This window comes from Leguminivora glycinivorella, chromosome 2, assembly GCF_023078275.1.
Source record: "Leguminivora glycinivorella isolate SPB_JAAS2020 chromosome 2, LegGlyc_1.1, whole genome shotgun sequence".
NCBI classification, from domain to species: domain Eukaryota; kingdom Metazoa; phylum Arthropoda; class Insecta; order Lepidoptera; family Tortricidae; genus Leguminivora; species Leguminivora glycinivorella.
Genome location: NC_062972.1, coordinates 9,221,098 through 9,282,059, shown reverse-complemented (window position 1 = coordinate 9,282,059; position 60,962 = coordinate 9,221,098). Strand labels below are relative to the sequence as shown.

Genomic DNA, 60,962 nt, shown 5'->3' with positions numbered 1-60,962 from the left:
CTGTTAGGACAGATTTGACGCCCCCGGCCTATTAGAATTACACTATTGTGATATACGACACTATAACAAATTTGCTAATGTTATACAGAACAAAATAAACATAACTAGACCATTGCTATCCTGACAATAACCGTATAGCTCATCCTGCACTCCATTGAATTTTAAATGATAAGATCACATCTTTGTGATAATAATGTGTAAATTTTTATTTTAATATACAATAAATTGGAATATTCAATTGGCCAAATAAGTGACTAGGTCCACAAGACCTTCATTTTCATAAGACTAATTTTAGTAATTCGTTAACCTTATGTATAAATTCCATATGGCATAATTTAGCTTTCATTAAGTCCGATTACGTGGTCTCCATAAGTAGTATTTAAGTTGCACACTTTCTGAAAGCTGAAAAGAGATCAAAGGTAGATATTTTCTGAGCCAAACGATGTGATACTCCGAAATGTTCGGGCCAGACACTATCATAGTATCCTAACCTAATTCATCTAAAATATCTACGTTACCACTCGACCGTTTGCTACTGTACAGCAAGGTCGTTTATAAAATTGGTCTCAATAGTAAGTAATAATATAGTAAGGCATTCGCGAGCACTGCAGCGAACGCCGAGTCGAATGCAAAGGGAGATCAGACACGCATGGACGCGATGGACCCCGCCGGATAGCTATGATCTGTTCAACCAACCAACAATACACTAACTTGCGCGAATAAATTATTAACAGTACGTAACTATTACGATTGGCAGAGGTAAACAAGCTAATCCTTAATATTACCAGCTATAAAACCTGTACATCACCGTAACCCAAACTGTTTCGTCAGGTAGAAATAGAAATTAGGAGTTCACTTATGTAAATATACAAATAGGTAGTAACTCTCTTTCGAAGACATTAATTACATTTTAAAATATCCATTAGTTTGGTTACGTAATTAAATAACTAGTAATATTGCACTGAGTATGAAATGCTATCAAATAATAAGCGCCCACGATATAAAATATAATGAGAAGTAAAATATAATAAACTTTAAACAACAAACTCTTAAAATGAGAAATAAATCTTTGAGGAAGAAATATTTGGTGATTAACTTACTATGAGTAATGTCATCATGGAAGATGGGGAGCTTAGTACTTATAATTCAAGTGGGCCCCTTATATTCAATAGACAATTGTATATCTAGCTATGAATTATGACTATTTTAAAAAATTGCACAAGTGAAATTGCATGTTCACAGCTACTTAACAGCGTCGCCACCTCATAGTTATGGGATACGATCACGGATTGCATTTGGATGCGGATTTTACATACACCGTCTCAAATTTTGATCACACTTATATCTGAATTTTTAAAACCGGTGTCTTATCTTTCTAATTTTATATTAGTAAATTTTAAGATATCTGAAAACTTAGGTGAAAATGACGAGTGATACTGTAATCTCTAGGGCCGGCGCGCGCGCCTGCCCGCTCCTGACGGATGCGACCTCTACCGGATGCTAGATGCCTTACGTTACGTTAATGCAAAATAACTAATCATTAAAACGTTAATCATAGGTTCTATAATAGGAGTCGAATCGTAGCGTGTTAACACTCTTGGTTCTAGCACCATTCCTTTTTATCACATTTCAGTTACCGTACCACTCTAAGTGTTTAGCTAAAAATGTAACAATCTTAAATCTTAATTGAAAATACATACATACATGCTAGGTTAGTCCCAATCGTAGAATGCCAATATTAGTTACTAAATGCGCAACCTCGAAACGTTCCTATCTTAAAGTAATTGAAAGAGGTCTTTGACCCCAAGCACCGATCAGGCGATCACACGTGAGCGGGCCGCGGCCCGCCCGTTACATCAACTAAACTGTAACTCCTACCGACGATAAAATAATCAATACGTTAACATCATCAATTCATTACACTACGTCTAACCGTCAACTCAATATAAACGAAATCCATCTTGTTACATTTTCAATCAATAAAAACAAACAACACCAATAAATCAAAATAAAATATATATATGGTATATAAATGTAAATATAAAAGTATATTAAATCAGACAATACGATATTTCTAAGTATAAAAAACAATCTCCGTAAATAGATCAACTATAGTCTAGTATAAAAATCTTTTCGTATGTTTCCTTAGGCGCTATCCGTTAATACATCACAAATCCTTAATAATATCCATCTTGCAAAGGCCTCATAGAGTTACAAATGCATCTACACTGAGATTCAGTCATTATTTATATGTCGTTGACCAACGACGGATCACAATCTCTTGCCAGTCCTCGCATCCCGTTTAGTTGTCGTTCACTCCGCGCGTAGGATGTATAACACAAATACAATTAGCTACGGGGCTGAGAGCCCCATCTAACGAATAAATATAACAGGAAGAGCGGCCCGAGAGGGCCCGTTACGGCCCACGGCCAGCATCACTCGCGGTCGCACCGCTACCCGATATAATAGCTTAAGATTCCTATCGATACAATATAAAAAATAATATGGTAATAAAATTAACATCATATTATTATTGCTTTTGCCCGTTCCCGTATAGCAATTGGTATAGAAATATTAGCTTACCTACTTATACCTACACTTCGAGTGATCCACTCTCAGTTATATAGACCGATAGGTACGCTCCTCACGCGGAACGCGTAAGGTCACACTGGGGCAAGTCAAATGCACAACCGAGACAATACTAAACGAATCGCTCGCCACGAACGAGCTTACAATAAGAACTCAACATTAAGGCCCGCTTAAGTAATAGCACTTCAGCTTAATCCTAAATAGGAAATAGTTTCGACTCGAGACGGTCCGTTAAAATTTTGACACATCAACAACGGTAAAGTCTGGACTGGCGGCGGAGTCGCGCTCACAGAGCGTCGAGGCCGAGCCAGTACATGGACAATCAGTCGAAGCCCGCGTCCAGGTGGTTCGCGAACAGCGGCGGCTGCGGCGCCGGCAGCCCGGGCGGCAGCGGCGGCGCCGGCGGCTCGAACTTGCGCGTGTCGGGGTTGTACGCCGGGTGCTTGAACTTGCAGTGCGTGCGCAGGTTGTCCGAGCGCGTGTACGTGGCGCGGCACAGCGGACACTCGAAGCGGCCCGGGAAGTGCACGTGGTAGTGGTTGCGGATGTGCGTCACCACCTTGCCGCACAGCTTGCAGCGGTGCAGGTTGAGCGCGCCCGCCACGCGCTCGAACGTCAGCCGCATGTGCCAGCCCTTCGAGCCTGCAACCAGCGAGCCGTCACTCCCGGGATCGCCTCTCCCCGAGTCCTTCGCACCACACCGCGACATGCCACAGTGCCAACTGCCCGTCTGAACTGTTCGACGTCGTCGCCGATATCTAACAGTTGCGAATGCTGCTCGTCTCGCATTACGAACGGAATCTAACAATACTCTGTTGGTGCTGCAGCATTCGGCGTGTAATGCGAATGAATTTCAGAGATACTTCAGATATAACAGTAAAATAGCAACTTTAAAACAACGCAAACAAGGGTCGACTGAAACAATATTACAATAGTTTAGCACTATTCAAGCTTGGTTATTGACTGTTAACGCTGTACTATGCTTTTCCTATTACTATTTAAAAAGCATTAATAACGGATACAAAATACTAAAAAGAGTTATTGAAATCAAAGTGTCAAGTCATTTAGATATTTTTTAATAAATTAATCGTATTACCCAATGGAGATTCATGCATAAATGAATCAATGATACTGAAGAAACGGTGTTTGTTAGTGTTATATTCAGTTGCATGAGATGTTAATCGCTGGCGAGAGCCCAATTTTCCGCAGAAAATTCCAGACCGAAAGGAAGATTGGTTAGCAAGAATGGATAGAGAATAAGCATGGAGTGAAAAGAAAAGAAATGGTATAAATAAAGGAATATATTTGCAACAAACATACATGGTAACGACAGACTTACAATAAACTAAGTCATTTGGAGTCAATTCATTTGTATAAAAGCGAAATAAATTAAAATTAAGAGGTATGTTCCATCTTTACATAATAAAATCAGTCTTCGTCGTCGCCAACTGACCAGTGAGTTGAGTTAGGTCAGAAGGTTTCTTTATGAGGAACAACAAGAGATCATAATATTTAATTTTTACAGGATCTTTAAATGGCAGCATACGCTGGTACGTATTATTATTATTATGTACATAGGCAATATCTATTATAGACACTAGACATAATTAATACAAGTGATCAGTCGAAAACATTTCGATAACACGGAAGTATTCTATCATTAGTTATAAGTCATGTGAATAGCAAATCAGTAGGTATTTTGCAAAGCGAAAATCGGACTTCATTGAGTCCCTCTAAGCGTTGGATCACACAATGTTATTTTATTATACAGAATATATTTTCACAATTTAATTAAGTCTAAGCCGGATTTTCGCTTTTATATTATTTATTATTAGAAGAATCCAAGTAAAACACCACACCTTAGGACTAAATTACAAATTGTTAGAACCAATGATTAAATGCACTTTAGATGAACCCGGAAATTTTAGTTGAGATTTTAACAGATCTAGGTTCAATATAAAGCTATCAGACGCTATAAATTCCGAGTAATAAATAAAACCTACACGCAAACGTTCTTCACATAAAGTCACAGCCTAACCATATTCATACACCACTAAACAAATCAGTTATTTTAATACTCGTTTTAATATGTATATCAAAAACTTTGAGTTGGTTTCTAGGGAAGTTCACATTTGGCTTGCATATTGGCCCAATTATTAGTTCCTAATACCGAGCAGTGTTTCATGCGCAGATGCCTTTTAAGATTATCGGCACGCGTCAGTACTATGGGGCACAACGGACACTTGTGCTGCGCGGGATTATGCGACTTCATATGTTTCTTTATATTCGTAACGAGTTTACCACACACAGAACACGGCACAGGAACAGAGTATGGTCTGTAATTGAGTGCTGATTTGATAGACATATCTATATAATCGACATTTCGGTGAGACTCTGGAGGCACACTATTTTCGTCAACGCCGTGGTTGTCACCTGTAAGATTACGGCATATCTTCACTGTATCAGTCAGTTGTGCATGCTAGATTTCACATCACACCGAACTCGTTTCAAATTGTTCTACGTCAAATATGCATTTACCACACATTGTACAATACACAACCTTTGCATTTTTCGTTTTCTGACCATGCAATTTTGACCTGTCATTGTTTATGCACACCGCGGTTTGTAAGGTTGATAATTCAAGGCCTATACTTAACGGTAATAACCCATAATTTATTTCTAAGGTTTATTGCAAGAACAGGTCCCTAAGCCCACAGCAGGGGCGTCAAATCACCATTAGAAATATATACCACACCGATTTCTTCATCATAGTATTAGAAAATTTTAAAATAAATAAAGAAAAGATACCCAAAAGCTACTATATGGTTGGTGCAAATAAAAGTGAATTGATAAGCGTTTATGTGAAGCATGCGAGGGTTGGTAACATGCATCACCAGTGTATATTCAATAATATCTAGGCTGTTGACTTCACATCATTATAATATATATCCTTAAAATGTGATCACTGAGTGGATTTTTTTTCGAGAGCTAATATTTGGACACCTAGATATTTTTGACTATCCCTGGAAAGTGGAAGCGTTAATGTTGTCAGCAAGCATTGAAATCGTAGCCTTTATTTTCAGTCCATAAAACTGGTCTAAGTTAGTTATTTTGATGTTGAGATGAAAATTATGACTACAATTTCGTTTTGAACAACCATGAAATGACGACCACAAACTATGCGCGTTCTGATTTAGAATGAAAAAGGAAAGTATAAAATGAATATTGGTCGAGAACTCGACACTGTTTTATGGCTGTGATAGTATCAGTAGGTCGCATAGTTAGCAGTGGCGGCGGGACTCACCGTCGATGGTGTCGGTCTGGTCGGGGTGCGGCGGCAGCAGCGGCTCGCCGTCGCCCGCCTCGTTGTTGAGCGGGTGCTGCTGCGACAGCATGGCCGCCATCTCCGGCGGCACGCCCATGCCCTGGAATAAAACGCGCCGCCATGTAGAAACGTGAAACATTCACCGCTTTGTACGGTTATGAATCAAATACCCACCTATTTCATAATAAACCACTTATTTTTTATTTACGACAAAAAACAAATGTTGAGATCATAATTAATTTTTTTATATAACATAAAATTCTTCGATTATTAATAACTTAAATTCTTTCGGTTTGTTGCAAATGGCACTTTCCAAAGTAAAGTCGATATTGTTCACATCAAGGCAGAAACATCACAGCGTTCTAAATGTTCTAATTATAGTGCCTAATATATTTCTCACGGTCACCGGTTATATAAACCTAGATATGCACTAACTGACGGCGTCGTTCCTGCGCGGCAGATTCTCCGTATGTTCACGTTCTTGACAAAATTTGTGCGCTTTGCACTTGTCGTGATGGTTCACTATTTCCAATCTGAAGTTCGCGTTTCCTTCGATGAAAGAAGTCCTAGTGACGGTAAGCTCGTGTGCCCATTTCCGACAGACGTTGCAGTACATGATGTTCTGCATTTCGTCATATTGAAGCCAGGGGTAGAGCGCGAGCCAGTTGGAGCGGAACCGTCCGGCCTTGCGGGCGGGCGCGGGCGCGGAGAGCGGTATGTGCGCGGGCGGAGGCGCGGCGGCGGCGGCGCGGGCCGCGCGGAGGTCCACGGCGGCGGGAGCGGGCCTGTCCGAGCTCCAGTGCCCCTCCGGCCTCTGCCGACAGACAAGGAAAGGATTGCCCTTACTCTAACTAATTTTGTGATCGAATGCCAATTGTGATTTTCGAAAATGAGGCTGATCCCTTCCTTTCTGTTGACGAACGTGGAATATTATAATAACGTTCAAACGTCATAGTACGACCGAGTTACGAGATTCATTATGAAAGCAGAAGAAAAAGATCTTCCTAGTAACAGTGGTCGTACGCGAGAAACATTAAGACGAGTAAATCAATTTTCAAGATCGACTACTGCGTTTAGGTGAATTAATGAGTTATTTTAAATAGGAACCTTGAAATTTTAAGTAAAAAAGGTTGCTCTAGTGTGTTAGTATTTAAATTACCAAGGTCACATGTTAAATAAAATACAACGAGTATTGCCGAAATAGCCTAAAAGCAGAATTTTCGTAAGCCTACAATTGAACAAAAACTTTACAGGTGCATTTTTAGGGTAGATTCGTCGAATTCAATGGTAAATCGGTCAAGGCACACACATTCGTTTTACAGCAGCCCAACGGTATCCAATATCCGTCGGTCGGCAGATAATATCCGCACATCTTGTGTATATTGGCATGCACGGAGCCTTTAAGCCGCCGTCAATTGCTGGTCGGGCGACTTGGATCTACCTAAAGAGCCGAAATAATGGGTTCGAATCCCGGTAAGGGCATTTATTAGTGTGATGAGCACAGATATTTGTTCCTGTCATGGATGTTTTCTATGTATATATGTATGTATGTATGTATGTATAAGCTTTATTGTACATAAAGGAAACAAAAGAGACACAGTTACAGAGTCAGTAACAAGTATATAAGTATGTATATCGTCGCTTAGCACTCATAGTACAAGCTATGCTTAGTTTGGGGTTAAGTTGACCTGTGTAAGGTGTCCACAATATTTATTTATTTATTTATTAAGTAAATCGACAAAGAGTCGAATGGTAGTATCGATAGTTACCGGCAGATGTGTCTGGTCGTAGTGCGGCGGCGGCATGTCGCGGACGTGCGGGTAGGGCGAGTCGGGCTCCTGCTTGACGAGCGGCGCGGGCGCGGGCGAGCGCAGCGCGCGCGCCGGCGTGTGCGCGGGCGGCGGCGTGGACGGCTCCGACCCCGACCCCGTCGACCCGCCTTTCGACCCCTTCAGGTGGCTCTGTGTAATACGAAGGCCCTTTTCATTTGCACAATGTCGAGGCCAGAGGCCGTTTCAAATAGTGATGGAATAAGCAGAATTCGCTAATAAAATAAAAGCGAATTCATAATTTTAACAGTTAAACGCGTTATTAATTAAGTCGTTTTTACTTAGACCTTTGTTCAACGTCCCGCATAGAAAAATAGCGCGACGCAATATGCACAGTGAACAAAATATCTTTTTTCTACTCCAGCACTTAAATCTGTCAATTAGATTATTGTCAGCGGTATCCAAATTAAGTTCATTTGAGTAACGATAAGAAAGTCTATTTGTCTATAGGTTCATATGATAACTGCTGAGCAGTATTCATATGAATATAGGAGTTCTGTTAATTTTTTTTAAAAGCACAACTTCCATTTATCAGGTATGTTTTCATTTGCAGTAATAAGTAACTTTTAATAAATAATAAAATATTTAGGTTCATAATTTAAATCAAGATGAAAAAATAAACTGAAATGCGTTTTACATATTAGATATTGCAAAACAAAGGTTAAAATCATAAGTTTATCCAATAATGTTCCATTCCACATTTAAATATTCTTGAACGCAACCACATTTTTCGTAATTGAAAACCGGCTTATTTTCTATTTCTCTTGTCTATGGTATGTTTGACATTTGTAAACTTTTGACGGAAGTATTTTAACTATTTCGGTGTTGTGTAGTTTGTTTTAATTCGACGTTATTGTGCAAAAACTTAAGTAATTGTGAGTGATTCTGGTGAACAATATACTTCCGAAGAAATCAAGGCTATGGCGCTCAAAGAGACTGACAATTTGTTACCTGAAAAGTCGATAAAGCGTACCAAAAATATTATGAATTATGATTGTTTTGCAATGGAAATTGCAAAAATATGTTTCAACTTTCTCTGTTGTTGGCATATTTTGAAGAATTGTGCAACAAGTTCTCGCCATAAACATTGTGGACAGAATATAATAGTTAAGATCCACACAAATATTCCCTTTCATTATATGAAGTAGGTAAGCAACCCATTTTATTATTCTCGAATAGGTATGTATTTGGCTGTCGTAGAAAAAGTATAGTATACAATCGTAACATTATGAAGGCTATAAAAGTCTCGTACCTTACTTAGGCCACTCGGCAAGCCATCGTGGCCTAACCGCGGTACTCAACTTTTATAGCCTTCATAACGTTACCGTTATATAATATACTAAAACAAGACACCATACACAACTGGGGCTGAATATAGATCACCAGTAAAAAGAACTGACAGGACTGATGAGAAAACGGAGAAACCGTTGTTACATTTTCGCCTAAAAATACTAAAATGGGTTAGCAAAAACTGCTTCAATACACATTAGAGGCCAATTATTGCTATCAACTGCAGAAAAAAGTGCATTTGGTATGCAAAGGTCCTAACTATGCGAATAGTATTCCTGACTAGGAATAGAGTACCTCATAATGTCTATAGGATAGATCGACTTCGTCTCTGTTTATGTTGGAGTTCTTCCGGCGGCGTTTCTCGGGCGGCGCGTGCGCGGCGAGCGGCGGCGCGGGCGGCAGCGGCGTGGAGGGCGCGGGCGCGTGCGCGGCGGGCGGCGTCGCGAACTCGCCGCGCGACGACAGGTTCTCGGCGCTCACCAGCGGCGTCGACCGCCCTTCGCTCTGCAAACCGCAACACAACATACAACATGTACTAATACTTTCCATGTGGTATGTACTCATACATTTCATTTATAACTGCTAGCCTTACATAGATGTCAGTTGCGTATGGAGTATTCACATCAAGCATGACCTAAGATTGAAATATTTGAATATGAGTGAGGCATCATGGAGGTTAAATCAACTTCGGAAAGTAAACAAAATGTAAATAACAATATATATTTAATCAAATTTATATCAATCAGATAAGTACTTTTAATTACCTTAGGATTTAATGTATTGTTTTCTGTCAGACCTCTGACTTGTAAGCTTTCAGCTGTTTTTAGGAACATCGGTAGCATATTTTGCCCTACGTTTACTTCTCCCTGAAACACAAATTTAGTTAGTCATTAAAATAGTCTTCATTTTAAGTTACTATTATATGCATTCATGAGAAATTGAGAATAATAACTATAATTAATTACCTTATACATGAAGTCGAGTAATGATTTCATCTCGGAATACCGCACATCTTTGAGAAATATTATCGGATGTGGATGCGTGTTCTGTAGGAATATAGTCTCAAAATACGGCGAACACGCAGAGAGTATCGTCTGATGTGCCTAAAACAATACAAAAAAATGTCATCATCACCGCGCACATTGCCGAATTTTAGGCACAGCATGTGTGCACTAGAAGGAAACACACACAAAAGGCAAGCCACAGGCTATGTGAAGGTCTTCGCAATCCTGCATTGAAAAGCGAATATTACCATTTTGGCATAGCTATTCTTATTTTAATTAGGTAGTAGTTTGTCTACAATGAACTAGGTTTCTAGTCGTAAAGAACAATATTTCGTATAAAAGAATGCTTTAAATGTAAACTGCCTAATATTTAGTATTTCTACCTAAAGTTTCACTGGTCTAAGTCTAAACCCTAGAAACTTGTCTGGTAACTTTTATGAAGACTAAATTAGAAAGTTAAAATGGATGGCTTCTGCAGACTGTTATCTATTCGCTTTTGACCTAAAAATAATGCATTTTAATGGCATCGAAACTGTTAGTTGAATATATATTTTAAAACTCTTAAAAAAGTTTGCGAAAACTATAAAATATAACGACTAAGGTACAGACGATATGTTAATTTACCGTTTTGATACTGGTTATAAAGGTTGTAAGCCACAACAGTGATTTGACGCGATACCTTTAAATTTGAATGCGACCTTGACAGCCTGCGTATTTCTGTAGGTAATATGCAGTAATATTTACGTACCTATTTTGCATGTTCCTTTTCTCATATATATAATAAATAATAAAAACGTCATACGACGTGATGTTACGTCACTTCCCCAAAGTTATGGAGGCATTTATATGGTATTAATAATAAGGAGACTTATTAGTATGTGTTAGATATGCGTTACAAAATTGTTTATCAACCTGGGATACTGTAGCTAAGGGTCCCCCCACATCTAGCGTCTCGCGAGCGTCGCGTCGGGCCAACTGTATGGGCAAAGCCTGACGCCGCGTCGACGTCGCGTCGACGCGGCGTCTTTTTCCATACAGTTGGCGCGACGCGACGCTCGCGAGACGCTAGATGTGGGGGGACCCTAAAACTGTGTTCAACAAAGGATATACCGTTTTCTTCGTTGCCTAGTATATATATATTGTAGAAACTATGCCGTTTTGAAGCCAAGAAATCTAAGTGTTATGCTAGTTACCTACTGGCTTTTGAAATTTCACAATCAAGAGGTTTATCTTACAAAATTTGGTAAGAAAAAAATTCGAACTAGTTTTGAAAGGTGTTTAATGTTTTTGATATGAACCTTATTTACACTTTTGCTTACAAAAAATTACAGGTTCATATAATAAATATTAATTTTCATATTAACAAACTCCGCGTCGCTGGACATGCCCTACACCGTAGCCTACGGTAAACTGATGCACTGCTTAATACTGATTGGCTGCTGTAAATCATGTGACTACCGATGATGGCGGGAAAATTCAACGGTAGGCGTCTTCCGCACTATTGCCCGTTCTTAACGACACGCTTTATTTGGACATGTATAAAAACCAAGGGATAATAATGGCAAACCTCAAACTAGGTGTGATGCTCATAATATTAACAATACCTAAAATTAAATTTGCTTAACCCCTTTAAGGTAGCGTTCCCACTTAAGCGTCGCAACTGTCGCAAGTCTCGGGGCGCGCAACGGACGTCTCCGCCACGCCATCTGAATGTAATTCAAAAAAAAAAACGTCTCCTCAGTACATTTTGTATAGGAAGGACGTAAGACGCGCGCCAAGCCGCCGCCACGCCACCTGGGGCGCGTCTTACGTCCTTCCTATACAAAATGTACTGAGGAGACGTTTTTTGAATTACATTCAGGCGGCGTGGCGCGGTCGTTCGTTTCGCACCTCAGGACATGCGTCTCTTAAGTGTGGCCGGTCCCTAAGTATGCTGTTGTTATGTAAGAGTTTTAAGCCCTTTTTCCCATAATTCAACATATTACCTACAAATTACAGCCATTTAATTTACCTGATTAAATTTATACACCACACCAATAAAGGCCAAATCTATAAAAAATTACTGTGTAACTATGTGGTTTGTAACATTCAGCAGTTATAAAATTTATAGGACGTTATTACACATATCGACAGAGCCCCATGGTAAGCTTAAGAAGGCTTGTGTTGGGGCACTCTGACAACAATATAATGTGACCATTAGTGAGCAACAAATACCAGCGCTTGATCACTCGGAGAAATGCCCTTATTGAGATTTGAACCTAGGATCATCGGCTTAGCGCTGACCGCTAAGCCGATGCTTTGAGTTCCAGTAGAAAAGGACAAAAATACTAAATTGATGTTATGTAGATCTATAACAGTGAGCATTAAAAGTTGGGGATGAAACAGCAGTTTAACTAAAATTCATTTTGTCTCCAAACATAATTATGTAGATATAGAGTAAATTGTACAAAACTATCTATATTTAGAAAAGTTAGATAGGGTGGCAGATACTTTTGTCATGTTTCATGCAATTAATATTGACTGTACAATTATTTTAATAGGTAAGTAACAATGACCTATCTATCTACGTTAAATATTCATTGTTTCAGTTAATAGCATGTTGCATAATTTTCACAACCAAATTGTTAAGAGTATCAAATTATAACAAAGCATTACACAAGCATGTAATACTACTGTTTACACTCAGTAGATGCAATGGTAAACAATTGCCACAACACTAACATGTCAATATTATGATTTGGTACTACTCAAATATAACAAAATATTTTTTATAACTGAAGATTGGGCTTTAGTCAGATTATGCAATTTGAAAATAATGAAAAATTTTGAATAAAACTGTTACCAAACATACACGGATGTGAATTTTTTACAATAGATCTTTGTAGCCAAATGTACTATAATTTAGATATTATAAACAATACAGTTACTTTGTTATATCTATTTAAGTATTCTGACCTAAAATTCAGGGTTTTAATAGCTGTAAAACCAAACAATCTATTTGATTTCAAGTAGCAACTCAATTGGTGTCAATTGATGAGTTCAGTTTGTTTTGTAAATAAACCTGAAATAAGTGGCAAATTACTGTTAAATTTTTTGTGCACTCCATATAATGTCAACTTATAGTAGTTAATAAGCCTGTTATAATATTTAAACATTATTAAAAAATATTGTAGTTAGATAACTATTGGTTACCTTAACTGTTTCTCCATCGCAGGCAAGTGTGACATCACAGAGGGCTTCTCTCTGCAGCAGGCTGGCGAGCACATCAGTCAGGTTGTTTGGGTGGTTGTTCCAGCGCAAGCAGAACTGCTGGTCCATTTCTGCTAGTGTCAGTGACCGTGCTGAAAATAACAGTTAGCATCATTCCACTCATTCTACACACTCCAGGGCAAAGTATTTAATTTAAAATACAAGTTCAGTTCATTGCAAATATTTTATGAGCATAAAATATTATATATACATAAAGTTATTCACTCACATAAACCCTAAATTTGCATTACATTATTTATACAGCCGGTAATTAGAGACGTGCGTCGGTTATCAAATTTACATTAAGATACTAGGTATGTGTAAAAAATTGGCGGCCATAGGGCCTAGATAGGAGAGCGCAGAGATAAGTGACATCAGCGGCTCGAATTAATGGGGGCCGCGGGCTTACTGTACACCACATTGACAGTTAGCCGCCGACACATGTCTACTTGTTGCACGCTCCAAACAAGAACCATACATTATGTAATTTAACTCCAGAAGGCAGACGGCGGGGCCAGCGACCCTACGGGACGCGGAAGCCTCTAGCCGCTTCTATAAACGAGTTTAAAAAGTAGTACCGCTGGCCAAAAAAATCGCAACATGCTGACACCGTTATAATCGCCAAGCTGGATGTCCCAGTTGCTAACACCAAACGCGTGATTTCAGGAATTCGAAGATGCACCACTATTTGTTTCTTTTCAGAGACCTTCCCGCGACTCTAAAACTAGGTGACCTGAGGACGTACGGGATTTCTAAACGCGTAGTTGTGTCAACTTTGGCAAATCGTAGCGCCATTTGCCGATCCCTATCTTAGAATCTGGGTAAAAACTATAAATCAGCACTATATTTTTTTTTTCTAACACCAAACTAATTCACAATCACAAACCGAAATTGATTCCGGAACGCACAATAAGTCAATAATTTCTAACTCACCATTTGCAAAATTTTTGCCATCACAAACGCCACCCGACCCCTACCTTGCACTGTCTTTTTGACCACACACACATCTCGATTTCCGCAATGTTCACGGCCTTCGGAATATCTTTCACATCAATCGGCCAGTATTCGTATTTCGCAATGCGAACTTCATGCCTTACAAGTTTAGCGCTAAATTTAAATTCTCAGTCAATTTTTCATGTTTACGAACGTCTATTTTGCATTTATCCTGAAAGTGTTATGAAATGATCACTCAGAATTCATCAATTATTAATTAAGAACTGTGAAAATACATTAAAATGTATCTATAAGTTTATATTTTGGAAATTCCCACGTCCATAGATACAGAATTGAGGTTATAAAGCGATCAACAACATTGAGAATGAAGTAAGAAATTTACGTTTTAAAAAGGAACTAGATATAAAAATAAACTTTAGAATTAATATCCCTGCGGTTAAACCAAAAATTTGATTGTATATCACTGTGATTCCGCGGTTATCATTTTATTAGCATTGGCCTTGACATTCTCTCAGTTCATCGCAAATTTGCACATCCGTGCATTGCGCGTATACCTAGCGCCCTCTATACAAACTGTAGATAGCAGGCAACCGTTCTTCGTATATCACTAATGTGGACACAGATGGCGTTATATGTCTTGTCTTGTCTTGTCTTATACTTCTCTAATCTAATAAGTAAAGTAATTATGTATGTACTAATGGAAGAAATATGCATTGGACGGTTTCATATACATGTACATATTATTTTTACTTTTGCCAGTACATAATTATGATGTAGAACTTAATATAAGTATACGTTACGGTACCCATATACATGTAAATGTAATAGCATACTCTTCAATACTTAGTCCCTATTCAGTAAATGGGTTTCAGGCATTAGGTTATTATTTTTAAATTAAAGTCAATTTTAATTCTAAATTTACTATATAATTTTGATATTAAGTACCTATTCATTTTTGGTTTTATATAACTTTCTTCGATACTGCGGAAGCAGCACCTAAGTATTTGCCCCATAGGCATAGGTTCAGTCATTCATCATTGGTCAATGAACTCTAGTAGCCGTATGAGATCATACCTAAAGGTCGTTAAGTACCTGCTAACCTACACTTATCCAATGCTTGGTTAACGGTTTTAGGACTGTACAAGCCAATAAGAATCAAAATGGCGTGAGGAGTTTCGGCGGGGAAAAGTCTTTGAACTACATTTGAGTACATTTTAATCTCTAAAGGTAAGTGGGCAATTCACTAACTCATGCGTTAAATGGGTATTTTATTTCTATAGCTGACCTATTATATTATTATTCAAATAGATTGACAATTCTTCGACCTCGCCCTTTATTATCAGATGTGATAGTGAGTTTTAGCAAGTTTTAGTACAGATAATTTGTTTGTATCTTTATTCATACTTGTAATAGTGATAATTTATATGTAGGAGTTACCGAGTTAGATGGTACCTATCGGACCACGAGTGTTATAACTGTATAAAGGTAGGTATACGTAGGTACCTATACTGTGTACTGGACTGGATAACGGTAAAGTCCTATGGGCAACAATCTGTTCATTACCGCGAGATGAGAGTGGCTGTCCGTGTCGGTTGGTAATGTAATGCAGTGCAAATGAGTCAATCTCCCTGTGCTGGACTGCCGACCGAACTCGGCGCCATTTAGGAAATCGGTTCGCTCCAATCGGCAATCCAAGTTCGATTTATTTAGTAAATTCCTTAAGCAGTGACTCGTATAATTAATGCTTCAATTAAATAATGCCTTGATACTCTTGTTGCACTGAGAGATGCGCTTTTATTGGTGTACCAAGGGTGTACCTACATAAGGTAGCATTACGTAAGACGACAAATTATATTATGGCCCTCGCAAGTTCTAAACTTGTTACTTCTTATTTTATTATTCCAAAATTGGGCTTGCTGGCAGAAACTAGCCATCGAACATAATAATTAGTATATGAGAACTCGCCAAGTCAGACCTCAGACTACAATATACCTATTATCCTAAGTAATATGTTCTTATAAATAAATGTCCCTATGTTATTATAAATAAATTTCAGGACGGACCATTGAACTTGGCACCCATTTAGATTTCACTTCTTTTTTCGTTGAAGTTAACAACCAAGGCATATGTAAGTATCATATTATTGAACTTGGCTCTCATTTCACATTTATGTTTTTGATGGGATTTTAGTTTCTTTTTTATTTATTTCATTTCTGAGCAACAGACAAAATAGCTTTTGAGACTCAATCCAACTCTGAGACCTTCATAATATAAGAAAAAAAAGTGACAGATAGACAGACAGACGGACAGAGCGGCACCATAAGGGTTCATTTTGTACCTTTTTGGTACGGAACCCTAATAAGATATAGTTCGACTTGCCTAAGGCACTGGTCCCACCGCGAGCTAGTAAGCTATGAGCTATCAGCTATAAAAACGAACAAAAGATAATCACTCCCGCGTAAATAAAAGAGACACGGCGATGTTTATAGTTAACTCGCCCAGCGGTGAGCTATCAATTTCGCCGTGTCTCTTTTATTTGCACGGGAGTGCTTATCTTTTGTTCGTTTTTATAGCCGATAGTTCCCCATATAACCATAATCGGTCGCCGTTCCTACGCAAATCGTCCTATTTTGTGTATACACAGGTCTTCGGGTCTCAATGCTTAGTCGCAGTACGGTCGACGTTTAGTCGAGGCGACCCAAATGGGGACGATTGGTAACAGGCACAAATGGTCACAGAAGTGACAGAAGTGTGCACTACGCGTGCACACATTGTTACCGTTTGGCGACTACTTTCCCAAAATCATTCGTTCATTTCATTCTTTTCAAATGGCGACTGTCAGAGACGTCAAAGTAAAAAAGAAATAAAATCATTTGACATTAAAATGTAATGGCGTAAGAATTTGTTAAAGATAAATATTGTTTGCAATTGTAATATAATATGGGCTAATTACCATGGCCAATTAAATTGCTCGAGTGATTTCATAAAATAAGTCTAAATTTATCAACGCGCCATCAATTTACCTCAGTTTAACCAGTAATAATATTATTGACTACTCGGTGTTTGCGTAGTTTGGTGAAGTTTTAGTGCTCCGGTGCATATACTATACTGAAATAATAAAAATATTGCCTAGAAAACCAATAAAGTTGTTAAAATATGGATTAAGACTCGGTAATATTACATGTAAAACAGTCGCCAAACGGTCACCAAACGGTCAACAAACGGTCGCAAAATGGTCGCAGCGTACACGCGTGACCGAAAGCAGTGAATATTTATTGGATTTGAAAATGGCTTCTTGTATTCATTTTTTTCAGGTATCCTCAAACTTTATAAACAATTAAATATGCCGTCGTACTCAGTTGTCCTCACTAAAGAAGATTAAAAAAAAATTGTAACGTGCGTACCGAGCTGCTGGGTTGTAAAGGATCGGGGATCATATTATTATCTCTCTATTGTCTTTATAGAGCAACTAGTATTTTGCGGCATTTCACAATTGACACTTGTTGAAGTAGTCGTCATTAATATTACTATCAACTGTCAGAAACCGTTCTGACAGTGACAATGACAGCCACAAATTCGTCCACTTGTTGTTACGCTTATGTGTGCATACGTCGACTAATAAAGTGTCGTTAAAATCGTTCTGACAGTGACATTGACAGCCACAGATTCGTACACATTTTGTTACCGTAACAAGTGCACACGTCGACTACATTTTGTTATTGTATCAATACGGTCACATTGTTTGCACGACGTTACCACGCGTTATGTCACATTTGACAGTTAGTAACTGATTTGAAGATTTTGCGACCGAAATGGTTGTATGGGTCATAGCTTACTAGCTCGCGGTGGGACCAGTGCCTAAATAAGTATGTTATAAAAGAATGGCGTCTTGAATTTTCTCTTCAACTCTTTTTCATTTTAGATATAATTTTTCCCGAGTTACATATTTACATCGTGAGTTACTTTGCACTTGCCATATTAAAGTGCCACCATTGTGACATACTTACAGTTTTGGAAATAAATAACAAAGATAAGGAGGAGCATGTGCGCAATATAAATTGCAAGCAGGTACCGTTACCATACCAACTCGCATATAAATTTGATTGCATCTTATTGCGGACGAGAGCGTTAAAATAAAAGTAATGTTCGTAGAATCTCGTGTCGACTCCCGTCAGGTGCGAATAGGCGGTGACGCTGTTGCAAACTAATCATTATGAAGGAAGGAAAGTCGAGCGCGGTGTCGCTACATTTTCCAATCTAACAATAGAAATTCAACGGATGCACGACCCTCGGGACGCTAATCCATCTGTATGTAAATCGCCCATGAAATACTGCCTTGCGTTCTTCAGCTGTGGGCACGTGACAGGCAAGTCACCGGTCTAATAAGACAAAAAAAAATCCCCTAGGCGCTAAGCCTATGTCAGACATACTTATGTAGGTATCTTCTCATATACATATTATGCTAGTTGACCAAAATTAAGAGCATTTGTGATATTATGGTTTAGGTTGGCCACTGCCACGTATCTACTTTTAGCTCACCGTGACATAAGGTCACATGAGATGAGGGTGCCTTGTTGCTAACTTGCTACACTACTAAGAGCTTTGATTAAATTTGGTGAGCGAAGTGAGCTAGACGCGACGGCCACTTGACGCGGCCCATTTTTTTGCGTTACACCTAATGAAACCTAATAGGATACTGACAACAAACAATTTTATTCTAGTTGCGTCTGGCTGAATAATTAAGATCGATATTGGAGAGGCCGTTGACTGGTTTTAAGATACGGAGACATATCTAAACCTAGGCCATTCGTAACAGACAGATATTTTATTTATTTACTAAATTCATTTGTTCGGACGGGTACGAGCGAAATACACGATACTGAATGAATAACATCAGTTAGGTATCATTCTGATATAAAGTGCATGTTCGAAGTGCTTATTTGTCTTATACTAGGTGCCTATTTATTACAGAGAATGGCGAACTTTTATTGCTGAACGAATCGCATTTTCTAAAAAAGTTGTGACCGTGTCCGACTGTCCGTACAGTTGAGTAGAATAGCTATGAATTACGTGGTCTGCTATCCCGATAATACAGTAGTAATTGATTTAAATTATAAAGAACGGTGTCAACATGTTACCTTAAGTTAAGATGCTTTCAGTTTAAAGTAGTGCAGATTATTGGAGTACTTCATTGTTGATAGAGACGACAGCAGGTACTAGATCGTCTACTTTACACACGGTGTAACATGAGGAAGCCGAAAGATTTTGATTACTTTGATTGATGAGTCACTGGTTACTATTTGATACGAGGATAGTTATCGCCATCAAAACAGCGTATTGTTCGGAGAAATAATAAGTAATTGTTATTTTTTTGAAAGCTTGTAACTCTGAAATTAGGCGAAATTCAGAAAAAATATATGACATTTTACTCTTCTTATACGATGAATACACTGTTAAAATTATTCGGTTTTCTCATGTTACACCGTGTATAGAGAAACTAGCTTCGCTCGAGTTAAATTCGAAAATTACTTAATACTCCATACAATCTTCCACCGCCCATTTTAGGGGAGTGGGGGGCTTAGAAAAATACAAAAAGCAGCCTACGTCACTCTCCACCCCTTCAACTATCTCCACTTAAAAAAATCACCTGAATTCGTCGCTCCGTTTTGCCGTGAAAGACGGACAAACAATCAGACACACACTCTTTCCCATTTATAATATTAGTAAGGATTGGTAAGGGTAATATAAAATTACTTACCATTTAACGGCAGTAAAGTAGCATTCGCACAGGCCAAGTACACTCTTCATTGTTATCTTGAGGTGAATTCGCGCCACAGGCAGCTCGAATCCCCTCAAACTATGGTTGGAAATAATCATTCGCTTAGCATGTGTCATTGTTGTTTGTGTAAATGGTTTCTAATATAGGAAGTACGAGTAAAATGTATGATATAACTGGTCAAATATGTATACTGTTTGTCTACGTACGGATATACAAATAAATATGTACAGTCAGCTGCAGAAAAAAGGAGCCCCCTGCCATACAGTATAGGTTCGAGGGGGTCTACTTTTCTCTGCAGCTGACTGTACTTACTTAAACATAAATACAGGAACCTACCTACGATAAAAATCGATATCGACAATTTGCCATAAAAAAAGAATATCATAGCCGTTGAATGTAATATACGTACTCTGGCAAGTCCACTTGGTCAGTCGAAAAAAGAATGAAATCTAAATTTTCTATAAGACGACCGGGACGGCCACGGCCATCCTTTGTGCTTACATTTTTAAACTTGCCACCTTTCTCTTGTGGCGGAAATAACTTGACAAACTTGATGTGTGTATGTGTGTATTCTGAGCTGATATATTTTATTTTAAGTACCTAGTTGATAATTAAGAGAGTGGTAGTCTTAGTTCTGTTATTATGAACGCACTAGGAATAGATTTTAATAATGTCCTTTTTTTTTAGCTTGAAAATCCTCGTAAAATTAAAACACTTAGTGAAATATTTTACAGATTTCAAAATAACGATGGTTTCTGAATTGCTCGACGACGTCATTTGAAGTTACCTGAATTGATATTTTATTACGTCATGACGGCAGATCATATCAGTATTAAATTTGCAATTAGTTAACGTAACAAGAAGGTTAAAGGTTAATTTCACCAACGAGGACCGAGTATTATAGAGAGTTACCGTCGAAGTAAAATGTGTAATCACAGTGCATAGACTGCCATCTCTTGACACAGGTTTAACACTTTGAACCTCAGTTTTGTTTGACAAATTGGCCCATATTCTTAGCTTGATATGTGTTAAAATGTCAAATATTAATATTAGCGCCATCTAGCTGAGCGTACCCCAAAGGTGTAATGCCATCTAGGCCACCGTACCTTTTTCTGTATGGTACCAAAGACATATGTAGCCAAAATGTCAAAACTGAGGTTCAAAAGTTTTAAGTGTGTGCCGAGAGATGGCAGTCTATGCACTGTGATTACACATTTTACTTTGACAGAAACTCTCTATAATACTCGATCCTCTTTGATGGTACTGAGGTACGTTTTTTTCTTAGACTTTATTTGTCTTTAAGGAGTTATATATGTCTGGTTACACTTATCCCGTATGTAGGAAGGATGTTGAAGTATGTATGAAGGCAAATGTCAAAGATGGCGTCTCAAATATATAGGACATCGGTCCTACATCCGATATCGGATCAGATAATGTTTAAACGCACTTACGGTTGTTAACCTGCCATGCAGGTGGGAAGAGCTAATTACGATTAAGCAAGTTGTATCATCTTCACATTTAATTACCTAATTGAATTACTCCTAGCACACTATTATCTACGACTATCACTATTAAATTATATCTATAAGTACCTACCTAAGAAGTATTTCACCGGGCAAGGATTTTTAATTCAAATATATAGGTAATTTAACCCGAGGTGAGTTGATATTATTATAATTACCATCGCTTTATGTTACGCCGTGTCTTGCGTGGGCGACGGTCGCGCGACCGTCGCGCGACCGTCGCCGTCGCGTCTCATCGCATCTTCCATATCGATAAGGTTTGATTTCGTATGCGTTGCATCGCTGTCGCCCACGCAAGCCACGGCGTTAGGTTTGTCTGCACACTAGCTAGGTACCTATATTTAGTAAGCATTTACATGCTTTGATACCTAACATATTCCTGACATTGGTATACATACATATATACTTATTTACTGGTATATGAATATTATTATGATTGTATGGCAGCGGCTAGTGTCCTATATCAAACTAAGGCAGCAAGTTTGGCAACGTGTCGGAAGTAAATAAGTACGACTTTCACTGAAAACCTTTGAGCAGACGGAGCTATCAAAATCAATTTAGCTTGGTGTGATTGACTGACTCAAGATTGGTGTGATTCTAAATAAATAGCGATATACTTAGTGGTGTGTTTGTGTGTGGTAAATAAACAGCGCAGCATCTTCAACATTCGCAAGGGCGTCCTGCAAATAGAAAAAAAAAACACGATTAATTAATATTTATGATTCATAATGACTACACATTTAGTGCGTGAGATCGATACAATCATCTCGAACGCATGTTTTTTTCATTCTTTATAAATCTTGGTGCTATGGGACAAAAACAACAAGAATCAGAAACAAGGCGAAGGCAAACAGAAAAGTTGAACATTGGCATCGACTCTTCGGGCCGGGCGTAAACAATGAACAATATAGGTACCTAATGCAAGAAATCCGAGAAGCCAAAGCTTACATTTTTTAAAAGGTTCGAATTCTTCCTACACTGTGTTACATGTTCAGGAACATTTAGATTTCGGCAAATATGCTGATTCTTTCATGCGCAAACTTGATAAAGAAAACGATACAATACAAAAAAATATTAGCAACTCAACAAGAGGTGAACTAAGCAAAAATGTGATCTGCTTCAGATAGTTCAGATAACTAATTACATGTAAGGACATTAATAAATGGGGAACACCCACATTTCCGTAATATGTTATCCCGAATTTCATAATCCCGATTTTCATATAATTCCGTACTTTTGTAAACTAATCCAATATAACAAAATTACGATTTTCAAAATCACAACAGAAAAAAATTACTACTAATTCCGAATAACAGTTTCCTCTATTCATTTGATTTCCGAAAATATTTTTTCCCAATTAACTCAACCCAACCCAACCCAACAAAAAAATTAACCAAAATTTGAAGATGCGAATAATTATGTATCATTAAGGGCCACTTGCACCACCCGCTTAACTCAAGGTTAGTGGGCTGTCAACTGTCAAATTCTATATATAAAAATGGTGGGTTAGCCTCGGGTTAACCCTCCATTTTCGTTGGTGCAAGTGGCCCTAAATGCACTGCTATTTATTTAAAAATATCAATTGGATTAATTTTTGAACAGTTTTAAATATTTTTTACATAATATTCAATATCGGCACCAAAACAACTTATTTATAATGGTGGATGTTGTTAGAAAAAAAAAATGAAACAAATACGATTGATTTTTTGGAGGCAAGTAAACATATGGTTTCCGTGGTTTTGATATCATTATTAATGTTAATGTGTATTGTGGCTATTGTAATCGTAAGTCACAAAAAATTTAAACGCTTGTTTACCGCTACTGCCACACTCTTACATAATAAAAATCTTACAAACTACATTGTAGTTACTGACGCTCACGAAGTTTTGTAATAAAACTATCAAAGATATTGGAAGATCAAGGGCGACGTGCAACTCTGCCACACTAAAGTTAGTGCTCTTTGTAAAACTATATTGTTTTGAGAAAGATGCAAGGCTTTGAAAGTTAGGTCACTTATTCGGGGCCAGGCGATGTTATTTTGAAAATATTTTTTGAAGTACTGTACAGATTTGGATGATAGCGGTTCCGGTACTTCTGGCTAAGTAGGCGTGTTGTCAATGTTGTCATACTTGTCATCATGAAATCAAAGAAAATTATTAAGTAAATGTGTCCATTAAATAAAACGCTTATTGAATGTGTATCGCTTAGTTAATCATGAATTTTTGCATTAACTAGAAAAAGCGAAAAATATGTGTTCAGTATTTTTGGACGATCTAACTGACGGACTAAACAGAATGCCATTTTTTTTATGTAGTCATCATCCCTATTAGGCTTAGAATAAATTTAAAAGTGGAAAATGTCTGCCTTGGGTGAGACTTGAACTCACGGCCTCTGGATCAATATTCCAGCGCTCTGCCAACTGAGCCACCAAGACTTCAACCAAGCCAGCGAAATTTTCCACTACTAAGGTCAATGGGACCCGTAGCGACATCTACCGTAAGAGTGTTAAACTTCTTAAACGGCAACCGGAGTTCCAAGTCATATTGGAAATTCACCAGTTACGATGCGCTAACCATGCTAAATTTTTAACTTCTGATTAGCAGAAACGTCTGCAATCGATGCCACTAGGCTTAGAATAAATTTAAAAGTGGAAAATGTCTGCCTTGGGTGAGACTTGAACTCACGGCCTCTGGATCAATATTCCAGCGCTCTGCCAACTGAGCCACCAAGACTTCAACCAAGCCAGCGAAATTTTCCACTACTAAGGTCAATGGGACCCGTAGCGACATCTACCGTAAGAGTGTTAAACTTCTTAAACGGCAACCGGAGTTCCAAGTCATATTGGAAATTCACCAGTTACGATGCGCTAACCATGCTAAATTTTTAACTTCTGATTAGCAGAAACGTCTGCAATCGATGCCACTAGGCTTAGAATAAATTTAAAAGTGGAAAATGTCTGCCTTGGGTGAGACTTGAACTCACGGCCTCTGGATCAATATTCCAGCGCTCTGCCAACTGAGCCACCAAGACTTCAACCAAGCCAGCGAAATTTTCCACTACTAAGGTCAATGGGACCCGTAGCGACATCTACCGTAAGAGTGTTAAACTTCTTAAACGGCAACCGGAGTTCCAAGTCATATTGGAAATTCACCAGTTACGATGCGCTAACCATGCTAAATTTTTAACTTCTGATTAGCAGAAACGTCTGCAATCGATGCCACTAGGCTTAGAATAAATTTAAAAGTGGAAAATGTCTGCCTTGGGTGAGACTTGAACTCACGGCCTCTGGATCAATATTCGAGCGCTCTGCCAACTGAGCCACTAAGACTTCAACCAAGCCAGCGAAATTTTCCACTACTAAGGTCAATGGGACCCGTAGCGACATCTACCGTAGTCCGTAAGAGTGTTAAACTTCTTAAACGGCAACCGGAGTTCCAAGTCATATTGGAAATTCACCAGTTACGATGCGCTAACCATGCTAAATTTTTAACTTCTGATTAGCAGAAACGTCTGCAATCGATGCCAATAGGCTTAGAATAAATTCCGAACACCGGAACTCCGGTTGCCGTTTAAGAAGTTTAACACTCTTACGGTAGATGTCGCTACGGGTCCCATTGACCTTAGTAGTGGAAAATTTCGCTGGCTTGGTTGAAGTCTTGGTGGCTCAGTTGGCAGAGCGCTGGAATATTGATCCAGAAGCCGTGAGTTCAAGTCTCACCCAAGGCAGACATTTTCTGCTTTTAAATTTATTCTAAGCCTAGTGGCATCGATTGCAGACGTTTCTGCTAATCAGAAGTTAAAAATTTAGCATGGTTAGCGCATCGTAACTGGTGAATTTCCAATAAGACTTGGAACTCCGGTTGCCGTTTAAGAAGTTTAACACTCTTACGGTAGATGTCGCTACGGGTCCCATTGACCTTAGTAGTGGAAAATTTCGCTGGCTATGTTGAAGTCTTGGTGGCTCAGTTGGCAGAGCGCTCGAATATTGATCCAGAGGCCGTGAGTTCAAGTCTCACCCAAGGCAGACATTTTCCACTTTTAAATTTATTCTAAGCCTAGTGGCATCGATTGCAGACGTTTCTGCTAATCAGAAGTTAAAAATTTAGCATGGTTAGCGCATCGTAACTGGTGAATTTCCAATATGACTTGGAACTCCGGTTGCCGTTTAAGCTTTTAAATTTATTCTAAGCCTAGTGGCATCGATTGCAGACGTTTCTGCTAATCAGAAGTTAAAAATCATCCCTATTGTTTGTTACTTATGTACTTTGTTAAGTATAGTCAACCTAAATTTTACGTTACTATATTGTTACCAAGAACAGTAATGAATTGAATTTTTGATTATCTACTGAAATACTGCACTAATGAGGTATTAGGTACGCACTGTTCATTATTTAGGGTAAATTTACCAAAAGATGAACAGTTAAGCGAATTTCCTAACTTCGGAATTTTTTCCTATATGATGCAACTCATTTTTAAGATTTTTTTTTGTGATTCTGCATTTAAATGAGTTTAGAATAAACTACTTTTAGTCTCTTATTCAGTAATTTTATAAAAATAATTATATCTCAAAAGACAAATTGCCAGTAGTTGAACAGAGTACCCTATCTCTGAACGATTTGATCCCGATACATAGCCAGCATAAAGTCAGTATAATGTGCCCAATACATGAACGATGTAACTCCAATTAATGAACAGGCGGGACATAAGTAGCATTTGTAGGAAACAGTTCAACTTTGCCCCTATTGTAAGTGCATAGGTAACAAATATAAAATGGTTTTACAATTTTAAAAACAGCAATGGTTAAATAAAAATTAAAAAATATTATGAAAATTAAAACGTTCCGTTTTGAAACCGCTACCTAAAACTTGAACTAATCAATTTAGTTGGTTCATGTTTTGGACACAACATGAATGAATTGAACGAACTAATTTAATACAAAATTCATTTATTGGAATCCAACCTAAAAGATGAACTAGTAAATTTTCCTAGTTCACGTTTTGGGTACAGGTTCTTTAGTTGAACAATCCTGTTTACATACAAATATGAACTTAAATAAAACAGCAATGGTTAAATAAAAATTAAAAAATATTATGAAAATTAAAACGTTCCGTTTTGAAACCGCTACCTAAAACTTGAACTAATCAATTTAGTTGGTTCATGTTTTGGACACAACATGAATGAATTGAACGAACTAATTTAATACAAAATTCATTTATTGGAATCCAACCTAAAAGATGAACTAGTAAATTTTCCTAGTTCACGTTTTGGGTACAGGTTCTTTAGTTGAACAATCCCGTTTACATACAAATATAAACTTAAATAAATCTTTTTTTATATAAAATAAACTCCGTTCATCTTTTGGTCAAAAAATAAGAAATCCATATAAAATGCGATTTTGACGTGAAGCACAAACTTGATGACCGCTCACGGACGTGTGCGTGGCTCAATTGTCAGGGAATTCAAATGTTAGCTTCGGTGATGAGTTGCTGCGTTTAAAAAAATACTCTAGGGTGCATAAAATAATTCGTGAATATTATTTAGATTTTAGACCCATCAGTCATCTTTTGGATGTCGGTCATCTAATGGTGCAACTACCCCAACATTTAAAAAAATACCCTGTATCAACCTGTAGACGTACATAGAACGTACCTATAGATACACCTACATGTACCTACATAACGACTAAAATAAAATAATATTTAACGATACCAACAATTTTGCCAAAAAAGGGATTTGCAAACTTCATGGATTGTTAAAAATCGAAATAAGATGTCATATATTATTATTTGTTATTATTAAGATGTCATGGATTGTGTTAGGCCTTATGAATCATAATTGGGAGCATTCTTTACACACTAACATTTCGCTTAGTCCAGAGAAGCGTATCTTGTTAACTCACCCTTAGTAGTTAAATTCATCCGGACCTCTTCAGCGCTTGCAACCACTCAGCGCCGATTTATGCAGGCTTATTAATAATGGTCGGTATGCCGGCTAATTATCCTGCGAATTTCCGAAGTACTCAATCATGTGTCCTGAATTAGGCTATACATATGCACATATGCACACATACATACATCTAGCGTGTATGAGAGCTACTCGGCGCTGGTTGAGCGACCGCTTCGTTACAATCAGTACCAGGAGAGCATACTTAGTACAAGGGTGACTACGCCACTGTTGCAATTTAGTTGTGTGAAGCGGAACTTTGATGTCAGGGGTGTAAGTGTAAGCATGTTTACTGTTTCACAAGCTAACTGAGCTGCCTTTGTGTGTAAGTGTTCGTGTGTGAGTTAAATATCAGTTTAAATGTACGTTTGAAACTGAAGTGTTTGCGGTATTTATGAGCTTATAAGCAGGTTGTACGCGCCGAAGTAGCGCCTGGTTTTATAGGTAATTACAGTGATATTCCGAAAAGGAAAATATAAGTTTACGTCTGAGGCAATTTAATTCATTTTGCATAACGAAAATTATTATTAACCTACCATTTTAATGAATATCTTGACAGCCCACTAACCCTGCTTAAGTGATTGGTAAGAGGGCCTTATAGTTATATTAGAATTTTTTTTGCTTATGTATAGAGGTACCTATTAGATTTTTTAAGAGTAAGCAAAGGTATACGTAGGTGTGAGTTGCGGTTCTTACATTTGATGCGATGACGTCTTGTGTACAATCTGAAAAAAAAAGAAAAAACATGTTAAAATGTCGGTAGATCAAGAAAATCAAAGAGTTGGTTTAAGTGAGTTCTTTTAAATATATGAGTCATAAATTGCAAACGGGATCCAATGTGTATCTTTGCACTTTTGCAGGTAAGCTACACACCTCACACCTCATCAGGGAGGGCAGAGCTTAAAAGGTTCGCTGTACCAAGAGTATCTTAAATTTGAAATCAGCGCGCAAGTGACCAATCGTTACAGCTCTATAGCCTCTTTACAGCTATCGTAGATATCCCCTCTTTCCGTATTTGTGCCACAGAGAAAGAGATAACTACCATATAAAACGTGAACGATTAGCTACTTGTCTACGCGCCAAAAAACCTAGCTATTACGTCAAAGACAATGTATTGTATTCTTACATTAAGCTTCTACGCTTCTAGATTAGTGCCTTAAAGAGACAAGTGGCGTTTCGTTGTCTTCGTTGACGACAACCGACAACCAACGAACCAATGAACACTACGAACGAGCCTAGTTCGAACGATTGTTATGTTCCCTAGGCCCCCAGTTGATTTATAATGAAAGTGGCTTGTTTAGAAGTGTGGCGTCCGCGCGGACGTCACGAAACTTTAATTATGGTGTCACTTTGACACGCAAATTGTAACTTACAAAGTTTAACACTTTCACGTATTTTTAAATTATAGTAATGGATTTTAGTAGGTACTCGTACTAACTTAACCTATGTAACATAATGTAGCTCAGCTCGATTTGACTTAAACAGTAATATTTTTGGCGTTATTCATAAACGTTCTGTTAATAATCGTTTATCAGTCATGTTGGCCATCGGTATTTGGGAAAAAGAGAAAAAAACCCCGACATAGTGGACCGATTTTCATGAAACATGGCTAAGAACACTCCCGACTAATTCAGCTTTCAAACAAAAAAAAAACAATAATCTAAATCGGTTCATCCGTTCGGGAGCTACGATGCCACAGACAGACAGACACGTCAGACTTATAACACCCCGTCGTTTTTGCGTCGGGGTGTTATAAGTTTTTTATGAATAAGGGGGTCCGTTTTTTTGAAGTCAGTTAACATCTAATTATTATGCACTTTTATGATTATTAAATAAGAGATAACGATACCACCAATTGTTATAACACTACATAAATATAATATCATTAAAGTGGCAGTTGGCACCATACATACATACATACAGATAATCACGCCTGTATCCCATAAAGGGGTAGGCAGAGCACATGAAACTAAGTATTCAAGTTCCAGTGCCACTCTTGGCACGTAAGGGAAAGACAGGGGTTGAAGTGGTTACCCGTGTGGTGGTGGGTTAAGAATTTCACTACCCCTTTCCTTCCGTGGGTGTCGTAGAAGTCGACTGTGGGATATGGGTTAAATTGTGGCGTAGGCGAGTGGCTGGCGACTTGGCACTGCAATGTCACAATTTTTATTTTTGTTTTCAGTTAGCTACCAACTAAAACGAAATAGTTTTTTAACAGGGATGAGTTTTGCGACACCTGAAAAGTTAAATTTCGTATACTATTTTCGTCAATAAATAGATATTTTGCGAACATAGTACGCGTAATTCGGAAACTAATTTGAAAAATATTTTTGTCACAATATAAAGTGGTGTTTTTGCCCACCTTAACTTAAGCATACTTAATTGTATACTTGATAAAAGTACGTGCCTATAATGTTACAACAGCTACTACTTATTTAAGTAACTAGACAAGGATGACACTTATAACAATGGGACAAAGTATTGTATAAAATATAAATAAACCATTTTTACTCCTCCGCCCATGCTATAAAGTAAATACCTTACACAATGTAGTGTAGTGTAGTAGTGTGTGTAGGAAAATAAAGTAGGTACCTACATATGACACAGTCTGATACTTTGCTACTGAAATGCTACATACTGTACTAGTTATTGCATGATTCTTGCTACCCATCGTAATCTTAGTAAGTAAACAGATTTCCATAGTATTTTTTATAATGTAGATATCTACGCAGATAAACAAACTACTCATCGCGCACTGATTCCAGTCAGCAACTTATACTTAATGTTTAAACAACTTCTTACCAACTCTTCACCATTAATTTTAGGTATCCATAATAAGAATATGAGTCAGAAAGATGGATTCATCTATATTTGCACAAACGAGTGGCCTAATTAGCAGCCTAAATTTTCTGCAGCTAATTTAGATAATGACCAATCGGCGTGAAACTTTAACAAACATTTATCTCCAAAAAAATCTGTGGTTCTGTAAAGCCAGAATCGGCAAATCGAAATTGCGCAGAGAAAAGGTACAACGAATTGACCCGTTGATTTTGGTCCGCTGGTTCCAATCAGTGATAAGCAATAAAAGAATCCACAATTCGATTACCAAACAGGCACGCACAACCGCGGGATGGTTACACCGATTGACCAGCATCGAGGCACTCACACCGCTATCGGATTTAATACTATCACCAAGATTTGCATGTCACAGGACACACCGGGAACGGACCCGAGGCAAATATCGTTATGCATGTGAGGTCTGCATTGTGCACTGGAGTGATACCTGGATAAATTAATTTGCTTGCACGTGGCCCACGGCCGATTATTAATACGTGTCTGACTGAAATTCAGATAAACAGAGCGATCGATACCAATGTATAACTGCTAAATCAAATTGGTTTTACTTAAGTAAGTAGAGAGTAACTAGTTTGGAATCCATACGGAATAGAAATGAGTATTTAGGCGATTATTCTTAGATAGTGGTTAGAGAAGATAAAAATTGAAATGAATAAAAATAATTGGTTTTATGGTCAAAATATTATGATTTAACAAAAGATGTGTCACGAAGAAACGATCCCGTATCTATTACCGTTTAAAATAATAATAAGTGTGAAGCTATTTCACCCTACTGTCCCTTGCCGGTTACGGTCGTCGAGTCACGTCAGTCATTGTGTTACGTTTTAAAAAGTGGGAAAAAAATATATTTTCATGAAAAATACCGTGTTTTCAACGTGTGTACCTTATTGGCTTTGTGTTTAAGTTGGAATCAGCGTTTAGTCTGATCTGAGTCCAATAAGGTTCCTCGGTTTGGTGTTTGGAAAAAAAATGGAATTCAATTTTGAGTGTGGATTACTCAACTACCTATTTATTAGAAGTCATTTGAGAATGACGTAATTTACTTTTTTTGCGACGTCCTAATAAAATCACAAAAAATATTTCGATGGATAACAAAATTGAGGCCCATGAAATTCACATGTTTGTCACAATCCTAGCCCTCCTAGGCATACTTAAAGTCGCCGTCAATAGAATTTGTAAACAAACCTTGTAACAGTCAAAATGTCTTTAATTTCCACAGATGTCATATATACCATAGATCAAGCAAACGTATCTACTTAGCGTGTCAAATGAACTCAGTGAAATCCACTGAGTTGTCCGTCTTTACTCGCAGCTTGCAGCTTTCGGGCGTCAATTTTTGTAAGTTGAAGTCAACCAAAACATAAAAACCGGCCAAGAGCGTGTCGGGCCACGCTCAGTGTAGGGTTCCGTAGTTTTCCGTATTTTTCTCAAAAACTACTGAACCTATCAAGTTCAAAACAATTTTCCTAGAAAGTCTTTATAAATTTCTACTTTTGTGATTTTTTTCATATTTTTTAAACATATGGTTCAAAAGTTAGAGGGGGGGGGGACGCACTTTTTTTTCCTTTAGGAGCGATTATTTCCGAAAATATAAATATTATCAAAAAACGATCTTAGCAAACCCTCATTCATTTTTAAATACCTATCCAACAATATATCACACGTTAGGGTTGGAATGAAAAAAAAATTCAGCCCCCACTTTACATGTAGGGGGGGTACCCTAATAAAACATTTTTTTTCCATTTTTAGGGTTCCGTAGTCAACTAGGAACCCTTATAGTTTCGCCATGTCTGTCTGTCCGTCCGTCCGTCCGTCCGCGGATAATCTCAGTAACCGTTAGCACTAGAAAGCTGAAATTTGGTACCAATATGTATATCAATCACGCCAACAAAGTGCAAAAATAAAAAATGGAAAATAATGTTTTATTAGGGTACCCCCCTACATGTAAAGTGGGGGCTGATATTTTTTTTCATTCCAACCCCAACGTGTGATATATTGTTGGATAGGTATTTAAAAATGAATAAGGGTTTACTAAGATCGTTTTTTGATAATATTAATATTTTCGGAAATAATCGCTCCTAAAGGAAAAAAAGTGCGTCCCCCCTCTAACTTTTGAACCATATGTTTAAAAAATATGAAAAAAATCACAAAAGTAGAACTTTATAAAGACTTTCTAGGAAAATTGTTTTGAACTTTATAGGTTCAGTAGTTTTTGAGAAAAATACGGAAAACTACGGAACCCTACACTGAGCGTGGCCCGACACGCTCTTGGCCGGTTTTTATTTTTGCACTTTGTCGGCGTGATTCATATACATATTGGTACCAAATTTCAGCTTTCTAGTGCTAACGGTTACTGAGATTATCCGCGGACGGACGGACGGACGGACGGACAGACGGACGGACGGATGGCGAAACTATAAGGGTTCCTAGTTGACTACGGAACCCTAAAAATGCCTCGTTACGTGATATTCAATTGCAACAACACAAAAATTATGAACAATCAAGAGCCTGAGACATATTATAATTACAGGCAAGAATCAACTTCAGTACAAAATTTGACACGCTCGGCCCCTATACAAATATATGAATTTGTTTCTTCTAACTAAATTAAGTTCTGTGTTAATTTCCATACTAACTCATCAGATACTGGCTAAATTCATGTGTTATTTAATCAATTCAAATCACATTATGATCCTCAACCTTTAATATAATAAAATTGTGCTAGAATATTGATATTTGATAGAATGGTTTGTTTACATTGTTGACAATTTCTATTGACGGCGATTTATCTTTAAATTTTGCATGTTACATCGTGTATTTTGTTAATGTTCAATATTTCAATTTTTTCTAATACTACGTCGGTGGTAAACAAGCATACGGTCCGCCTGATGGGAAGCGGTCACCGTAACCTATGGACGCCTGCAACTCAAGAAATGTCACATGTCAATTCTACTAATACGACTAGTGGTCAATGCCACATGATTCTTAATTTCTATCGCTCGATTCGCTCGTGTTTAAAAAAATTACATTTTCCCACATAAATTTGAGTCACAAAAGTAAAACCGCCTTCAAAAAAACCGGCCAAGACCGTGTCGGGCCACGCTCAGTGTAGGGTTCCGTAGTTTTCCGTATTTTTCTCAAAAACTACTGAACCTATCAAGGTCAAAACAATTTTCCTCGAAAGTTTTTATAAAGTTCTACTTTTGTGATTTTTTTCAAATTTTTTAAACATATGGTTCAAAAGTTAGAGGGGGGACACACTTTTTCCTTTAGGAGAGATTATTTCCGAAAATATTAATATTATCAAAATACTATTTTAATAAACCCATTTTCATTTTTAAATACCAACCTATCCAACAATATATCACACGTTGGGGTTGGAATGAAAAAAAAATCAGTCCCCACTTTACATGTAGGGGGGTTACCCTAATAAAACATTTTTTCCATTTTTTATTTTTGCACTTTGTTGGCGTGATTGATATACATATTGTTACCAAATTTCAGCTTTCTAGTGCTAACGGTTACTGAGATTATCCGCGGACGGACGGACGGACGGACGGACGGACGACGGACGACGGACAGACAGACAGACATGGCGAAACTATAAGGGTTCCTAGTTGACTACGGAACCCTAAAAAGCGTGTTACAAAACACGGAGAAACTAAAAAGCCAAAAATAATAAACCTTGGAATTCAGATTTTTTATCGGATTGCAATAATCTAAACATCCAAATTATAAACGAATCAATTATTTTTGTAGTCGGTACCAGGCCCCGTAGCCGAATGGCATTTCTCCGACGCCAAACGAAAACGAAACGTAGTCCGGCTCTGTCGAGCCAATACCAGGGGCGGCTCACTCCGCGATTCTATCGCCGCGCTACAAGTACATGCCAGCGGCCGCGAGTTCGCGGCCTAATCAGGGGTGGCGCGTGCTCTCACGGAACGCACGTTCGCACTTTCTAATGTTACTTTACGTCGCGAGTTTTTTTTAAGGTTCATATGCTATGTCCGCGTGTGGAATGGCTAATAATGCTTAGTTAAATAGATATCATGAATAAAATAAATACCATAGGACATGTTTACACAGATCTACTATTGATTAAGTCCCCCGAAAAGATTCAATAAGGCTTGTGATGTTGGAACTTAAACAAAAATATATAAATACCATATATATATACCTAGAAAGTACCCAAGACTTGAATATAATAGTATAACATTTTATCTGAGTATTAAATCGTTTTAATCCGTAGGCAACCCTATCGCCGGGCGCCGCGCACGTGCGGCTCGTTTCTTTGTTAGAATTTTGTAGGTATTTAAAAAGTCGGCATGTCGTAAACATCAAAGCAGTGGGCCTTCTGTACTTGTACTATTATATATTCTGTGCCAATACGCAAGAGCGATAGGGATAGATATCTACTATCGTTTCGTTTCGTGAGCGTTTCGTGAGCGTTTGTGCTATTCGGCTACGCACCCAGACCTGTTCGTCGCCTTGCTATTTCCTGTTTGCCCCACCCAACCATACGCAGGCTGGCCCCGACTCCAAAAATAATTGATTTGTTTATAATTTGGATGTTAAGATTATTGCAATCCGATAAGAAATCTGAATTCGAAGGTTTATTATTTTTGGCTTTTTAGTTTCTCCGTGTTTTGTAACACGCTTTTTTTGAAGGCGGTTTTATTTTTTGTTAAAAAGTTAATTTATTTGTTGATTTTTAGTGGTTCCTAGTGATATTGTATGTATCAGTCTGAATATATGTACAGTAGTGAAAGAATTATCCTTTAACTCCTAACCATTGAGGAGTTGACCTTCCATCATCAGCTCAGTCACATAAAATTATTACCATCAGGCGTAAATACTGGTGTACCTTTGAAAAATACACTAAAAACATTACATGTGCCTATAACATTTGAAGAGTTCCCTCGATTTCTCCAAGATCCCATCATCAGACCCCGACTTGGTGCCAATGGGACCATCTCGGGGTTATACCCGTTCGATCAAAAAAAATTTTGAAAATCGGTCCACGATTCTCGGAGATATCGAGTAACATACATACAAAAAAAAAAAACATTCAGTCGAATTGAGAACCTCCTCCTTTTTTGAAGTCGGTTAAAAATAGAGCGCTTAAAAGATCGACCCCCTACTCTTCGCCAAGCGAATAGTTAATAATTATAAAAACAAACTTTCAACGTGTTTAATGCTCATTTTTATCAAAGGGTAAGGGAACTAAGGGTATTTGGTTCAATTAAAAAAAGAGTGCAGCTTTGTGCTCATTATCACCATTTCTTTATTTAGCACTCTACTACTCTTTTGCACTGTTTAAAATTTAGGTACTTCAATTTTGCGAATTTCTGAAACCGATGAACTATACTAAAAATCCTGGAGCATATTTCGTAGAAAATCCAATGTTGTATCGAGTAAATAAATTATTGTACGATAAGGGTAAAATTATTATCTTAACTTGAATGTCTTGAATATTAATGATGTATGTGACACAATGGTCACAATACTGAAACCTACTTATTACATAAGCAAATGATTTTGTTTAGATACTAATATTCATCTGTCTGGAACATTAACCATTTGGTTATCAATTGGCTTTCGCATTGCCGTCTTGTTTAAAAAATTGATTTATTTGTTAACATAACAGCTAGATTAAATGTTTGATTTTCTTATTGACCATTGAGGAAATTGTATAGCTTAAAATATTTTTTCTACTCCCGAACTGTTATTCGTCATTTACAGTGTCGTGCATAGATCGTTAAAACCCTGCATAAAAGATGCCCGCCCCCGCCCGGCGCCCCGCGCACCCACGCATACGATATAGCTCTTAAAGCATTGTTAGGAAGCCCTTAGGGGGATATAGCAGGTCGAAGGGCGCCGGCCGGGGGCGGCCGCGGCGCGGGGGAGTGCGAGCGACAGGGTGAGGCAGGAACAGAGGGGAGGCCGACGACGCGTCAAAATACAGGAAATAGTGCGAATTTCACGAAAGTTATTCTAGAAAACTATTAAAAAGTAAGTGCACGGTCGTAGAAAAAGTATTGTATGCAACGATGTTTAACTGAGTCAAAAAATAATCGTGGCGTCTTAATAACAATTTTCGGCTTCGCCTCAAATTGTTACCCACGCCACTCGTCTTTTTTGACCTCCTTTAAACGCCTGTTGCATAAAATACTATTTTATATGTTTAATTAGTGTAACTTTATCTTTTTAGTTTTAGTTTAACTTTATAACTTTGTGTAAGTACATTCTTTAAACAAAATTTCAGTGTCATAGAGAAAAACGTTAAAACGGTCGCGATCGTCTAATATTCCGTCGCAAGTCTCGCATGTCAAGCCTAATCTTTTATTCCTCTCTAATTCCTGGCTTTCAGCCCACTCTTTAAGTACAGTTTCTTTGCTTCGAATGTGGTCCCTTCTGATAGAATGTATTGAACTTGGCACGCATGCAGCTTTTAGAGATAAAATAAAAAGTGAATTTACACTTACGTCGTAATTTACGACCACTTACGGCCGTATTCGAACAATACTCACAAGATTTAACAGCGATACCGTATCGATCTGTCAGTGTCAATAGTAGATACATAGTAAATACATATTATAAGACATTCTTACGCATATTGGCCGAGTCCCACAATGTTCAATAGTGACATCTTGCAACTCTAAAGCATTGATCGTTCGGTATTTAGACACGTGTTTCGTACCCCCAATTGTTCTATTTCCGCTCGTGTTTTGTAAACATATACAAACATATTAGGTAGATTCTGCACGCGCCAAAATGTTTTCCTAACTCCGGACTACTGTCCTTAGTTTTAAATTTTGATATCTATTGATATGCAATTTAAAATTTGAGCAGGAAACTGCTGATGAGCTTAAACCATCGTTGGGTACAAAATTTGTTTCTATTAATATAATAGGGGTGCGTATCGATCGATATAACTTTTTTTGATATATTTTTAGTCGTTATAACGATCATTTGATATAATTATTGAATCATATAACAACAAATAATATACTAACAAATTGTATAATTCTTATTTAATATAATGATCATTTTTTCGAATAACATTTATTATAACATACTTTGAGTATAATGCTTATTTCCGATAATAAATAAATTGTATAACACAAATTCTTTCTAAAGCACAGTTAGAATAACAAAAAAAATACAATAAATTAAATCCATCACTTACTAGAAAAGTAAATTAGGTTAGAACTGTGACCCCTACACACAACGCGCTGCTACCAGAAAAATAGGTTAGGTTAGGTTAGAACTGTGACCCTTAAACATAGGTACTGCTATCAGAAAAGTAGGTTAGGTTAGGTTAGAACTGTAATCCCTTCAAAAAAGAATAAAATTAATTCATGAAATATTTCATACTGGTTACTAGTTATATTATACTAGTCGTATATCAATAGATAGTTATACCATATAACGGTTGTTATAAATAAGTGTTATACGAAATAATGATTATACAAAATAAAAGTAGATATTTTGTGGTTATACCAAATGTTAATTATGTCAAATGAGTAATTATATCCTTTAAATATATACCAAATGTTGTTATATCAAATGTTAGTATACCAAAAAAAGTTATACCAATCATTACACACCCATATAATAGGTATTGTAGACTAGTGTGTAGTGACTTTCAAAACTGTGGTAGCAAGTTCTATGTAGGTATACCTACTACTTCAAGATTTTATAAAGAGTAAAATATTTTTTCGCCACACCAACTGCTAAATGCTTACTTTGCTATTCGAAAATAGATAGCAAAATTGCATTTTATCCACAGGAGTGCAAAGTAAGGTCATAGAAATTTTAACTTGATGTCTTAAGCTGGTTGGTAGAATTTACCTATAAAATATTGAATAAATTGATGGATTTGATTGAATTTGATTTTTTATAGCTAGTATTTTGTTCGCGTTGGTGTGGAAAATTTTTGTGTTTCACTCGTTGGCAAAGTTTGTTTATCCTTCGTGCCTTGAAACCCTCGCAATGCTCAAGATTCCACTTTTTGAACAACTCTCTATGCTCGCGGTTCAACATTGCTCTGGTATCAATATTGGCACGTGCAGTTAAACAACAACTTTGCCGCCTTGTAAAAAAAATAACTAATTACCCACCTCTTCACGTTTCTAAATATGTCTATGGGCTTTTAAACTTTCAGTGTTGCCTATGTATCTGACCGTATTATTATCGTCAACATTTTTGCATCTGACTGTACAATTCAATCAGAATCAGTGCAAATCCACGTTGTATTTAGATCGGGATCGTACAAGCATGATAGGGTTAGGCGGATAATTGGGCAGTTAGCTTGTAGCGGGTTACAGGTAACCCGGACATAGCCTTCAGCGGTGCGACAGAGCTCGTCAACCGATGGACATACGCCAGTATTAGCATACCTAACAAAGACATACAATGGACACCACTATTCGCTTTGTGTTAAGATATAGCTATATGCCTGACGGGTAATTCTCATTATTTGTTGCGATAATTACCAATAACTGTCGATTAGTGGATTAGCTGTTTAAGATCCGTTTATCTCAGTTGATAGGGTAAATAGGAATCAGGGCTTTTTTATCACTTAGGTTGTGATTGTAGAATTAGGAGCAATCCACCAATCAAAAATAGCAATTTTATAACGGCATAAAGACTGTATCGTTAAGTATAAACACAACTTTGAGTAGCCGTATTTATTTTCTATTATATTTTTTTCTTATAACAAGATATGGGCTTAATAAGTCACATTAATAAGGTGCGCATTTTGTCCTAGAAACTCGACGTAAAGCATGTAGTTTAGACAGTATTGACTTAATCCTCTCGAGTACCAATTACGATTTCGGGCAAATGCTACTAGAAAATTCACAAACTACGTACAAGACGATACGATTGCGAAAAAAAATTGTACGGTGCGAACCTCAACTACACATGATTCACAAAGCAGAATATCTGGACATAGTCTAGCCACTGTTGTTTAAAAAAAATAAAGTTTCGGATCTGTGTATGGCGGCCATTTAGAGAATGTGGCATGGCGCTTACGCTAACTTCGACTTTGATGTCGAATTTATCTATCATACAGTGTTTATGTCGATCTGGTTTAGGGACTGTTCAAACACCATGAATGTCTGAGTAGAGTTTGGCCTATGGCTAATTTTTTTATCTGTTTCTCTTATCCTGCTTGCATCAAAAATTTACGGCAATCCGAAACGTTGCTCAAAAATGCGTTTTTTTTTAATTATATAAATTCACCGCATTTATTCTGCAAGTGCCCTATTGAACAACCATGAAGAGGACTCTTAAAGAATATGTTTTGGCACCATATTAACCTTTGTTTGTTGAAATCGTACTAATGAGTCATTGGAATATTCTCAAATTAAGCCAGATAGGGGTTGTCCGAAATGTATTTGCTAGACCTTAATGAAAGTACCATAAACCCCCTAAAATAAAATCAATATCAGACCTTCTTATATCAAATAGTGCTTACCAATACCTTCAGATCATACTCTCGGAACATAATAATACAAAATTATGCACATGTCAACATCTAGACCAGGTTTTTTTTTGTCCTTATACTTAACGATACAGTCTTTAAACAAAATTACATTATTTATAATGCTGACAAGGCTGATCCTTCTTTTTATCCTATATACCGACATGTGATACTTATTATTATTTTCATTGGAATATTATTATTTTTTGCGACCGTTCGAGTCTATTCCAATTAGGGAATGCAGAAGCGGTACCAGTCCCAGAACCGGGAAATCCCGGTTCTTCGGTACTTTTCGGTACTGAGGGTTTACTAGTATATTTGATAAAAAAATATGAATAAAACATAAAATTAAGAATGAAATGTGTAATTTGATGCGAATATTAGCTATATCAAAACAAAATATAAAAACCGGCCAAGAGCGTGTCGGGCCACCCTCAGTGTAGGGTTCCGTAGTTTTTCGTATTTCTCTCAAAAACTACTGACCCTATCAAGTTCAAAACAATTTTCCTAGAAAGTCCTTATAAAGTTCTATTTTTGTGATTTTTTTCATATTTTTTAAACATATGGTTCAAAAGTTAGAGGGGGGGGGGACGCACTTTTTTTTCCTTTAGGAGCGATTATTTCCGAAAATATTAACAATGTCAAAAAACGATCTCAGTAAACCCTTATTCATTTTTAAATACCTATCCAACAATATATCACACGTTGGGGTTGGAATGAAAAAAAATATCAGCCCCCACTTTACATGTAGGTGGGGTACCCTAATAAAACATTTTTTTCCATTTTTTATTTTTGCACTTTGTTGGCGTGATTGATATACATATTGATACCAAATTTCAGCTTTCTAGTGCTTACGGTTACTGAGATTATCCGCGGACGGACGGACGGACGGACGGACAGACAGACATGGCGAAACTATAAGGGTTCCTAGTTGACTACGGAACCCTAAAAAGAAAACACTACTGTATGAGTTTTATTATAGGTATTTCTAATAATCTGATATGCAAAACATCTACCTACTTATAAGAAAATTATGCCAAATATGTCGTAGACAGCGCATGTGAAAAGTGTTTAGCCGTCGCTCCTGTTTTCCCGTCTCTTGTTTGCTGACGATGCAGCTTTTGTGGCGAACTCTGCAGCCGAGTTGCAAAACATCGTGGACAGGTTTTCGCGGGCTTGCACTTTGTTCTCCATGCCCATCAATGCCAAAAAGACAGTCGTGTTAGTGTAGGTCTGTGCGGAAATACTAGTGGATGGCACAGCTTTGGAAGTCGTTGAGTTTTGTTACCTTCGGTCGACCGTATCCAACGATCTCTCGCTTGACGCAGAAATTGATATCCGTATTGGCAAAGCGGCAACCATATTCGGGAGGCTACGTTCAAGGGTCTTCTTCTTCCTCCTACCCTTATCCCACGTTATGTGGGGTCGGTACAACAGGTCTTCCTCTTCCATTCTCCTCTATCTTTCGTCATCCACCAGGTCACGGTCGATGCTTCCGTCATTTTGGAATAATGACCCAAGGTACCGGAAGTCGGAGCAGACTGGTAGGTATGCACCATCTAAGGCAATAAGAGAAAAACCGAAATCTCAGAACATCTGTTCAGTCTTGGTTCTGCTGATTTGCAGTCCCACACTTTCCAGCCTTTCTTGCCATTTTCCCAGCCTGCTCTGGACCTCGAGTGCATTTTCCCCAACAAGAACAATGTCATCGGCGAACAGCATACACCAGGGTGCTTCTTCCTGTATGTCCGATGTCAGAGCATCCATAACCAGGAGGAACAAATAAGGACCTAAAGTCGACTCCTGGTGTAGACTTATCGCCACATTGAACTCTATCTATCATACATCGCCTGAACAAGCCGCACATACTTTTTTGGCACTCACGTCTCTCTCATACACCACCACAGAACTATTGTATGCCTTTTCCAGGTCCACGAACACCATGTGCAATTTCTTTTTTGCTTTTCTGTATTTTGCAAAGAGTATGGTGTAACAAACTTCTCACTTTAAGAACCAAAACTTTAGTATACCAGACAAGCATACTTTGAGAAACCTGCACGGGAAGCATGGTCGCGCGATAGACGATAAAATAGCAGGCCGTCCCTATCGCACTATTTGTAAGTGCGATAGGGACGGCCTGATATTTTATCGTCTATCGCGCGACCATGCTTCCCGTGCTGGGCGAAGTGTGCAAAACATCATACACCTCTACATAGACTAATTCTAACATTAGCAAAGTTAGTTTGGTTTACCCTCCAAGTATAACCGACGCCGAGGTCCCGATCTTTGCCGAGGAATACCTACCGCGCGGGACGAGTCTAACGCGTTTGAAATTTTTACATTACACCATTGAGGGAATATTAATTACATCGATTACTTTAAAATTTTTGAAGTGATTGAAAGCGTTTTAGTTTGTAATCTTTGTCCATTTTTCAGTACCGAAAAGTACCGAAGAACCGGGAATTTTTAACACCAGTACCGGTACCCAAAAAGTTCAAAAATCCCGGGATTTCCCGGTACTTTTAGTACCGGGAATTCCCGGGAGCATTCCCTAAATTTCCAATACAAGGCTTACCATTGACCATCATAATTAAGTGTATCATTGTTATTACACGACTCAATTACAAAGAATTACATTGGCTGGAATTGGAACTACGAAGCGGTCGGGTTATAACATTGTTAATTAAAAACCACGGTCGAACTGCACACCCCAACAATAATAACAATTTTGCTCAAATCGTTATTGCTGTCACGTAACTACAATGTTCGGGGTGTTTTTACAACCCTTAAATATGTGAAAAACTACAAACAAAATTAAAATTGCGTTAAGCTCCCAGGATATGAAGTTAAGCAATCTGATTAACGCATAATGTAGGTACTATTTTTGGGTTTGTTTGATGGTTTTGTTTTTGTTTTTGTGTGTGCTTGTATGGAACTACAAATTTCACATTTCATTATCATATATCCTAATTATTTAACAGAATTAAGTTGACAGAATCTTACTTCATATGGCAAAGCGGGTCCTGTAGGTATGCCCAGCGCCGGCCCATGCACTTGATCAGTATAGAGCGAGTTTGAGTTTCGGCGCCCCTTGGTAAGGTTTCGCTATACGTAGGAAAATAAATCGCGAGCGTAGCGAGCGCGAAATTTTTTTCATAGTAATGCCGTAATTTGAAGATTAACGTAATACAGAATCCATGGATTTCATCATACAGATACAGAGTTCGAAAGGGACAAATGGTTGGACTTTCGTAGTCGCACCCTAGTATAGTTACGTGTGGCTGAACGTGGATATCATATGTAAATACATAAAATAACAAACAAAATGGAGCACTGTAGTGGCTAAGTCAGGAAAGCAGATTCGGATTTTTTCCTAAGTAAGTAAAAGAGAACATATAAACAGTAAGCGCGATTTTTTTTACTCGATTTATTAAGACTCAACCCGCCAGCGGGGAATCCGCGAACTTTCAAGCTTTTATTTTCTGCAAAGCTGCGGTCTTTGATGTTTGGTGTATTTTGACTTCACAGGGCGCCTAAGATGTTCCCGACTTTTAGGCCTTATAATTCGCCATCACTATTATTTTTATAATACCCTTGATAATACTAAGAGTTAATTAAGAGATTAACTGCGGACTCGATCGTCACCGTCGAGATGCCCATTTCGTTAGTTTGCCACTAAGTGATCTTAGTGCTTTGAAGTTCGCTCACCATCTGCTGTGACCTGTGACTCACAAAACACGGAGAAACTAAAAAGCAAAAAATAATAAACCTTTGAATTCAGATTTCTTATCGTATTGCAATAATCTAAACATCCAAATTATAAACAAATCAATTATTTTTGCAGTCGGTACCAGACCTGTTCGTCGCCTTGCTATTGCCTGTTTGCCCCACCCAACCATACGCAGGCTGGCACCGACTCCAAAAATAATTGATTTGTTTATAATTTGGATGTTTAGATTATTGCAATACGATAAGAAATCTGAATTCAAAGGTTTATTATTTTTTGCTTTTTAGTTTCTCCGTGTTTTGTAACGCGCTTATTTTTGAAGGCGGTTTTATTTTTTGTTAAAAAGTTTATTTATTTGTTGATTTTTAGTGGTTCCTATTGATATTATACGTATCAGTCCGAATACATGTACACTAGTGAAAGAATTATCCTTTAACTCCTAACCATTGAGGAGTTGACCTTCCATCATCAGCTCAGCCACATAAAATTATTACCATCAGGCGTAAATACTGGTTTACCTTTGAAAAATACACTAAAAACATTACATGTGCCTATAACATTTGAAGAGTTCCCTCGATTTCTCCAGGATCCCATCATCAGACCTTGACTTGGTGCCAATGGGACCATCTCGGGGTTATACCCGTTCGATCAAAAAAAAAATTTTGAAAATCGGTCCACAATTCTCGAAGATATCGAGGAACATACATACAAAAAAAAAAATAATAATAATAAAAAAAAACATTCAGTCGAATTGAGAACCTCCTCCTTTTTTGAAGTCGGTTAAAAATTACGCCTCTCTGAAACGTTTTGCGCCTTTGGCTTTATGAGGAACTTCGCTTTGGACTATCGGGTAGACTCATATTTTTGCATTTGGATAGCGACGTAACTTTGTCGTTCGCCGCACAACAATGTGGTTCGTCAAGGGCTAGAATCCTCCTTTTACGGCGCCCTAGTAACAGCGCCCTTATGAATGTTGGTATACGTTGGCAATGTGGTGCAACTTTCCACTTAATCTGGATTACAAATCTAGATTTTCAATAGTGGATTCATTCCCGACTCCTCTCGCCATTTTGTGATATGTGCGCGCCCACGCAACGTATAATTTTTTTGTATGGGTTTTTCCACATTCTCGATTTTGGCGCCCCCTTACCATGTGGCGCCTAGAGCGGCCGCTCCACTCGCTCTACCCTTAATCCGGCCCTAGGTATGCCACTTTCCAATAGGTATCTTTTTTTCTAATTAATGATGATAAAAATCATCTTAGCTTATCAGCCCAAACGTAAGGTATGTACTTAATTACTTATATCCCGTTTACCTTAATGTCTCTACATAGACACTATTTCGTTCGTATTCAATTTGCACTGTACATTTATACAATGAATTTGTCACAACTCACAACACAACAACGGGTCTTAAATGGAAATTACTACCGTATTACTTATTTCGTTCGTAGTCTGAAAATAGCTGGTTATTGAGAACTGTCATCGACTCCCGGCTGTCTCGTGATATGTAATTTCTTTCTTGTTTACAACATTACAATTTGTATGAAATGGTAAGGAAGCTTAAAATGCGACAAAAAATAAGGGAAGTGGTAACGTTTTTTAATAGGTACTTTATATTATGCCAGACAATGACATTAAAATAGCGTAGGTAATTCTTACCTAAACTGAAAGAAAAAATCCATCAAAATGAGTTTTATCTTAATAATACTTGTGTATTAAATACGATGTATAAATAAATTGAGAACGTTGTCATAAAAAGTTATTATTAAAGGTCGCCTTTGTAACTGATAAAAAAACCGGCCAAGAGCGTGTCGGGCCACGCTCAGTGTAGGGTTCCGTAGTTTTCCGTATTTTTCTCAAAAACTACTGAACCTATCAAGTTCAAAACAATTTTCCTAGAAAGTCTGTATAAAGTTCTACTTTTGTGATTTTTTCATATTTTTTAAACATATGGTTCAAAAGTTAGAGGGGGGGGGGGGCGCCCTGTTTTTTCCTTTAGAAGCGATTATTTCCGAAAATATTAATATTATCAAAAAACGGTTCATTTTTTTCCATTGTTTATTTTTGCACTTTATTGGCGTGATTGGTATACATATTGGTACCAAATTTCAGCTGTCTAGTGCTAACGGTTACTGAGATTATCCGCGGACGGACGGACGGACAGACAGACATGGCGGAACTATAAGGGTTCCTAGTTGACTACGGAATCCTAATAGTATATTATATAACGGTAACGTTATGAAGGCTATAAAAGTTGAGTACCGCGGTTAGGCCACGAAGGCTTGCCGAGTGGCCTAAGTAAGGTACGAGACTTTTATAGCCTTCATAATGTTACGATTGTATACTATACTTTTTCTACGACAGCCACATACATACCTATTCGAGAATAATAAAATGGGTTAGTTACTTACTTCATGTAATGAATGGGAATATTTGTGTGGATCGTCGTAGCATTGAGTATTCTGTCCACAATGTTGATGGCGAGAACTTGTTGCACAATTCTTCAAAATATGCCAACAACGCCGTTTCAGAGAAAGTTGAAACATTTTTTTGCAATTTCCATGTCAAAACAATAATAACATTTTTGGTACGCTTTATCTGACTTTTCATGTAAGAAATTGTCAGTCACTTTGAGCGCCCATAGCCTTGAATTCTTCGGAAGTGCATTTTTCACCAGAATCACTCATAATTACTTATGTTTTTGCACAATAACGTCGAATTAAAACAAACTACACACCACCGAAATAGTTCAAATAGTTTCGTGATAAGTTTACAAATGTCAAACATACCATAGACAAGAGAAATAGAAAATAAGCCGGTTTTCAATTACGAAAAATGTGGTTGCGTTCAAGAATATTTAAATGTCGAATGTAAAATTATTGGATAAACTTATGATTTTTACCTTTGTTTTGCAATATCTAATATGTAAAACGCATTTAAGTTTATTTTTTCATCTTGATTTAAATTATGAACCTAAATATTATATTATTTATTAAAAGTTACTTATTACTGTAAATGAAAACATACCTGATAAATGGAAGTTGTGCTTTTAAAAAAAAATTAACAGACCTCCTATATTCATATGATTACTGCTAGCAGTAATCCTATGAACCTATAGACAAATAGACTTTCTCATCGTTACTCAAATGAACTTAATTTGGATACCGCTGACAATAATCTAATTGACAGATTTAAGTGCTGGAGTAGAAAAAAAGGTTTATGTAAATTAGCTGTTAAAACTAAGGTGGAACATTAAAACTAATAGTATAGGCGAAACATTAAAATTGATGGAACATAGCGTACAGCCAAGTGCAAACATAATTATGTATTAAACAAATCGTCTCATAAATATGGTACTACGCTCTTATTACACCTGACTAAGATGTTATGGGACATATTTTTGAGTAAGATGTGCACACCCATATTTTTACACTTGTACATAAATCTATTGCAATGTAAGACGTTGTCTCTCACACTTTTTGAGCTTCAGGCGCTTTTTAAATCATATGACAAGATGTAACAGGCTTAATGATACGGTTAAAATAATCATACCCGTAGTAAGCCGAAAAGTTATAGACCAGTGGTTATAGAAACTACATGGTTTGTAACAATAGGTGCAATTGTTGGAACGCATCGTGTTTGAAACAATGGCACAATCATGAATCCGCATCACTACAACAGGCGGTATAGGATCATAATAGTTTTAGCTTAAATAAAAGCCGCGTCTAGTTATTAAGACTATTGTTGTTCGAACGCATACAAAATAAAAATGTTTTTTTGTTCCCTTACTTTTCCAATTGGCAAAGTTTCCTTACAAATTATTTTCTGGTTGGTTGGCTGCTACGGCGCGTAGCAAACGGCGAGGTGGCTGTAGCTACACAATGCTGTGCTACATTTTTGTTTGAAGAAATGTCATTTTTGACACTGATAGGATTAGTATCGTATTGCTTTTATCTTAAAAGCATCGTTCGAATACGGAGAGTTGATCGTGGGGTTCAAATAGGTTTGCTTTTTATTTCAGTGTATCTAGAGTCCGGCCACGATAAGTCTGCAAAGATTTTAATAGCCCCGCCTTTGCAAGGGTTAAGTAAACGCCGTAATTTTATCAAAGTTTGACGTTTAAAATAACATCTGCACTGGCGAGGTTGTGAAAATTGTTGCAAACTTATCTTGGGTTACCTATACCTTCTTGCAAATCATGCACATAGGAAAAATAATTCTCTAGAACTCAAATGTATATATGTATACTATACATATAACGACTAAACTTAATGTTCAAATCTACCTAATTATCAACCTTAATAATTATAAAACTTTTGGCAAAAATATATCTAAAATTAGATATTTTAGAGATTAGATTTTTATTAGATTTTTTTTAATTCGATTTTTTCTTAAATTGGACAACTGATACTTACTTGAGAACACTCTTATCTACGAGTACCTACTTACAATAAAACTCCAGGTAGATTTATGTCTCAACTTGAGTTGACGACAATCTACCGCCGCCGAGCTAAACATGTCTCAGACTATGTGATTCGTGTAAGACAAAAATATCATGTGCAACGGAACTACGGCGAAGTAAAATTTAAATCGAATCATAACATAACAGACATGTTTAAGTTGCTACAGGAGCGAAAATGCTAAAATGGAAAGGAGCCCCCCCCCCTTTCAATTTGGGAATTTTAGTTAAATATACTAGTGTTATTAACAAGATTTATCGAAAAAAAATTGTCCATTCAGAACAACAAGTTAAAAGATATTGCGAAAAAATCTTTAAAATCCAGGTTCCGCTCTCGACTGTTTCCTCCTTCAAAACTTAATCAATCGTAACGAAATTTGAGAATCTGAATAACAAATAAATAATCTGTGTCGGACCGTTTAGTTTATTTGGCTAATCGTTACCAATTTTGAATACCACACCTTTTTGTGTGTGTGTGGATTGAGTGAGCACCTTCCGAAAATAAAAAAAAATATGCTGATCATTTAGTAAAAGTTCTAAAACAATTGTAAAACGAATCTCTGAATTTGTAAAACGATAAATCAAAAGATACAGCCATTAACATGTGCTCACTCAGTTCTCACAAACTACTAACGAAAACAGTGAATATATTCATTTAACATATAATATTTATATACTAACATTTAGTAAAAAATAGGCCAACCTACCTCTATAAATATTAGATCACCTAGCGACGTATTAAATTTTTTACAAATAGTTTCTTATGCTCACTCAATCCACACACTTTTGAAAAGCCGAATTTTGATGAAAAACATAAGATTTAGACCGCTATTATATGTGTATAGTTTAGTAAAAGTGAAATGGGAATTTGTAAAATACAAAACGAACCACTAACGTGTCAGGTTTTTTTATAATAAATTTTTGTAAGTGCTCACTCAGTCCACACGTTTTGAGAAAGTTAAAAATGTAAATATCTTACGATTTGTGGAACCTCAGACACTCGAAAGTACTTCAACATTTAGTAAAAATTTTTACTAAATATCCACCATCTAATATTTTATATTCGTTGTCTGGTTTTAAAGATATTCAGACATAACTTTTCTCATACAAATGTATCAAGTAGGGTGACCACACTATGTCGGCTCCTGATTTTCCCCACCTTCCCATTGTCATATTGAGATTGGGGAGTTTCGTTCGTTCAATTTTGATAATATTAAACTAATACCATATTAATTCTCCATCTGCAAACTGTTTTTAGGTTATGTTCTTGGCCTAGTGATGATGTGTATTGTGTAATTTTTATCGACGTCAGGATAATAACCATATCGACATGCATGCATTAAAAAGGACATGAATAATAATTGGTAAGAAACAAAGAATATAATACTTCACTAGTAAGAAACCAGAACCTGGTAATCTAATCGCGCTAACAGATGAGCGTACCGGATTTGTAAGTGGGAGCGAGAAATAGTTATTCTTTTCTCGCTCCCACTTACAAATCCGGTAAACTATTATCAAAATTGAACGAAACTCCCCAATCTCAATATGACAATGGGAAGGTGGGGAAAATCAGGAGCCGACATAGTGTGGTCACCCTACTTGATACATTTGTATGAGAAAAGTTATGTCTGAATATCTTTAAAACCAGACAACGAATATAAAATATTAGATGGTGGATATTTAGTAAAAATTTTTACTAAATGTTGAAGTACTTTCGAGTGTCTTAGGTGCTACAAATCGTAAGATATTTACATTTTTAACTTTCTCAAAACGTGTGGACTGAGTGAGCACTTACAAAAATTTATTATAAAAAAACCTGACACGTTAGTGGTTCGTTTTGTATTTTACAAATTCCCATTTCACTTTTACTAAACTATACACATATAATAGCGGTCTAAATCTTATGTTTTTCATCAAAATTCGGCTTTTCAAAAGTGTGTGGATTGAGTGAGCATAAGAAACTATTTGTAAAAAATTTAATACGTCGCTAGGTGATCTAATATTTATAGAGGTAGGTTGGCCTATTTTTTACTAAATGTTAGTATATAAATATTATATGTTAAATGAATATATTCACTGTTTTCGTTGGTAGTTTGTGAGAACTGAGTGAGCACATGTTAATGGCTGTATCTTTTGATTTATCTTTTTACAAATTCAGAGATTCGTTTTACAATTGTTTTAGAACTTTTACTAAATGATCAGCATATTTTTTTTTTTCGGAAGGTGCTCACTCAATCCACACACACACCACCTTTTTTAGGGTTCCGTACCTCAAAGAGGAAAAACGGAACCCTTATAGGATCACTCGCGTGTCTGTCTGTCCCTCTGTCACAGCCGATTTCTCCGAAACTACTGGACCGATTTACTTGAAATTTGGCACACGTATGTAAACCTGTGGCCCAAAGACGGACATGCAATATAATCAAATGAAATTAAACGAAATTTAATCATTAGGGGCACTTTTGGGGGGTAAAATTGAAAATTAAAAATCAAAGTTATTAGAACTATATTGTGATACATATCAAATGAAAGAGCATTTTATAAGCATTTCAAATATATTTTTTTTATAGTTTTTATTTTGGTAATTTAGAAGTTATTTAAGAAAAATTACAATTCCCCCCCTTATCTCCGAAACTACTTAGCGTAAAATTTTCAAAAAAATACACGAGATAGCCCTCTACCTGTAGATTAGAGGAAAACCTATTAGAAATCTACAGTCAAGCGTAAGTCGGACTTAAGAGAAAAAAACTCAAATTGAGATTTTCACTCACTGCCGCTGCAAGTACTTACTAAATGTTTTGAAATTTTGTGAGCGCCATGGACAGATAGAAAGAAATTCATTTCTGTTTAGAAATTGTTAAAAATTTTAATCATTTGCCAAAATGACTTAAGTTCCTACTAAAAATGAGGCGCTTAAGACTGTTTAGAACTGCACTGACCATAATATTGCCCTAATAGGTCCAAAAAAATGGTGTATTTATACGAAAACAAAAAAATTGTGCCACCGACAACCAAAATCTGAATTCTATTTGCTCTATCTCTTATAGTTTAAAAAATATACGCAAAATCTTTAAAGTACAAATCTAGTGTACGTTGCTATCACATGTCGTCAGGCGCTCATGACCTTTTTGTATGGAAATGTCGAAATCCGACTCGCACTTTACCGATTTTCATAGAAAGTTGTGTTTTATTATAGTTTTGAAGGAGGTTTCTTGTTTTTAACCACCAACGAGTGTTATAATAATAATAGGTTTGACGCTTGACATGTCTGTCTGGCATCATAGCTCCCGAACGAATCAATCGATTTTGATTTAGTTTTTAATGTTTAAGGTGAATTCGTCGAGATTTTTTTTTGTACCACGTAGGTGGCAAACATGCATACGGTCCGCCTGATGGAAAGCGGTCACTGTTACATATGGACGCCTGCCACTCAAGGAGTGGCACACGTGCGTTGCCGAGTCGACTCATTAGAAACTTGTACAAACCTGTACTTAGAAGGGGCCTGGGTGCCGACGACTCAAAGGACCGAAGGAAGGAGGAGGAAGGAAGGAGGAAGGATCTATTGTCCTAATTACTTCCGTAGGTCCTCCAGTTGCGATACAGGCTGCCAACATTTTAATTACACTTTGTGCATTTTAATCTTTCGGGTCGCATGACCACGCCGTTGATAGTTCATAATTAATGGGAAAATACTTGAACAGGCATCCACGACTACTTTCCTAGGTTTAAAGATTGATCAGGGCTTAAACTGGGACCAGCAAGTAGATAAACCGTGTGGTAGTCGGGGCAGTGCGTGCTTTGCCTTAGGTCGAGTTGCAAAGTCTGTGGCTCCAGAAGTAGCCCGGACATGCTATTTCGCCACTGTCCATTCATTAATACAGTACGTTGCGGAGGTCTGGTCTGGGGATGTTGTCCTGAATGGGAGAGGGTCTTTCGCTTTCAGAAACGAGCTGTCAGGATCGTTGCTCAGGTACCTGTAGACAGTAGACACTCCGGCCAAAGAACTCTTTAAAAAATAAGAATCCTTAAGCTAGGAACACACTACGCGGACGTCCGTCGTAAATCGACCGCGGACGGGGATCTGGACAATGAATATACACTTAACCGTGCAAACTATCGGTCGACGGACGTGGACGTGGCCTTGAGCGCATGGACGTCCGTTCGAAATCTGGCTCGCTGGATGTTTTGTTCCGTGCACACTGTTCGGTCGCGGTCGCGGTCGATTTACGACGGACGTCCGCGTAGTATGTATCCTAGCTTTACACTCATTACACTGCCTGCAATAGTTATCATGCAGGTAGCCATTTATGTAAGAGAGAACTTGGCAGCATACAAAACCAGGGGCGGCTCACTCCGCGATTCTATCGCCGCGCTACAAGTACATGTCAGCGGTGCGAGTTCGCGGCCCATTCATTGGCGACGACCTTCGCGCGGCGCAATAATAGTTATTTGTATAATAGTTATTTGAAGAATCATGAACTTGCGAGTTATTTATAGAATCCTGAACTTGCGAGTTTTTTAACACACGAGAAGTAAAATACATTTGCACCCGAGTGTAACACAAAACTTTTCCCCTCACTGTAGCGAGGAAACTACAACGCAAGAAATGCGTTTATCACTGCTTCCAGTAGTTCCACAGGTGGTAAATGATCTTTATTACTAGATTCACCTACTTTTATCAATTTTAAAGCAGTTCATTTGAATTTATTCAAGGTCAAATTACTTTACCCACTCACTAGTGGGTAAAATGCGTTTTTACCCGCTGGTATTGAAGGACAAAACACGTGTTTCCGAGCTAGTGAGGGGAAAAATTCAATGTTGGCTGCTCGCGTGCGGTCCGTTTGTTAATGTAGGTAAGAATTTAGAATGGCGTCATTTTGTGAACATCAAAGGAGCCTTCCGTACTTGTACTATTATACATAATATATTCTGTGACAAAACTAATAACATGTGTTCCAAGTACAACATTCGAAATGCCGGAAAGTTAGTAGGTATCGACCGTAAATTGGCGAAATCCAATTTACGGTCAAATTAACACATGTGATGGACCCTGCCGTCTATAATAAATTGCCGTATGATGAATATGTGGTTGAAGCGCCTAGTGTGTCGAACTTTAAGTACCTATCGCTTAAAAAATTGGCTGGTCGAGCACCCGTTCTACACTAATGACAATTTTTTTATTACCTAATTAGAAAAATATTTTTGTGCATTTTTTATGTGAATATTGCCTAACTTTTTGTAATTTTAATCTTCTGTCTATTTATTTTCTAAGTATTATTGCTGTATAAATATTATTTTTTTAAATCAAATCTTGACGTGTAAAATGGCGTTACAAATATGAATAAATGAATATGAGTATAAGTAGTATAATTATTTTAACCATTGAAAGTTTGTACGGAACCCTCGGTGGGCGAGTCCAACTCGCACTTGGCCGGTTTTTTGCGTTATAATCAATAAGGCTGTTTTTAGAAATTTTTGATGGGCTCTAGCGTCTTTAAAAATAAGAATATTTATTTAAATAAAAATAAGAATTTAGTCTTGTAAAGAGTCCCTGATAGTAATAAATTGCGTGTGAACTTAATTTTGAATCTAAATTTTATTGTTAAAATTTCGCATGCGAATTGATCAATTGATAAAAATACATTTCACGCAGAATGCCCAGTATCGTAACGTAACTAAATTCGACTATTGGACACTAACGGCATGTTACAGGTAAGTGCCGCCTCTATACCGGGACCGGCGATTCAAAAGCACTTACCAAGCTATTTGAATCCTCTGCACCAGTATAACTGTGGTCTCTGGTTTCGCAAAGTGTTACAGTACTCTCGACAACTTATACCGGTGGCGTTCGAAGTGATTCCTGAATGGCATTGCTATCGTTTACCGAGTAACAGCGATTCAAAGACAAACCAAATCTCGATTGACCGTTGACTAAAAGTAGTTTTCATGGGTCTAGAGGCCAGGATATATTAGTCAGTGCCACCTCACTTGCCGCACTTATAGGTAACATAGCAGTCGGTGTGAGGTGATTATTGGGAGCCTCCGATTGCACTTGAAAGTGTTCTTGTGTAATCGTAGAGCAGAAACAATAGTATCTAGCATTACAGCCTCACTGGTGCTACTGCTTGGGTTCCGGGATCTTGAGCTACAGTTTGTGACTCTGCGAGAGGTGTGTTGCATGTTGCATTGGACGACCTCACTTGTAGTAGGGGAGGCTGGGGTCAATTGGAACGTTTTTGAGAAAATCGAGTATTCTACCTTATTATTTTACGGGATTGGTAACTTGAGTGGTCTCATTTATAGTCAAGTTATCTAGCTATATGGTGAAATGTATTATTTGGCTTCATAAGCGACAAATAAGTAGTAAGAAGATTTTTAGTAAACCTCGGAAAATGTTTCAAACGTCCCTATGCCTGGGTCAAATGAAACAAAGGTGGGGGGTAGTTGGAACATCAAGAACAATCAATGGATATATTATTATAATCTTTACATTCAATTATTTTACATTTGAATCATATCACCCAAACACAGTCTTCGAATTTGGCATTATCCAATGCCACCTATTCACTTCATCCTCCGAAGAAAGTGTCATTTTGGTCTGATTCGTTTTTACCTTTGCCCTTATTTGTTTTACTGATTTTTTTTAATTTGTTTTCCCTGTCGTTTGTTCATTTTCCTTACTAATTTCTTATTTTTTCGGCGTATCCGTGTAGATGGTCGACTTTATTTTTTCCTACCCCTTTTTGGATATACCCTCAGTGGAGCAGTAGGGAATGGCCTGGTGCTTCGGGCGTAAAAATAAGTATTTAAGTGGCTTGTGGATGGCTGATTTAGATCACAAAAAGTTCCACAAGCTTGGTTTACAGGAATTGGAGGTATGGTAGGCATTGGTATGCAATATGCATGCGATGGCATTGGTATTTAATTGTCTCCTTCAGTTGACTCTGTATCCAAACCTGCAACTTGACTGTCTGTCACATTAGTTGGTGTCTCAATAGATGTCTAAGTTTTATCTGGAGTTACGCAACTTGGTTAGTGTTGTTAGTTAGTGCTTCAGTAGATGGTGAAACAAAAAATCACCTAATAAAACTCAAAATCAAGTACTAGGGTCAATTGAAACATGTTTCTAATGCCACCAAAAATTTTGTTTCTATTGCCCCATTAAGCTATTTGTTAACTTTAAATTAGATACAAAAATAACGGAACACTGTAGGCATACACAAACCACGCTAATTTCGACTAGAATACTTAAAAATTATAGTAGTTTAGTACAATGCGGCATATTTCCAGTGGCTATTAATCAAGAAACAAAACAAAAACATGAAAAATACTTACTATTACTACCAAAAAAGTAATACGGTCACTTAAAAATGTTCGACGGGCTCGCAGCCGAAGCATGCACAGCTCGACAGGTTCGGATGGGTTTGGCGGTCCTTCCCCCCTTGGACCGCCTCCGCTGTGACTATCCGTCTCGGAGTTATTTGACTTGTTTCTAATGACCCACGTTCCTATTGACCCCAGGCTCCCCTATGTGTTTATCAATGCATAGGTAATTGAATATTGGGTTGGCACAAAAGTAATGACACACTACAAAACTCTATACATTTCCTTTCTTAAGTTAATTGTTTTCGATAATATTCTAGTATGTATGTATGTATGGATAAGCTTTATTGTACATAAAGGAAACAAAAGAGACACAGTTACAGAGTCAGTAATATACAATGTAGGCGGACTTATCCCTTAATGGGATCTCTTCCAGTCAACCTTTGAGGAAATGAGTAGAAGCGAATTAACGATGAGTGACGAATTCAAAAATGTACAACCACCAAATGTAAAAATGTATGTTGTAGAACATTCTAGGTACTTCTAATGTGAGGGTATATAAAGCCGCCCTCGTGATTGGTTTAGTTAGATTGAAATAAAATGGACGAGCGACAAGTTCGAACACTTTACTTATACGAGTACTTGTTAGGCCACAGTGCGCGGGCTGCGGCTGACAATATCAACACTGCATTAGGCGCTGGAAGTACAAGCCATGCCACGGTGTCCAGATGGTTTGACCGTTTTAAATCAGGAGACAGGAGCCTTGAAAGTCAGTCACGCTCAGGGCGACCACCTGCATTCAATGATGACGATTTACGCCGCGAACTACAGTCGAATCCTGATGCTACTACTCGTGAATTAGCGGAAGCACTTAACTGCAGTCACCACGCTGTGGAATACCATCTGCATGAGCTTGGGTATCGAAAAGTTTTGGCTCGATGGGTACCGCACATCCTTACCGACGCCAGTCGTGCAGTCCGTGTCGCCATCTGTCAATCACTTTTGCTGCGACGCCGACGTAAAGAGTTTTTTGACTGATCTGGTTACGGGAGATGAATCATGGATTTATTATGAGAACGATACACGTCGTGCTTTTTGGCTGCCTCGAGAAGAAACGCCACCAACTCAACCGAAGCTGAGTCAAAAGAACCGCTTAAAAGTTTTGCTTTGTTGTTTTTGGGACTCGCAAGGCATGCTGTTTCATACACAATGAAAATGTAAACGCTAACAAATATTCAACACAGCTCACCGAACTATCTTCTGCTATCAAGAAAAAACGACGAAGACGAGCCACTGTAATTTTACTACATGATAACGCTCGACCTCATGTCGCATCTACCGTTCGCCAACAGCTGCAGAACTTGGGCTGGGAGACGATACCCCACCCACCTTATTCTCCAGACCTCGCACCATCAGACTTTCATTTGTTTAGAGCCCTGAAACGACATTTGCGGGGTAAACAATTCAATGATTTCCATGATGTACAGGTGGAGTTGAACAACTTTTTCGAGGCACAGCCATCAGAGTTCTGGGCGAAATGCATCCAAACTTTGCCGGATCGTTGGCAAGAAGTCATAGATGCTAATGGTGATTACATCATCGACTAAGCTTTTTGTATTGTAATAATAATAAAAAATAAACCAGTTCATTTTAGATTCCATTAACTCTCAAATAGTCCTTACACCCTGGCGGGTGTTGCCTCTGCGTGTGTCCCATGATATGGGCAAGGGCAACATCCGCTCGGTGTACTCCTTACATTTCATAAAGACATAAAAAATATAAAACGTAAACCAAGTGTCTCATTACTTTTTTGTGCCAACCCAATATATCTGTCATACAGCAGCGGAAAAAAATGTTTATATACCTATCGAAAACAATAAGTCGAAAATTCTTGAAATTTGACTTTCATGATTTCATTATAATGATTGGATTATGATTACAAATGCATCATGTCTGCTCGTTTGCCTCCTATCCCATAAAAAAAAATGTATTTGAATAATTATGATATGAGTCTTAGCACCCACTGCACGTGGCCCAAAATCGATTGCTAAAATTTGCGATAAACAAACTCTAAAAACTATATATTACTCATATGTAGAGAGTATAATCAGGTATGGTATCGAAGTATGGGGCACCAGTACAAATGCAAATAAAATTTTACTAATGCAAAAAAAATGTTATACGCTTCATTGAAGGTTATTTCCCTGAAACGCATAGGTATCTTTTTATAAAAAATAACATACTCACAGTAACCGCATTGTATACCTATATACCAAATCTGCTTATTTGTCCACAAAAATATAGGCTCATACCAATTCTAAAAAGAATGTGAAAGATATCCGCTTCGTCGTAATTTAGATCTTGTGCTACCTGAATCACGTGTATAAGAAAAGCATCAATCATATCGCAATTAAAATATATAATTATCTTGTCATGAAAATTAAAGATTCCACTAATGTTAAAGAGTTCAGTAATAATTTGAAGACATATTTAATAGATAGACCTTACTATAACTTGGACAAATACTTTGGCAAAATATTTGATTGGCAATATTGGCATAGATAATTTTATTTTAATTTTTATTGTTTTAAACTATTGGATTGAATTAATGTGACAGATTGTAAGGTATCAATTTTTATATTGTAATTTTATCATATCTATGTTCTAATTTTTATACTTATTCATCATTTTATCGAATCGTTTTAAATTTTACTCTATGAATTGTTTAATGTTATAATGTGAATTTTATTAATACCTTTTTGAGATGAATATTCCTACATACCTATTTGGTTTAGTTTAGCTTAAGATTCTATTGATACTGTGTATCCACTACTGCATGGATTTGTCCTTATTTGCAATAAAGCTTTGAGTATTGAGTGATTTAGGCCGTTTTCCCATTATCCGATCCGGTATCGCACCCGATAAACCTTCCGATAGTGTCGATGTCGGTCCGATAAAACGCCTCAATGATGATTTTGTATCAAAAAATATTTTTAAAAAGTTTTATTTTTAATAATTATAAGCACTACATTTCAAATATTTTATTGTAGCCGATATCAGCAGTTCGATGGTGCCTCGCCTGCCTCGGACAAAAACTGTCGTAGAATAGTGCCATCTGCATTAAATCCGCAATTTGTGCGTTTTATATCGTTTTTTTAGTAATAATGATCTATATCAAATACTTAAATAAAGACCTGGAACTGGAAGCGCATAAATCTTACATTTTACATCCTTCCTACGTCCGATATCGGATCGGATAATGTGAAAACGACCTTAGAGACTACAACAAACACCGATCGTGTATGTTACTAAAATTGAACTTCTTATTATAAAAACACAAAATAATGAGTCCTACTAACAACAGAATATAGATGGAAAGATATATCAATCTCAGAAGTCGTTGGTATAAAAATGACACTACATCATTATTTTACTATTTGAGGCCCACAGGTAGCCCACCCTGCATAACTCGGGATACGAATTGTTTCAAAATGAACCTTAAGTTTCCCAAATAGTTTTTTTTTCATATGCACCTGTATTGTAAATTTTTTTAATTAATGAAAAAAGTATGCAAATGTGTCCGAAAAATATGATAGATTATTTTCCGCTACTATATAATCTTTTGTAGGTACATTTTGTTTAGTTTGTTTAATTAGCTTAGGTATAAATATTTAGGCACGCGCGGAGTTAATAATGTAAACCATCGAAGTATGTAACAAACTTAATTATAATATAAAATCTTTTTTCATTTGTTTTTTTTTTAAGTAGTAGCACTACTATATATAAATTATAAACTGAAATAGATACCATACACTAAAGAAAAAGCGATCAAGCCCACTGGTGGCGAAGCCGGGAATCGAACCGGGATCTTCAGCTATCGGCGGGTATTCGCCACCAGTGCTTGGTATAGGTGGTATATCTATCTACTTCAATTTATAATGTAAACCATGTTGATAATGATTGACAATATGAAAGTACTCAGAGCTGATTATGTCCATTTCATATTCAGAGAGAGATAAAGCCTATTAATATGACATGCAATATAATCTGCTAATAAATCCTACCTTTTAAATAAAAATGTTGAAATTAATACCTACTTAGGGTACCTAATAGCCTCTAACGTGCTATATCTACAAGAGTGACTGGCTAAACGCAGAGTGTACTGCACAGGTGTACTGCGTTGACTAATAAATTTTAATGATGACAAAAAGTAGGGGTTACCAACAATGCGGTCATCACATCCATACCTTACGACATTATTTTAGTTCGTGGTAATCATGGCAGGAGATCATTAAGTTAAAAATATGTATTTATTCAACAAACACAATTTTAAGAGGGTTTCTTCTGTGCATCGTTCTTGTGGCAGTTGAATAAACTTTTTATTCTTTAAGTCGTTCAGATTTTCGATTAGAATGGCTTTTATAAACTTCGGTCTTTATAATATGAAAGTTTCTTCAATGTTGGACCGAATTATATTTCAGAACATTCCCATGTAAAACTATGGTTTCGTTCAAAATATATGTTGTAAAGTAACATAGTTTGGCTGCAAGTCAGTTGGCTCAGATTCAAGAAATCAGCCGGAGGTCCGCTGGCTTTTCTGTTTAGGGAAAGAATTATACCGGCTGAATACCAATGTAATGCTAATTGAATCTTATTAATATGTTTTGGCTTATTTGGATGTCACATATCGGCAGTATTGTGACATATTATTTTGCTAATTAGGTACTTAATATGATATCTCTAGCTCTAAACTATTGAAACTGTGTCGGCCTTGAAGTGGGGTTTTGATGACAGCGAGATTAATCAGTATTTCAACTGATATTACCTATGTACATATTTAATATTTGATCATAACGAGATTAGTACTAATACTTATTAAGTATGATTAAATTATTCACAAAGTTGAGAAACGACCAATAAGATAACTCAAGTTGCTATTTAGCTTTAATGTTATTAGAATAACATAATGCAGATGTTATCCTAATGTTATCGCTTTATGTTCGATAGATGTTACATCATTCATCAGCAACATTGTACGCTCTCTCGGTTTCCATGGAGGCAATTAGCGACATTGCTGGGCGAGAAGGCAATTACGGACTTACGATGGAGCAGTTGCTTTAACTGTGTTAGCTACAGCAAATCAAAGAGCCTATGACGTTCTTGTCCTAATTTTACTTAGGATGTATTAGATACTTACTTTTTAGTTGATTGTACTGTTTGTAACGTTTGTTTTAAACATCGTAGTGGACACCACGTTATTTGTCTTTGTAAAAGCAATATACATATTATGTAGATTTGTTAATAAGAGTTCCACCTTACTAATTTATAATACAAATTATGTAACTCATTTGAGTTTATAACGTTTAGATTCTGATATCCGAATGTCAAGAGGGTCGCCAGTGATCAAATATACAGGAGCTGAGGCTAGACTGTTGACTGGCGGCGTTATAACAAGCGCTCATCGAAACTCGCTCGAGCGGTCCAATATAAGCTCAATCTATAAAGCTTAGTAAATACGCTTAATCAGAGATCACACTTATTCTGGATCGCTATCGAAGAGAGATAGGCAAGCGATTAAAATTAGGGGTGGCGGCGCGGAGCGACGCTGTAAGTGCACGTT

At 37.3% G+C, this 60,962-nt stretch overlaps 1 protein-coding gene, 1 long non-coding RNA gene and 3 other non-coding genes across 10 annotated transcripts; all 5 read right to left on the bottom strand.

Annotated features, from left to right (window-relative positions):
• Positions 1-2,772: 2,772 nt before the first annotated feature.
• LOC125236339 (protein tramtrack, beta isoform-like) lies at positions 2,773-14,342 on the bottom strand. 6 transcript variants are annotated; one of them, XM_048143106.1, is made up of 8 exons: positions 14,220-14,342; positions 13,230-13,378; positions 9,999-10,136; positions 9,798-9,899; positions 9,328-9,537; positions 7,684-7,875; positions 5,894-6,014; positions 2,773-3,231 (listed from the first exon to the last, which is right to left on the bottom strand). In XM_048143106.1, the coding sequence occupies exons 2-8, from the start codon at positions 13,353-13,355 to the stop codon at positions 2,912-2,914; spliced, it is 1,209 nt and encodes a 402-aa protein (XP_047999063.1). In that variant the 5' UTR covers positions 13,356-13,378; positions 14,220-14,342; the 3' UTR covers positions 2,773-2,911. The 6 variants fall into 6 exon arrangements, with proteins under 6 accessions (XP_047999063.1, XP_047999095.1, XP_047999081.1 ...); XM_048143138.1 differs by having other exon boundaries at positions 7,684-7,863; XM_048143124.1 differs by lacking the exon at positions 14,220-14,342 and adding an exon at positions 13,865-14,152.
• A 5,685-nt stretch (positions 14,343-20,027) lies between these two features.
• Positions 20,028-27,526, bottom strand: LOC125242279. Its single transcript, XR_007178840.1, has 3 exons — positions 27,442-27,526; positions 22,160-22,222; positions 20,028-20,097 (listed from the first exon to the last, which is right to left on the bottom strand). It is a non-coding gene; the product is annotated as an uncharacterized LOC125242279 (long non-coding RNA).
• On the bottom strand, positions 23,904-23,976 carry Trnan-auu. The gene has a single exon. It is a non-coding gene; the product is annotated as a tRNA-Asn (tRNA).
• On the bottom strand, positions 24,202-24,274 carry Trnan-auu. The gene has a single exon. It is a non-coding gene; the product is annotated as a tRNA-Asn (tRNA).
• Positions 24,500-24,572, bottom strand: Trnan-auu. The gene has a single exon. It is a non-coding gene; the product is annotated as a tRNA-Asn (tRNA).
• Positions 27,527-60,962: the final 33,436 nt, after the last annotated feature.

Coding starts and splice junctions, on each gene's coding strand:
- LOC125236339 (XM_048143106.1), bottom strand. CDS start 13,355: ATGGACCAGCAGTTCTGCTTGCGCTGGAACAACCACCCAAACAACCTG. Junction 9,900..9,998: donor TACTCGACTTCATGTATAAG/GTAATTAATTAT, acceptor TTTGTGTTTCAG/GGAGAAGTAAACGTAGGGCA. Junction 7,876..9,327: donor TATCCTATAGACATTATGAG/GTACTCTATTCC, acceptor CGTATTACACAG/AGCCACCTGAAGGGGTCGAA.